Genomic DNA, 72,089 nt, shown 5'->3' with positions numbered 1-72,089 from the left:
GTAGGAGATATTTTTATAAATATCGAAACCTAGGTCAAAGGCTAAATAAATCTTTGTTTTGCAGCTGGTTGTCTAATTTTTTCCACCTGTTACCATTTATATAGTTTCTGAATAGCAGCCATGTTTAAGATCTTTCAGAAAAAGCGTTTAAAAGACTAGACTCACTCGGAGAGAGTGGTATTAGTGAGGAATTGAACATCTGTAACTTACAATATAAAAATGTGAACAATCAAGAAACTGGAATGAGTCCAAGCACGAGAATGAGATATCAACTCCGAAATTTAAAAATTATGACCGGTAAAACGGGAGAGCCTTGATGTGGCAAGAAAGCGATGATTGCCCTAGCAGACAGGCAGAGAATAATACGATGATAGATAAATTTTGATGCGACAGTGTAAAGAGTTGCTATCTTGATTGATAGTATTAGAAATGAGGATACTTTCCACAGAATTAGTGAGGAAAGGACCTAACCCACAAACACAAAAGACAAGAACACACTAGTGATGCAGCGGGCAGTAGAGCACAAAAATTGTAGGGAAAGAGATTGGAAAATACAGGGTGTAACAAGAATGAACCGACAATTTTCGAGGGTTGGCAGGGTGTGTCTCGTGAAGGATACTGGCGATAGGAACCCATGTCCGCAAACATCCAGCAGAGCAACGAAGTTACATCGTTACATCTGCCACGTTTGTTGGTTAAATGACTACCAAGTATCAATTGATATACGTTTGCAAGGAATTACAGATACGAATCATGGCTGTATTTCTATGACAGTCATTTATTTTACACGATCAACTGATTGGCGATGTGGAACGTGATTTGTGTTCGAGTCTACTACGACAGCAGTTGTGTATTTAAATATCATGCGTACAAGGTGACTGCAGAATTAGGTTGTGAGCAAGCATCTGAAAATGACACATCGCCGAAATTAGCCGATCTCGTCAAAAGAGTTTTATCCTTATACAGTCAAAATGGAAAGTGGAATTGTGTTTTAATAAATTTGCGGCTGTGGCACTCGATATGAAGAAAACTAATGTAAATTTTGATTTCGACGATGTAAAACTTGAGCTGCAATGGTGACGGACCGCAGAGCGAACTTCTCGCAGTGACCTGGCAGCATTCAAGACGGTAGATGATGTTTAATGTGTCGTCGACAGCCACAACAACATTGTGGAGACTGCTAAGGGTAGTGACGGCAGGGCGTCAGTGTTACAAATAACGTTTGCGCCTCTCATTTTCTTCTTTAATTTCGATGTTCCCTAGAGTTGTTGGAGTGCTTTTCTAGATATGGGTTTCTGCCATCTCTTTCTTCCTCGAGATAACCTCAACAACCCTTCGAAGTCTGTCGTTGTACTTTTCTTGCAGAATATATCCGATTTAAATACACTGAGGTGACAAACGTCGGCCGGCCGCTGTGGACGAGCGGCTCTAGGCGCCTTAGTCTGGAACCGCGCACCTGCTACGGTCGCAGGTTCGAATCCTCTCTCGGGCATCGGTGTGTGTGATGTCCTTAGGTTAGTTAGGTTTAAGTAGTTCTAGGTTCTAGGGGACTGATGACCTCAGATATTAAGTCCCATAGTGCTTAGAGCCATTTGAACCATTTTTTGACAAAGTTCATGGGATAGCGATATGCACATATACAGATGGCTGTAGCATCGCGTACACAAGATAATAAAGGGCAGTGCATTGTCGAAGATATCATTTCTACTGACGTGATTCGTGTGATAACGTTTCCTACGTGACGACAGGATTTAACAGTCTTTGATCCCAGAACGGTAGTTGCAGCTAGACGTGTGGGACATTCTATTTCGGAAATCATGAGGAACTTCAATATTCCGAGATCCACAATCTCAAAAGTGTGCCGAGAATACAAATTTTAGGTATTACCTCTCACAATGAACAAAGCAGTGGTTGGCGGCCTTCACTTAACGACCGAGAGCAGCGGAGTCTCCGTAGAGTTGTTAGTGCTAACAGACAAGCAACACTGCGTGAAGGAACCCCAAAAATCAATGTTGGACGTACAATGAATGTATCCGTTAGGAAAGTGTGGCAAAATTTGGTGTTAGTGGGCTATGGCAGCAGACGACCGATGCGAGTGCCTTAGCTAACAGCGCGACGTCGCCTGCAACGCGTCTGCTGGGCTCGTGACCATATCGGTTGGATCCTAGACGACTGGAAAACCGTCGCCTGGTCACACGAGTCCTGATTTCAGTTAATAAGAGCTGATGGTAGCGTTCGAGTGTGGCGCAGACCCAACGAAACCATAGACCCAAGTTGTCAACAAGTTAAGGAGACCACACCCTGCCTATCTAACCCATGTTGATTTAGGTAAGTATCTGATCCATTTCTGAAAAAAACTATTTGATGTAGGACCTTAATATTATTACTGTATGTTACATGATGCTAATAGAGCCGACTGTACTAAAATCTACTTTATCTATTTTATAGTTTTTAAGAAATGCTTTTTAAATTTATTAACAAAAGATATTAAGTTTTTTCTGCAGAAAATATTTTTTGTAAGCTTCCTAATGGTGGTATATTAAAGAACGTAGTACTACAGGTGGCTCTTTGTGTTATTGAGAGTCTCTGAAAATTTCATTCATTTATCTATAATAGTTTCTGAAATAATGGGGCATATGCACTGAAAATTTTAGTTTGCGGGAAATTGACTTTAAAGAGAAAACCTTCGCAATTTGTTACTTACAGTTAATTAAAACTGTCCGGCTTCATATGATGGCCTTCTTTGGCCTCTACCAGGTCTTCCAGCTTCTTTTTCACTTTCCTGGATGTTTGACTTGCTTTCTTGGACACATTAGATGCAGACCTGTCTGCATCGGCTATCCTCATTTCATCGCAATGTTGCAGCCCAGTGATCATATTTTCACCAGTTTTTTCAGTACCCAAAACATTCCAATATTACCACAACTGAATGTAATAACAGCATCATGAACACATAGTTTCATTGTATGCATGCCTACAAATACAGTTATAGGAAGGCTGTTCCAAATTATGCTGTCGAAACATTCATTTGGATTCCGTGTCTGCCCATGCAGACATCTCCTTACAAGGTCAGGATGAGCCACGTTTCTAAAAATAGGTGCAATTGCTGTAATAACAGCAGCAGGAAGAGGGTGCTGGTGAGAATAAGATTCTCGAGTTGCCTGAGCCCTATTGTCTTTGCACCACGAATTTTCTCCTGATGGACACAATCCATGACATGGCTTATCATGAGTAGAGGACTTATGGAAGAATATGGCCCCAACATCTCTCTTCATTGCCCCCAGATTTTCTTAATTTCTACTAATTTTCTGCCCATAGTATACTTTCAAGTTTCCTATAACAACTACTCGCAATCACACTTCAACAAAACTAACCGCGTGTTTGAAAGCGTCTTGTTTACAAACAGCAGTAACAAAAGAATGCCGACCTTTGCATTTCAAGGATAGCCAAGGATAGGGAGTAAAAAAAATCCCTAACGTGCGATGAAGGGGATATAAAGAACTAAAATATATGCAGAAAAGTGGGTGACAGAAAAGTGAGCAAGGCACATAAACACACGTGGCGGGAAAATGTTCTTTAATTTTTTCAGCAAAGTCCTTTTCAGAGTACTTAAATAAAACCTTGATCTATCGAAATATGATGAAAACCGAAAATCGATTTTTTTCGACCCGAAACACGGTGTGGTCCCCATAATGCACGTGCTGGAGGTGGCTCCATAATGGTGTGGGCTGTGTTTACATGTGGTGGACTACGTCCTCTGGTCTAACTGAAACGACTATTGACTGGAAATGGTTATGTTCGGCTACTCGAATACCATTGCAGCCATTCATGGACTTTATGTTCCCAAACATTAATGGAATATTTATTGATGACAACGCGCCATGTCATTGGGCTACAATTGTTCGCAATTGGTTTGAAGAACATTCTGGATAATTCGAGCGGATAATTCAGCCTCCCATATCGCCTCCATGAATCCCACCGAACATAATCGAGAGGTCAATTCGTGATCAAAGACCTGCGCTGGCATCTCCTCCACTATTATGGACGGCTATAGAGGCAGCATGGCTCAATATTCCTGCAGGGGACTTCCCGCGACTTGTTGAGTGCATGTCATGTCGCCTTGCTGCAGTCGCTCACAGGAAGATCCGTACCTAAGGACTGGAACATTCCTCAAGTCACACCAACACGCAAAAAGGGAAGTAGAAGTAATCCGCTGAATTACAGGCCTATATCACTAACCTATATTTGCAGTTGGGTTTTAGAACATATACTGTATTCGAACATTATGAAGTACCTCGAAGAAAACGATTTATTGACATATAGTCCGCACGGATTCAGAAAGGTCACAGTTAGTAGTAATAGACGGAAAGTCATCGAGTAAAACAGAAGTAATATCCGGCGTTCCCCAAGGAAGTGTAATAGGCCCTTTATTGTTCCTTATCTATATTAACGACATAGGAGACAATCTGAGTAGCCGTCTTAGATTGTTTGCAGATAATGCTGTCATATACCGTCTTGTAAAGTCATCAGATGATCAAAACCACTTGCAAAATCTGTATGGTGCGAAAAGTGGCAATTGACACTGAATAAAGAAATGTGCGAAGTTATCCACCTGAATACTAAAAGTAATCAGCTAAATTTCGATTACGCGATAAGTCACACAAATCTGAGGGCTGTAAATTCAACTAAATAATTAGGGATTACAATTACAAATAACCTAAATTGGAACAACCACATAGATAATATTGTGGGTAGAGCAAACCAAAGACTGCGATTCATTGGCAGAACACTTAGAAGGTGGAACAGGTCTACCAAAGAGACTGCTTACAGTACGCTTGTCCACCCTATTCTGGAGTACTGCTGTGCGGTGTGCGATCCGCATCAGGTGGGACTGCGGATGACATCGGAAAAGTACAAAGAAGGGCAGCTCGTTTTGTATTATCGCGAAATAGGGGACATAGTGTCACGGACATGATACGTGAATTGAAGTGGCAATCATTAAAACAAAGGCGTTTCTCGTTGCGACGGGATCTTCTCATGAAATTTCAATCACCAGTTTTCTCCTCCGATTGCGAATACTTTTTGTTGGCACCCACCTACATAGGGAGAAATGATCATCACGATAAAATAAGAGAAATCAGGGTTCGCACGGAAAAAATTAAGTGCTCGTTTTTCCCGCGTGCAGTTCGAGAGTGGAACGGCAGAGAGACAGCAGGAAGGTGGTTCATTGAACTCTCTGACAGGCAATTTATTGTGAATAGCAGAGTAATCACGTAGATGTAGATGTAGATGTAGGTGGGAAAAAAGAAGTCCGACATGATGTTAAGCCATATCCCACGATTTTTGTCACCTGAGTGTAATTCGTATTCAACAAATAAAAATACTCCGATACAAAGAGCATGTCACAGGAAAGGAAAATTGTGGCGAGCGGCAGCAAACCGATCAGAAGACTGTGGGCAGAAAAAAAGTGAAGGGCGAGAGACAAAAATGCAAGCCACGTTGACGGAAGGGGGAGACGGGTTAATACTCACTGGAGCCAGGGGGCTTCTTCTTGCGTATGTGCTGGCGGTAGTGTCTGTGCATGGGCCGGTCTATCCAGGAGCGTGGCATTGCGTAGATGCGCCACGGCAGGACGCCGGCGTACGGCACCTGCGCAGCCGCCACCAGAGCCGCCGCCGCCAACACGGCCACCAGCAGCAGGGTCCGAGGCGCCGCCATCACTGCCGCCGCGACGCAAGCTGCGGCCGCGGCTGCACTCGTCCCACATACCGCTCTTACGCAATGCACCTCACCCCACACCAGTAGCCGCCAGACATCAGTACAACGACACGTAGCGCGAGAATTTGCTAACGATGCAGCCGATAAACGTACTGCCGTAACACTGTGTATCGGTATGCATGCGACAGCGCGCCTACCTAATTAGTTCCAAATCCACGCTCATAAGGACGGGATTTTCCGGTGCTCCTGCCTCGGGTCCTGTTCGTGATAAACAGGTAGGGTGAAGTGTTGCGGTTCCGCAGCTCGTGGTCTCGCGGTCGCGTTCTCTCTTCCCGAGGACGGGGTCCCAGGTTCGATTCCCGGAGGGGTCAGGGATTTTCACCTGCCTCGAGATGACTGGGTGTTTGTGTTGTCCTCATCATTTCATCATCATTCATGAAAGTGGCGAGATTGGACTGAGCAAAGGTTGGGAATTTGTACGAGCGCTGATAACCGTGCAGTTGAGCGCCCCACAAACCAAACATCGTCATCATCATCATCAAGTGTTTCGGATATCCCTAGGGCTAGGGACCATTTGTACGCCCAACAGGAGGATGTCTTAGTGTCACTATCTTACAGTACAGTGTCAAAGTATGAATATTATTACTTCCTCCTGCTTCGGCAAACGGAGCAAACCGGTTGGTTCTTTTTGTATTTCATGTAGTCTACGGTGAGCATGGTGGGACTTATGGAGGCACCATTAGTTCATGGGCGGTTCTTCGGAAAGATTCGCAAAAAGAGTTTTTTATCTGTTTTTTAAAAGGTTTTTCAGTATATTTTCGCCGTCGCCAGCGGACAAAAACCCAGCCGAGGACTCCAAGACGGCTATGTACAGCAAATTTTTACAATGTATTCCTAAGATCTCGATCTCGAATAACCTTGAAAATTTTCATATCTTCATCCGTTTCCAAGATACAGAGGCTCAAAGTTAGCCATTTTCTACACGTAAAAGCCAGTATGAAGCAAAATCTACATATCAAATAACAATTATTTTTGTACCAAGACGTAGCTGTGGATCGCGAAACGGCTATTCACAGAAGATGGCGGTTATTTTTACAATGTGTTCCTAAGATCCCGACCTCGAACAACCTTCAAAATTTTCTTCACATCTTTATCCGTTTCCGAAGTTCAGAGATTTAAAATTACCCTAATTGTACACGTAAAATACGCACGTAAAATCAGGTGTGAGGCGAAGGCGTAACTTATAAAGTGTCGTAACACGCAGAAATATACTGTAAGTTGTCCCCACTTGGCGGACACAAAATCCGGTACGAGGTCTAAAATTGGTTTTGCGTTATTTCAATTTCACACAAGTAAATTAACAAAATTTTCATTGACCCATCAAGTTCTTTTCACATCAATGACATGCCATGCTGTGACAAGGAAAAGAAGGGAACCAGCATAAAAATGGGGCCGGCCACTGGTGGCCGAGCCGTTCTAGGCGCTTCAGTCTGGAACAGCGCGACCGCTACGGTCGGAGGTTCGAATCCTGCCTCGGGCATGGATGTGTGTGATGTCCTTAGGTTAGTTAGTTTTAAGTAGTTCTACATTCTAGGGAACTGATGACCTGAGATGTTAAGTCCCACAGTGCTCAGAGCCATTTGAACCAGCGTAAAAATGCTGGTATTGAATTACAAAAAATGGTTCAAATGGCTCTGAGCACTATGGGACTTAACATCTATGGTCATCAGTCCCCTAGAACTTAGAACTACTTAAACCTAACTAATCTAAGGACATCACACAACACCCAGTCATCACGAGGCAGAGAAAATCCCTGACCCCGCCGGGAATCGAACCCGGGAACCCGGGCGCGGAAAGCGAGAACGCTACCGCGCGACCACGAGCTGTGGACAATTACAAAAGATGTGAATGTGTTCCCGTTTATTTAAAAGACTGTGACTGAAAAGTAGGGTGCTGGCTGCCTCATCCTACCATCCTCAGCGACTTTAAAAATTTTCCCAAGAAATTTGCAGTGCTAACATATTCGCGTTTTTTATGTTGAAGGAGAAGATGACAGTGGCAGTGGCAAAAGAGACGGAAAATTAATGAATGCTGGCTCATACACTGTTGTGTTATGGAAAAAGTGAAGAAGGCAATGTCTGTGTGAAAGAAAGAGATGGACGCAGTATTGTGGAACATATTTAACAATGACACAACACTGCTACGAAAAGAGTGAAGGTGACAGTGCGAAGAAAGAGGGGGGGGTGGGGGGGGAGGCGGGCGGTTAAAGAGAAAGGGAAAGTAGAAATGAGGTGAGAACTAGTGATAATAAGAGACAGAATGTATGACAATGACAACTACGAAGAGAGAGAGAGACAGTGACAATAAGAAGAGCAGCAATAGGAAGAAAGGAATGAGATATTAGCATTAAGAGGGACAGTGAGAGTGAGAGGAGACTAGTAGTAGGACAGAACGAAGGGGTCTCTAGCTATGGAACAGGAGACAATGACAGAGAGAAACAGAGATAATGACAAGAGTTGAGCGGAATGAGTTAGTGAGAAAGAGTAACTGGGAGTGGATGGATATGCGCGACTTACACCCATGGGCTACTGCGCGTGGGTAAATTACAGTCAGGGGAGCTTGCGGGAGTCTGGGTTGAGTTGCATGTTTAAAAAACCGCGATGTGGAAGTCGTAGGACACTCTTAGCAGTGCCAGTTGTGTTGACGGTTCGAGCGGCGCGGTCTATTGCCCGACGAATTTGTAGCAGTTCTGAAGCGAATGCCGTGAAGTGTTTCCTTCAGTTTAGAAATCGAGTTGAACTTACGAGGGCTTAAGTCAGGGAATTGCAGTAGGTGGTATAGCACTTAGTAGCGCCATCAGTCAAACAAATCAGTAACAGCTTACACTGTATGTGCTTGAGTGTGGTCCTGCAAAATGATAGTCAGGTCCTACAGAAAGTGTCATCATTTCTCTCTCTATGCTGTTCGTTTTTAGAACGCGACCTACGACCTACTTTGGTGAAGGAATTTCGAAAGGCTGTGTTTAGTAACTCAGCTTTCGCAGCACTGTCGTCGATAGTAACTCCAATGCTATCGCGCAGAGAAGGCACTGACTGTGTTTTGCCACTATCATACTTTCCATACGACAAGAATCTCTGTGGATTTACTGCCAGATTTCGAGATAGTTCCGTTGTGGAAACTGTTATAAGCCCCTCGCATTGACGTCTGCGCTAAATTTCGAGCTTCTGTGCGAGATCAGAGTTTTTGTGTCGGTTTAAATTTGGCATGCTTTTTTCGTTGTTTCTACAACAGTGTTACAACCCGTTTTTTGTACCAAGGGGTTGTTTTTGAATTTGGTGGATATAAATCTCTCAGTTGCTGACGATACTATTTCTTCGAATTCAAGCCACTTCTGATCTGCTCTACATTGTTAATTTGGAAGGAGCGAAGATCGTCTCTCAGAAAGGCTTCAAGTAACTTTTTATCTGTTTTTTTTCTTAAACAGGTATATTTTTCGTTTATTTTTGAAGGATTTGGAGGATACAATATTCAGTGTCGCTACGCCAACTAATCTCTGCATCCGTTTTGATGCTCGTTATTAGCTCAGGATTATTTGTTGCTAACAAGGGAACCTCCCCATCGCATCCCCCTCAGATTCAGTTATAAGTTGGCACAGTGGATAGGCCTTGATAGACTGAACACGGATCAATTGAGAAAACAGGGAGAAGTTGTGTGGAACTGTGAAAAAATAAGCAAAATATACAAACTGAGTAGTCCACGTGTTGAATAGGCAACATCATGGACAAAGTAAGCTCAGGAGCGTAGTGGTCCCGTGGTAGCGTGAGGAGCTGCTGAACTAGAGGTCCTTGGTTCAAAGCTTCCCTCGAGTGAATATTTTATTTTCTTTATTTTTGCATAGTTATTATCTGTCCGTTCGTTCATTGACGTCTTTGTTCACTATAATAAGTTTAGTGTCTGTGTTTTGCGACCGCATCGCAAAACCGTGCGATTAGTAGACGAAAGGCCGTGCCTCTCCAATTGGAACCGAAAACATTTGATCGCAAGGTCATAGGTCAACCGATTCCTCCACAGGAAAACACATCTGATATATTCTATACGACACTGGTGACGGCATGTGCGTCACATGACAGGAATATGTTGTCGACCCACCTAACTTGTACACTTGGCGAAGGGGTAAAAAGATTCTTCTACATTGCCCGATTTAGGTTTTCTTGTGGATGTGATAATCACTCCCAAAAAAGTGATGAAAACATAAGAGTTTGACACATAAACTGAAAATAAAAAATTAAAATTTTCACTCGATGGAAGATTTGAACTAAGGACCTTTCGTTCCGCACCCGCTCACGTTACCACGAGACCACGGCGCTCCTGCGGTCCTAGTCTCCTTGACGTTGCTTATCTTCCCATGAACTACTCGGTTTGTATATTTTGCTTATTTTTTCATAGTTCCACACAACTTCTTCCTGTTTTCTCAATTGATCTGTTTTCAGTTTTTCAAGGCCTATCCACTGTGCAAACTTATAACTAAATCTGAGGGGGCTGCGATGGGGAGGTTCCCTTGTAAGAGTGCAAGTGTGTTTTCACAACCGTTTACTATTCACTTGGGCTCATTAACCAACAAAATGGTTCAAATGGCTCTGAGCACTATGGGACTTAACTTCTGAGGTCATCAGTCCCCTAGAAGTTAGAACTATTTAAACCTAACTAACCTAAAGAGATCACACACATCCATGCCCGAGGCAGGATTCGAACCTGCGGCCGTATCGGTCGCGCGTTTCCAGACTGTAGCTCCTAGAACCGCTCGGCCACCTCCGCCGCCCATGAACTAACAGTTCCAGACAATTTTCAGAGAATGCGCTAAGCACAATTTCGGATGATGTTTTATGCTTACCTCCGGATTTTGACATGTATTTTCGCTAACATATCGAGGATAAATTGAAGTCACCACCAACTATATTTGTATGAGTCGGGTACTCATACTACAAGAAGTGAAGTCTTTCAACAACAATCCGCTGGTCCTCGAGAAATAGCTCAGCCGCATTGGTACTGCAGATTCACCAGGAGGTGAACTGGGTATACTCTGAAAAAGTGCCCGTCTGCGTCCTGCACCACGGCGACAGCTCAGACGAGTCGTGGATCTGCATACATAATAACGACGGATGCACCCGCGTGTGTAGGCTCCGAGGATAACGAACGTTCACATATTGTATTCGTATTCGTCATATCGGACCAGTAACTGGCGTGATTGTATGGGATCCTACTGGATATACAACATGATTACCTCTGAATAACTGGTAATTTGGACTACAGTCGCTACATTTCTGACACGTTGAGGCCGGTGGCAGTGCCCTGTCTGCGAGGTCCTTGACGTTATCTTTCAACAAGCTCACCGCGCGTTGCACATACTGTCTTCACCTACCGAAGTACAGAGGCTGTGTGACTGTTGCCTTGGCCTCTAGATCTCACACCCATTGAGAACATCTTATCATGACTTTCCGAGAGACTGGTTCGCCACCGCTTACCAGCCACGGCAATTGTTGAAATATGACACAAAGTTGAAACAGCGTACACGCTACCATCCCAGTTAGAGCCACTGCTGCTGCCTGAGATGGAAAGTCTGTACTAAATTTCGCATTCAGTACACCCCTCTATCACCTGAAAATTTAATAATTTATTCTTCCTAATCTACTGCACGCGCACAATAACTAAAATGTTGTTATTTGCTAAAGTTCTTGCTGTTGCAGTTTTGACGGCCAGTAGTGTACTTTGACCAGGTCCATCAGAGACTTAATACCGACTCACACTGGGGCGGGATTCATAGTCTGCCCTACTCAAAAAAATCATGACAGAACTCACTAAAACTAATACAGGAAAAAGATGAGAAACCTAAATAATGAGGCCAGGACTCAGATCTGAACTGCACTCCTCCAGAATACGAGTCCAGTGTCCCAACTACTGCGGCATCTCGTAGCTGACAGCACATGGTGTCAAATGTTTTCCAAACAATTGAATGCATTACTGTACATCTACATCCATACATTTCAAACCATTGTAAAGTGAATGGCAGAGGGTACTTCCCATTGTAAAAGTTATTAGAGCATCTTCCCCTACCGCATACGTATGGAGCGCGAGAACAATGATTGTCTGAATGCCTCTGTGAGTGCTGTAAATAGTCTGATCTTGTTCTCACGATCCATATGTGAGCGATACGTTGGGAGCTGTAATATAATCCTAGATTCATCATTCGTAGCGGGTCTCTGAAACCTTGTTAAGTAGGCTTTCTCGATATTCTTTACGTCTATCTCAATCTTGAAGAGTCTGTCCGTTCATTTGTTTCAACATCTTCATTAGACATTCCTGAAGGTCAAACAAACATGTGGCCATGACAAATCATTCAAAATTTTTATACCAAGATAAAAGTTCTAGGCACCTGGTGGCGCTAATGTGGGGGTACTTTGCCTTCAAATTTTATTTTATTATTTACATTTTTCGTTCTCTTCATATTTATAAAAAGATGAATAGCTTTTTATAAAAAGACATTGAAAGTCAAATATTAAACATAATTTCAATGGTAAATGGTACGCCACAGTTTTTCATTTATCAGACACATGTAACAGCTAGCTCTATTCTCATATTAGTCAGTGCAAAATGTATATAATAATAATAAAGTTATGAAGCTGTCCTATAGAACAGTGTGCATCAAACTCAGAGAATAATTGTTAATTTAACTGAGTCTACATACTTTAATAGGCACCATCTGAAAAGTTAATCTGATGAGTATGCAACTATATTCACTGGAATTGTGTTCAACATTTGAATTTGAATGTTTATGTTTCAAAAACTATCCATATTTTACAGCTATGAAGAGAGAGATAAATGTAAGTAATAAAATAAAATTTGAAGGCAATAGCCCCTCCACACTAGCGTCACCAGGCACCTGGAACTTATATCTCGGTACAAAATTTTTGAACCATCTGTTAGTTGATGCCCCGATTAGACATAGGTTTGAATACTGACATTGAACCTTGTCCTGCAAGTTCTAAGCTTCTTTTTGAGTGTATTTTTATAAGAAGTATTTTGAAACATTTTTAACCTCGTAATTTTTCATCTTTTGTACCTTGTTGCTGTATAGCAAGTGGTGTCGCTCTCTGTGTTCCTCTTATCTCAAGAGCGGATATCTGATGATGGCAGTAGCCGAAGTGGGGTAATAAATAAAGAAAAAATTTAATAGAGATGTAGTCTGCATTACTGACAAAATAAGAGAGCAACAGTGATTCTGGAAAGGGTGTCATCTGCAAACATCTAACTAATCCGGTACCAGCCTCATTGACAAAGTCCACACGTCTATCAGTAGCCATCTGTTTCTGTTCTACCGTTTCAGAGCCGTCAGCATTGGGCGTTGATAGCACAGCAATTATTTATTAGGAAACGTACTAAATATCAGTTACAATAAATTACTATCGTTCTTCTCCCAAGCAGAAAAGCTTCTCCCAAGCTGAAAAGCTAATCATTTGCATATCACAGCATCTTCTTCCTGTCCTTTAAATTTCGCGTCTGTAGCACGTCATCTTCGGGGTGTAGCAATTTTAATGGCCAGTAGTGTACTTTCCGAGAGAACAAGGTTCATCACAATCAGTTCAGTCCATGAAAAACACGTACGATAAAAACTTCTCGCCAGTAGCCGTCGCAAGACAGATGTGTTATACTCGAATACGATAACATGCTTTGAGAAGGAGCTTAGAAGAGAAGTCTGGTTACAGCCGATATGTAACTATTCTGATATCTGCAGGGTCTCGCATTTCTCAGTCCTGGAGCAACGGGTGGCAATATCGGCTAACCTTACTGAATTCGTTTTTTTATGTCAACATATCCTGAACAATGATGTCGCTGATGGAACATGGTTTTAACAATATAGTCTCTCCACAAAACAGTCTGTAGATAAAATCAAATTCTTCCAGACGATACACACCACTTGCGTCGACTTCAGAACCCTCGCATCCATGCACCATCCGACTTCTTTTCGTTTCAGAAGTCTGTGACCTCGAAGGAACATAATAGATAGACATATATAACTATTCAACACTGTCATCTTCGTGATACGAAGTTTGAGTGTAGGTTCAGAAGCTTCGAGCTCACTGTATGACCACTACATTGTATGAGTGCCCGAGCATGAATTTGCATGAAAGACTGATCCTAAAACTTCTCTTACTTTGAGAAATGGCAGTCTTGCAAGGCTGAAATGTCTTGTGACTAGGGCCTTTCGTGGGGTAGACCGGTCGCCTGGTGCAATTTTTTTAGTTGACGCCACATCGGCGACTTGCGTGTCGATGGAGATGAGGTGATGATGAAAACACAACATCCAGTCCCTGAGCGGAGAAAATCTCCTTCCCAGCCGGGAATTGAACCCGGGCCCCTTTGCATGGCATTCTGTCGCACTGACCAGTCGGCTGTCGAGGCGGATCTTATGAGGCTTGTGAACTGGTAGTGGTAGTGTTGAGTCCAAGGACATTTTGTTTTTGTTAAGTTGGGAGATGGTAGAAAATATCGGAAGTTTAGTGCCACTTTGATTTGCGAAACAGTTCTGTTAATGCAGTTTCGTAAAACTGCCGTTTATGCGTTTTCATTCAAATGGATAAACTAGAATACTACGTTTTCATATAGTTCCTCGTTTTGGCCGATTTCTCGATAGCAAAAATCATCAAAAGTTGGTGTTGCTCCTTCACTTTAAACGATTAAGGGAAAGATAGTTTAACTGAAAGCTGGCATTACTTCTCGTGCTGATTATCCAGCTAAAGGACACCCGAAGACTGTAATCACTGATGAAAAATTAGCACAGTAATTATTTATTTGGAAACGTACTAAATACCAGAGTTACAATAAATTGCTACCGTTCTTCTCCCTAGCAGAGACAGGAGGGAAAGGATGTACATATTGCCTTGCGTGTTTGTTCTCGTAGCACGAAAGAGATACGTCTTCCATACATGTTTTAGTTCATCCACTACTCGGTGTCCTCCAGACATCTTAGAAGTATGCAAGGAAAAGCTATTAAAGTTCAAAAAAATGGAAATAATTGTGTCGACACAAACAATCCTAGTTACATGTTTGTGGTTGTAGCCACATTGTAGAAACTGTTGAGATGCTTCCAGCTAGGAGGTTCATTGTCACACTAAGTAATGAATGGTATTTTAAAAATCTTTCCGAGCAAATACTGCGGAGGAGACTGCACACAGCCTACATTTGGAGTCGGATGCGTCGCTAAATGCCATTACTCACAGCAGCAGATAGAGCTACAAACGCAAACATTCCAAAGTAATCGAATGGAAACGTATTGAGTGAGCAGAAGAGTCCTGATTTTGACTTTCATCAAATGACGCAAGGCGCGGAAAGCACGGACGACACAGCGAAGCGTGAAGCCCGCAGTGTGTGCAGGGTGTACTTAGGATGGGGGGGGGGGGGGGGGGGAACTGTCGCCGTGTGACTTTTGGATGTGTTCTTACCATGACTTGCACCTCCTCATTCAAGTGATCAGGATGCTTCTTCAGCTTTCAGCATTGTCCCCCTTGTAGCAATAATTTATGGCAGATCTCTTCAGCACGAAAAGGTAAGTAGTGACTGGAATAAATCGCATATCATTCTCGTTTTTGAGAAGGACCGAAGAACAGATGTACACAATTATAGAACCATATCGTTGGCGTCAATATATTGTAGAATTATGGATAATGTTTTATGCTCGTGACTTATTACGTTCTTGGAAAATAAAAATCTCCTCTATAAAAATCAACATGGATTCCGCAAACAGAGATGTTGCGAAACAGGTCGCTCTGTTCCTCCACGAGATCACTAGCGCCATAGACAACGGCGCTCAGGTTGATGCTGTGTTCCTTGACTTCTGGCCTGCATTGCCGTGTAGTGAAAAAAATACGAGCTTATCGAGTATCGTAGCAAATTTGCGACTGGATTCAAGGTTTCCATGCAAATGGAATTCAACACGTCGTCTTAATGGCACAAAATCGATAGATGTAAAGGTAATTTCGGGAGTACCCCAAAGAATCGTCACTGTTTATAATATGTACCTGATCTACCAGAAAGCGTTGGATGCTCTTTAAGGTTGTTCGTAGGTGATGCGGTTGTCTATAAGAAAGTACCAACGCCAGAGAGAATAACGATTTGTGGAATGACCTCCAGAGAATTGATGAATGGTGCAGGGTTTGGCAGTTGACCCTGAACATAAATAAATGTAACATATTGCGCATACAAAGGAAAAGTAATTCACTACTGTACAGCTACACTTTTGATAACAAATCGCTGGAAACAGGAGTAACTATCCGGAGCGCCCTGAAGTGGAATGACCGCATAAAACAAATAGTAGGAAAAGCAGATGTCAGTCTCTGATACATAAGAAGAATCTTAAGGAAATGTAACTCAAATTTTTTGAAATATGTGGTAAGGACTATGGGATCAAACTGCTGAGGTCATCGGTCCATAGGCTTACACACTAATTAAACTAACTTACGCTACGGACAACACACACACCCATCCCCGAGGGAGGACTCGAACCTCCGACGGGGGAAGCCGCACGAACCGTGACAAGACGCCTAAGACCGCACGGCTACCCCGCGCGGCAATGTAACTCACACACTAAGAAAGTGGCTTATAAGGCTCTTGTTCGACTAATTCTTGAGCTTTGTTCATCTTTCCGGCATCCCTACCAGGTAGGGCTGATAGAAAAGGTAGAGAAGATCCAATTAAGAGCGGCACGTTTCGTCACGGGCTCGTTTAGTCGGCACGAGAGCGTTACGGAGTTGTTGTTGTTGTGGTCTTCAGTCCTGAGGCTGGTTTGATGCAGCTCTCCATGCTACTCTATCCTGTGCAAGCTTCTTCATCTCCCAGTACCTACTGCAACCTACATCCTTCTGAATCTGTTTAGTGTATTCATCTCTTGGTCTCCCTCTACGATTTTTACCCTCCACGCTGCCCTCCAATACTAAACTGGTGATCCCTTGATGCCTCAGAACATGTCCTACCAACCGATCCCTTCTTCTAGTCAAGTTGTGCCACAAACTTCTCTTCTCTCCAATCCTATTCAATACCTCCTCATTAGTTATATGATCTACCCATCTAATCTTCAGCATTCTTCTGTAGCACTACATTTCGAAAGCTTCTATTCTCTTCTTGTCCAAACTAGTTATCGTCCATGTTTCACTTCCATACATGGCTACGCTCCATACAAATACTTTCAGAAACGACTTCCTGACACTCGATGTTAACAAGTTTCTCTTCTTCAGAAACGCTTTCCTTGCCATTGCCAGTCTACATTTTATATCCTCTCTACTTCGACCATCACCAGTTATTTGGCTCCCCAAATAGCAAAACTCCTTTACTACTTTAAGTGTCTCATTTCCTAATCTAATTCCCTCAGCATCACCCGACTTAATTCGACAACATTCCATTATCCCCGTTTTGCTTTTTTTGATGTTCATCTTATATCCTCCTTTCATGACACTGTCCGTTCCGTTCAACTGCTCTTCCAAGTCCTTTGCTGTTTCTGACAGAATTACAATGTCATCGGCGAACCTCAAAGTTTTTATTTCTTCTCCATGGATTTTAATACCTACTCCGAATTTTTCTTTTGTTTCCTTCACTGCTTGCTCAATATACAGATTGAATAACATCGGGGAGAGGCTACAACTCTGTCTCACTCCCTTCCCAACCACTGCTTCCCTTTCACGTCCCACGTTACGGAGATGCTCAACAAACTCCATTGGCAGACTTTACAAGAGAGACAGTTAATGGCACAAATAGTGTCCTCCGAAACTCACCATTAGGTGGGTGCAGAGTATGATGTAGATATAGACTCTCGGTGACCAAATGTTGCCCTTTCTTCAACATTTCTATGATGAATATGCTGCTAACACTCACGTCTCCCAAGATGACGACAGCCGTGTTCATAAGGCAGCACTCGTGCGTTTCTGGTTTCACTAACACTCATGCACCATACTGCTCTCCGAGTGCTTGTTTAATTACTTGATCTTAATCCTATAGAAAATACTTTGTTTGGAACAGTGGGTGAAACGCAGCAATCAACATCCCCGCAATCTGATAAGTCTACGGTATCTAATCATCAGTATTAGTAGCTTCAGCTGGATGTGGCGTACCCGAAGACAGGCAGTGTCACAGGCTATTGGCGCGATGACTCCTGGCGGTGACCAATTTTTGTCCTGTGTGCATAGTTGCCCTACGTGAATCACACAATTACTTGCTGTTAAGGATCGCTCGGTAAAATGGTTTGCTAGTTTGTGATCCTAGCATCGTAATTCCACAAAACTGGATCATAAATTCATGTTCATGTACAGCTGGTTGAATATCTGATACGTTGTGTAGCTGAAAGAGAGAATTTTGCTCTTCAATTCACACATCACAATATCTCCTTAGTGTCTAGAATATTTCATATTAAATCATTAAGGACGAAATGTTTCAAACATAAACATTCCGAAATCAGGATATAGAAGACGTTCTTCGATTAATATGCGTATATATTATCAATGTCAGAATGATTTCAATTGGGAGAGAAAAAAAAGAGCCTTAAATTTAATAGAATGCAGGCGCAACTAAAATTCTCCAGAAATATTGCTGTGTAAGGAATAATAGGATTGGAGGTGCTGTACATTACGCGATAATACATATCATAAATAAACAACCACATGCCTTAACTATGGTTTTTGAGGGAGATGAATGTTTTATTGTGAAAACTGTACATATGTTGATCTAAATGAAAGTATTTACAGCGCTCACGCCTCCACTGCTCCATAGGGTAGATGTTGCACGAATATCCATGGGTACCTGAAACATAAATTGGATTATCTTAACTACAAATCTGTCGGAAAGTTTCAAAAGTGTTATTGTTTATAGAAAATTATCAACTGACTGCCGAAAACATTGTGCTTATCAACTGTAGCAAAGAAGTAACAGAGTCGTAACATTTTTTCTCGTTGAGCGACATAGAAAATGGTTCAAATGGCTCTGAGCATTATGGGACTTGACTGCTGTGGTCATCAGTCCCCTAGAACTTAGAACTAGTTAAACCTAACTAACCTAAGGACGTCACACACATCCATGCCCGAGGCAGGATTCGAACCTGCGACCGTAGCGGTTGGGCGGTTCCAGACTGTAGCGCCTAGAACCCCTCGGCCACTCCGGCCGGCCGAGCGACATAAACATAATCACCCGACGAACTGCTTACTTCTTCATTTACCATTACACTCAGAATTAAAAGTGCTGCGGCATAGAATTTAACTATAAGAAGACATATGTCACATAGCTCTATATATAGAATGTTAGGGGTGTACGTACAGATATTGTGATAATTGCTCCCTTAATACCACGTCGGTGGGTTAGTTGTTTTCTTCTCTGCGTGTAACGCTCTTCCCACAGACAAATCATATAATGTACTACCTGATGTTTTCTCTGCGTATTTAGCTGCGCCGTGAAGTGTATTACATCTGTCAGTATAGATTTCTATTTTGCGTCCTCGTGTCCACACGTGCTGCCAAGAGGAAAATAAGCGCTGACGTCTCGCCTATGTCACGTGCACTTGGAGGTACTAACCAACCTAAACGCTTACTACTCGCAATAGCTATAATTATTAGTCTTCAGAAGAAGTAAATACTGATGTAATGTTGTTCAGTATACTATCCTCAGTTACTAAAAAAATATATACACATATATCTCTAACACCCTGTATATTGTACTAAAAAAAATCATTTGACAATTTGTCAAGGGGCAATCTTTCACCATACGCGACACCAAGCGAAATGGTGATGTGGTTTAAGCAAACGACTCGTGTTTTGAAAGAACAATGTTTGGACTACATGAGATAAAGAAATTACAATGAAAACCAGACCATTAGCTGCTTACAGGCGTTGATAAATATCAACGGGAACAGTTGAAAATGTGTGCCCTGACTGGGACTCGAACCCGTGATCTGCTTACATGGCAGACACTCTATCCGACTCAGCCATCATGGAAAGGGAGGATAGTGCGAATGCAGGGACTTATCTCTAACACGCTCCCCGTGAGACCCACATTTCCAACTTTCTGCCCACACACTACATTTGTAGTGCCCCTGCCCACTATTCTCATTACTCGAGGCAGTCAATCTACCGATTCCCATAAGAGTTCGGGCAATGTGAGTGCATCCCCACTGAAGAAAATCATGAACCGGTAAGCGTTATCTGTATGAAGAGACAGAAGAACAGACACCATCTTCATGTACATGAGATAAGTTTCTCGTCGTTTTTCTAAATTACTAAAAAGGAAAGTTACGGTGATTTTAAGAACAATGAACAACCAGTTACTTCCTTATTCTTTGCCCACTTCCGCTAGTGCTCCGTTGCGAGTGGAACACTGAGGAGGGGATCAGTTAGTTCTGTCAGAAGTACCCTCCACCACCCACCGTCAGGTGACTCGCGGAGAACCGATTTAGATGTAAATGTAGACATCCAGTAACGCCAACGACTATTATATGCCCTTTACGTGAGCCACTAGCGAGTGTTCAATGAAATCCAAAGATACCAATAAAGAAGCCGTAATATATGCAAACAATAGGTAAGGAATATTGCAGTTGTACTGTGAAAGATGGTCAATAATCGACGTTGCACTATAAAATTACAAAATTCAACCCGTATCAGAGACACAGTTCATGAAAAGCGAAAGTGAACCATTATGAACATTTTGTTGCAGTCGCTCTGGGTTATGTTCACTTCACCCAGTTTCTGGAAAACGAATTTCCTTGAAACATTTATATTGTTCCATGAAACGTTTCCATCAGATACGGTCGACATCCATTAGCCATCTGACGATATGTTCGTGTAGTTAGAACACGTAATCGGCATTCTTTATCTGTATGCCCAGTTTATGGGCGGCGGAAATGCGTTTCATTAGTCGGATAGTCTGCTCTGGATTTCGAGATAGTGGAAAAAGAGGAAAACGACTTAAAATAAATGCTGCTTCCTCATGCTATGCTCTAGTTTGCAATGTTACACGCAGTTTGTTGCCACAGAAGGGCACCACTACACTAGATATTCCACGGTGCTGAGTTTATATCTCGTCCAACACTTCCCTACTGCTCTTTCTTCATATCACTTTGTGTATTACAGCAATTATTCCTTGGCAAATGTGGTCAAAAATATCTAGATCGCATTAAAGTGGGTGACAAAGAGATTTGTTCTTATAAATTTGTAAGTAATGTTTCTGTTCTTGTTATATTGATACACTTTGTGTCGGTCGTGAGTAAATACACAACGAATGGGTTGGCCTTAGTATCTAGTTCGGCAAAAAATAGTCTTTACACCACTGGACGCATTTGATCAGTATTGTGGATGAAAACTGACTCGTGCTCAAAAATGTGCGATCTTAGCATCATATTGATATAACCAGCTGGTTGTTCGAAGACACTTTGGTGTTCGTTATCTTGACGTAAACGTCGTAATACAAGCTTCTGACGCACCAATACACGTGAACGGGAAGTACAGTTTTTCTCCATATACACGGTGAACCAAAATAATCATTAACCTGTGTAACAGTGACCATTGTTCAAGGACCGCCATGCTTCAGACAGCTTCAAGGGAACGAATACATCATACGGGAATGATCACAGTTCAACACATCTGCCAGTTCTAGAGTACACTGACGGTGGATCATTGTGGGTAATGCGTTTAAACAATCTCCATCAAACCCCGAAGGTCTTCCTGAACGTGGACAGTCACTAACGTCAAAATGATTCTCCTTAAAATGAGAAAACCATTTTCTTGTCGTGCTCTGTCCAATGGCATTATCCACATAAACGGCGCAAATATTTCTGGCTGCCTCCGCTACTGTCACCCCTCTATTGAACTCAAACACGAGAATATGTCGGAAATGTTCCGATATCTCTACTTTTCTCTCCATTTTCTAGCGCCCGGAAGTTCTCGTCATATGTATACGAGCAGTGTAGTTAGTTTTCACTAGATACAATACAACATGTGAGGTAGGTACACGATTTCGTAATTCATGAATAATGCATACATTTTTGGAACACTTCAATTGTGAATGTCGTTGTTGGTTGGTTGATTTTGAGGAGGAGAGCAAACAGCGAGATCATCGGTCCCGTCGGATTAGGAAAGGATGGGGAAAGAAGTCGGCCATACCCTTTCAAAGAAACCATCCCAGCATTTGACTGAAGCGATTTAGGGAAATCACGGAAAACCTAAATTAGGATGGTCGGAAGCCGGTTTGAACAGTCATCCTCCCGAAAGCGAGTCCAGTGTGCTAACTACTGCGCCACCTCGCTCGGTCCATTGTGGTCATTCACATTTTTCTAGGTGTGCTAGAGGCAGCATCTATATGCAACACATTTGTGATTGCTACCTCTACAAGTGCGCGTTGTTTCAGAACGTTTCTCTTCTTATGGATTTCTTTTCACTCCTTAATTATCGCAGCAGGGATTGACAGGGGTGTTGGTGTTTAGCTGCGAAAAGAAAGGCGTCACAACATAAAATTTTACTTTCCGAGAGAAAAAGGTTCATCACAGCCAGTTCAGTCCATGGAAAACACGTACGATAAAAAACTTCTTGCCAGTAGCCGCCGGAAGACAGGTGTGTTATACTCGAAGACGATAACAGCGCATTACATGCTTTGAGAAGGAGCTGTCTGGTTACAGCCGATATGTAACTATTCTGATATCTGCAGAATCTTGCATTTCTCAGTCCTGGAGCAACGGGTGACAATATCGCCGAACCTTATTGAATTCGCTTTTTTATGTCAACATATCCTGAAGAATGATGTCGCTAATGGAACATGGTTTTGACAATGTGATCTCTCCACAAAACAGTCTGTGGATAAAATCAAATTCTTCCAGACGATACACGCCACTTGCGTCGACTTCAGAACCCTCGTATCCATGCACCATCCGACTTCTTTACGTTTCAGAAGTCTGTGACCTCGAAGGGACAAGGTAGATAGACATAATTAATCAAGATTGTCATCTTCGTGATATGAAATCTGAGTGTAGGTTCAGAAGTTTCGAGCTCACTGTATGACCACCACATTGTATGAGTGTGAATTTACATGAAAGACTGATCCTAAAACTTCTCATACTTCGAGAAATGGAAGTCTTACGAGATTGAAATGTCGTGTGGCTAGAGCCTATCGTCGGGTAGACCGGTCGCCTGATGCAAGTCTTTTTAGTTGACGCCACATCAACGACTTGCGTAACGATGGAGATGAGGTAACGATGAAGACAACACAACATCCAGTCCATGAGCGGAGAAAATCTCCTACCCAGGCGGGAATTGAACCCGGACCCTTTGCATGGCATTCTGTCGCACTGACCATTTTTTTTTAATCTCATTTTGTTCGTTTTTTCGTTCGTTGTACCAGCTCGGGGTGGACGTCGGAAGACACCCGTTTCAGTTCGTTGTTGATCCATTAACTCAGTTTTTTTTTTTTTTACTACAGAGGGCAGCTAACCCTCTGACCGAACACGCTGAGTTGCCGTGCCGGCAAAAATAATGTTCCGGAGGAGGAATCGGACTAGAAACCTCTGGCGTAGGAGCCCCAGCCCTAACCATCTTTTTTTTTTCTCATTTTGTTCGATATAGTTCGTTGCGTTTGGTCTGGGTGGACGTCAAAGGACATCCGTTCAAGTTGATCGTTGATTCCTTGACTCAGTTTTTTTATTACAGAGAGCACGCAGCCCTCTGACCGATCACGCTGAGCTACCGCGCCGGCGACCACTCGACTATCGAGGCGGATCTTACGAGACTTGTGAACTGGTAGAGGTAGTGTTGATCCCAAGGACATTTTGTTTTTGTTTAGTTGGCAGATGGTAGTTAATATTGGAAGTCAAGTGCCACCTTGATTTGCGAAACAGTTTTGTTAATTCAGTTTCGTAAAACTGCCGTCTCTGCGTGTTCGTGGATAAACTAGAATACTACGTTTTCATAAAGTTCCACTTTTTGGCCGGTTTCTCGCCAGCAAAAATCATCAAAAGTTGATGGTGTTGCTCCTTCACTTTAAACGATTAAGGGAAAGGTAGTTTAACTGAAAGTTGGCATTACTTCTCGTGAAAATTATCCAGATAAAGGACACGCGAAGATTGCAATCACTGATGAAAAATTCTAAAATGTGTTCAATATGATGTTGAACCATCTGGCAGTAAACGTTTATGAAACAGTTAATGCCATAAGTATATGAGCTACCCGGAGTATACTTTACTTGAAACTACACTCCTGGAAATTGAAATAAGAACACCGTGAATTCATTGTCCTAGGAAGGGGAAACTTTATTGACACATTCCTGGGGTCAGATACATCACATGATCACACTGACAGAACCACAGGCACATAGACACAGGCAACAGAGCATGCACAATGTCGGCACTAGTACAGTGTATATCCACCTTTCGCTGCAATGCAGGCTGTTATTCTCCCATGGAGACGATCGTAGAGATGCTGGATGTAGTCCTGTGGAACGGCTTGCCATGCCATTTCCACCTGGCGCCTCAGTTGGACCAGAGTTCGTGCTGGACGTGCAGACCGCGTGAGACGACGCTTCATCCAGTCCCAAACATGCTCAATGGGGGACAGATCCGGAGATCTTGCTGGCCAGGGTAGTTGACTTACACCTTCTAGAGCACGTTGGGTGGCACGGGATACATGCGGACGTGCATTGTCCTGTTGGAACAGCAAGTTCCCTTGCCGGTCTAGGAATGGTAGAACGATGGGTTCGATGACGGTTTGGATGTACCGTGCTCTATTTAGTGTCCCCTCGACGATCACCAGTGGTGTACGGCCAGTGTAGGAGATCGCTCCCCACACCATGATGCCGGGTGTTGGTCCTGTGTGCCTCTATCGTATGCAGTCCTGATTCTGGCGCTCACCTGCACGGCGCCAAACACGCATACGACCATCTTTGGCACCAAGGCAGAAGCGACTCTCATAACTGAAGACGACACGTCTCCATTCGTCCCTCCATTCACGCCTGTCGCGACACCACTGGAGGCGGGCTGCACGATGTTGGGGCGTGAGCGGAAGACGGCCTAACGGTGTGCGGGACCGTAGCCCAGCTTCATGGAGACGGTTGCGAATGGTCCTCGCCGATACCCCAGGAGCAACAGTGTCCCTAATTTGCTGGGAAGTGGCGGTGCGGTCCCCTACGGCACTGCGTAAGATCCTACGGTCTTGGCGTGCATCCGTGAGTCGCTGCGGTCCGGTCCCAAGTCGACGGGCACGTGCACCTTCCGCCGACCACTGGCGACAACATCGATGTACTGTGGAGACCTCACGCCCCACGTGTTGAGCAATTCGGCGGTACGTCCACCCGGCCTCCCGCATGCCCACTATACGCCCTCGCTCAAAGTCCGTCAACTGCACATACGGTTCACGTCCACGCTGTCGCGGCATGCTACCAGTGTTAAAGACTGCGATGGAGCTCCGTATGCCACGGCAAACTGGCTGACACTGACGGCAGCGGTGCACAAATGCTGCGCAGCTAGCGCCATTCGACGGCCAACACCGCGGTTCCTGGTGTGTCCGCTGTGCCGTGCGTGTGATCATTGCTTATACAGCCCTCTCGCAGTGTCCGGAGCAAGTATGGTGGGTCTGACACACCGGTGTCAATGTGTTCTTTTTTCCATTTCCAGGAGTGTATATCGTGAAAAATCTTTGTGCAAGATGTGTGCCACATTTGGTAAAATTTGCTCAAAATCAAAAGTGGAAATTGTTCTCAGAAGTGTTAGGACCGTTTTAAAAATAAACCAACTGGTTTTCTGCGCCAGCTTGCTGCTGTGGGTGAGACGTAGAAGCATGAGTGCACATCAGAATCGGAATAGTTACAAAAACTGGTTAGGAGAAAGCAACTCTTCTTTAAAAAAGTGTTAAACACATATTGAAGATTAAGTCCAGCGGTTGGTGGGATGTAAAAGAGATTCTTGCAAGTGATTAGTTTGCCTACAATATCCAAGTGAGTGGCGGTGCTTTGTTTAATACACTCGCCTCATATTCCGGAGAAGAAAGAGTCATTTTCCTGTCCGGTCATCAAGATATGGGTTTTCTACGGTTTCTCTAAACCAGTAATGGGTGAGCGGTGCATCCGTTAGAACCGGTACCAGCCGCTCATTAGACCTCCCTGTCCTTTGTAACTGAGCTGATTTAAATGCAGCCGCCCACTATCCTGTGTCAATGTTTAGGTTTGCTCACTGAGACTGAGGCGCGGTTCATCGTGTTATAAATGGGGAGGTGACCGTTAACTGTGGAGAGGTGCTTTTCAAATCTGGAAAATTACTGCCTCTCTCTGATTTAATTGCCGCAGGTTTGTAATTTCAGAGTTAGCATGTTTCTTATTTCTGTTGCTTTGGGTATCGGATGATGAGCTGCCAGTCTTTTCTATACATCATAGGACTGGAGCAGGAAGAAAAACAGTGCTTAGTCGATAGGCGCAGCGCTGGCGCCTTCTATCGACAAAGATGCTCCTTGCTATCGGAGCATCGCTGGCCACAACAGTGAGATGGAAGTAGCAAGACACGCCCATAGTTCTCCGCGCCACCATCGTCGCCTGTCTTGAAATAGGCGGAAACAAGGGCACGAGGTCAGTTCTATGACAAGCTACGTCCCAGTCAACGTCTAGTACATCGCAAGTAGCGAGAAGGGTGATGTGTCTTGCGACAACAGAGTTAGATACTACCATTTAGACTCTGCAAGTCCTTGAACTTGGTGTTGGAACAGTAGTTGAGTAATGAGTAGTGTAAATCCGAGAACACATGTCGAAACCTATTCAAGGAATTGGGCATATTAACCACAGCTTCTCAGTATATTTATTCCTTAATGAAGTTTGTTGTAAATAATAAATCTGTTTTTCCAACTAACTGCTTAGTACACAGTATCAATACTAGGAATAAGAACAATATACATAAAGGTTTAAAATCACTTACTCTTGTCCAGAAAGGAGTCCAGTATTCAGCAACGCATATTTTCAATAAGTTAGCAGCAACCATTAAGAGATTAGTTTCAGACAAGACACAGTTTAAATATAATTTAAAAGAATTTTTGGTGGCCAACTCCTTCTATTCCATCCAAGAGTTTCTCAACAAGTGGAGTAGACCATTTTAATGAAAATTTATTATACTTTAATTTTTGACAATACTTGGTTGTAACAGCGAAGTAACTACCCACTGTGTGAATGATGGATGTATGGAAAGCAGATGTAAGTCTTATGTCTGTAAATAGTGGAAGTTTAATTTTAAGTCTTGTACATAATCTGACTGATCTTAACTGAGGATCACTGAATTGAATAATTTACTATAATTTTTGACAATACTTGGTTGTAATAGTCAAGAAATTAGCAAATGTATGAATGGTGGATTTAATGAAAGCAGATATAGGTATTAAACCTGTAAATATTAGAAGTTTAAATTTAATTCATGTACATAATTTTACTGTTTATTGACTGAGGATCATTAAAATTAATGAAACTCGTGACATTTTGCATACCCAGGAGGATCCGCGCTTTTGTGGGTCTATGGAATGGATAATTCATGTAATCTAATCTAATCTCAGTGCTGCAAGAAAGAGTTTATATTGAACAGTGCCTCGAGTTCTAATATTTAAATTCTTACATTTTAGGGGGGAGTAGTCATGTCATTTATCATCTGTTTATAACCGAATTAATTTGTGACAACCCGTCACAATATAAGCAGTGAGCACCATCTGGTTACGTATGATTTAAGTGCTGATTCTGATTCACGAAAACCCTTGTTCTTTGATCGAGGCTTTGTTACAGGGGTTTAATTTGTCTTCTCGCGTGTAGTGGTCTCCAGCTTGATTAGCGATCCTCATATTGGCTTTAGTCCCCAATGTACAACAGCGTTCCGAGTTACCAGTACATTCATGAATTATTTAAGACTACTTGAAAAAAGCAAACAGAATTTAGATTTAGTGTTGGTTGTTTTGATAGAAGTCTTAATTCTGTCTTATTAGGTCGATGCATAACTTCGTAGCGTTTTTGTTGTGCATGGTGGTATTCCAGTTTCTATGGGTTTATCTTTCGAGTGTCATTTTTCAAATGTAGTTCACTGTTGCTATTTGAGTTTAACTATGGTCTTTTGTCATTTGGAGATTGTGAGTAAAGCTGCGGACGCTAGAAAATGAAGAGCCAAGTCGAGAAATCGGAACATTTCCGACATATTCTTGTGTTTGAGTTCAATAGTGGGGTGACAGCAGCGGAGGCAGCCAGAAACATTTTCGGCGTTTATGCGGATAATGCCATTGGAAAGCGCACGGCAAAAAAATGACTTTCTCGTTTTAAGGAGGATCATTTTGACATTAGTGACCGTCTACGTTCTGGAAGACTTCGGGGTTTGATGGAGATCGTTTAAAAGCTTTAATCCACAAGGATCCCCGTCAGTGAACTCTAGAACTGGCAGATGTGATGAACTGTGATCATTCCCATCGTGCGACATTTGCATGCAATGGGGAAGGTACAAAAATCGGGTGTACGGGTACAGCATGTTAAAAGAAAAACACAAAGATCAGCGGGTGGCCATATGTGCCTTTCTGCTTGTTCGCCATCAGTTGGCTCGTGAACATCACCGACCATTCCCATCCTGTGTCGCTACTGGTACAGAGAAATGGTGTCTTTACGCTAATATAAGAAAAACAAAGGAATGGTCGAGCCCAAACGAAGTAGCAACTGCCTGTACAAAGACGTGGGCGCATCCACAAGAGATAACATTATGCATCTGGTGGAAAAGCGACGGCGTGGTATACTATAGATTGCTTCCCCGAGGTGTCCTCATCACTGCTGACATTACCTGTCAACAACTGAGACGTCTTGCAGACGCAGTCGAAGAACAACGACCAAGAAGACTGCCTGAAGTGACGGTACTCCACGATAACGCCCACTCGCATCCTGCTAGACTGACAAAAAACACTATACAAGAGTTGGATTGGGGAGTCATTCCGCATGCGCCTTATTCACTTTATCTAGTGCACTCAGATTTTCACCTTTCCCGCTCTCTGTCAAACAACCTTCAAGGGACTTCCTTTCCGGACGAAAATGTGATCCGAACATGGCTCGACGAGTGATTTCTACAGTCGCGGAATCGGAAAGTTACCCCAGAAATGGCAGACTGTTGTAAGTAGCGAAGGAGAATATCTTATCGATGACTAATGTCTCTGTTACGCTTATCTCTTGTGTTTATTAAACTTAATGAAAGAAGGGATACGAACTCATGCACCAAACCAATGTTTACCACAAAACGAATTTTTGTTACATTGTGTGCTTCATTTTAAAGACCAATATGACAAAATTATTACGACAGGTTTATCTTTTAAAGTGCCTGTTTTCTTCTAAATACTCATGTGTTAAATTACCACGATTATTTTTAAGATTACTATGTCACATTTAAAGGTGGAAAAAGCATTATGATATATTTTTGCTGTGATTCATGCTGGTTGTTGGCACCTTGGATCTTTGTTGTTTTAAATTGTGCCCCATGTGTGTTTTACAGAACCTAACCTAAACTGAATGAAGGGACCGAGCGACATCAGGGCAAAGTTCAAGTTGGTGCACTGTGAACATCTGATTAATGAAAGACTGTGTTTGTTTCAACTCCTTGAATTATGACTGAATATTATTGATGTTTTCACTGTTTAAATGTTGTTAATACTGATGATCTCATTGAAAAGTAATTTGTACAAGCATTAAAATTTTCTTTAAATGTTGTATAATTCTCACTGTGGTACTCATTAACGATTTCATGGTGGCTTCGACAACACCTGTCTTGAATTGTTCATTTTGCCAACGTCAAAAAGCCGCTTAAGGGAAGATATGGGAAGACGCCTACATTATCTGAGAAATTGAATCACCCTTAGTCAGTATAATATTTCTGCCACGAAGGCGCTTTGACTATGCGAAAGCTGAAGGGTTTCAAGTGGAAATTGTTGGAACGCCAAGTTATTCACGAGGCTGGCTCTCTCTAATTCCCACTTGGTCCCACAGGTAAAGCAGTTTGTGACTAGAAAACGTTCTGAGTCCAATGGAGAGATTACTGCAGCTGTTTACCGATATTTATCAGGTGTTTCACAGTACCAACTAAAGTTTGGAATCTTCTAGGTGCGAAAATGCTGGTCCGGGCGCTGTGACCGAGCGGTTGTAGGCGCTTCAGTCCGGAGCCACGCTGCTGTACGGTCGCAGGTTAGAATCCTGCCTCGGGCATGAATGTGTGTGATGTCCTTAGATTATTTAGGTTTAAATAGTTCCAAGTCTAGGGGACAGATGACCTCAGATATTAAGTCCCATAGTGCTTAGAGCCATTTGAACCATTTGAAAATGCTGGACAAGTATACCTTGATTACGTAAGGGTACCATATCGACTGTGATGCAGAGTTCTTTGGGGGACTGACATTCATTAGATACTGTCGTGTCGACAATGCGAATTGTCGAGCTGAGTGAGCGTGCGTTTTCAAGGAGTCGCAGTGTAGGAACCGAGAGTTGGCTTTGGTACCGTGGCGCGAAGAGCGATGAAACAAAGTTGTGTTGAGTATTGTGCTTATTAAGAGCGATATTAATGTCAACGAAACTTGAGAAGTGAAAGTGCGTTGAAAAGAAGGATAGTAAAGAATTCAAAGGAAGGTAACGCAATGTGAAATTATGAAGGAAGTTATGTCGTATTCCTGTGTCACAATTGTTAAATATAAGCATTCGCGCACACATGATAAGAAACGTTAATTATCCTAAACGGTGATCGATTTAAGCTTCAATTATTTTGATGCGGTATATTTCAGAGAAGAATGGTGTTGTAAAGACGACAATGACAAAGAGGGCAAAGTGAAATATATTGATAGGTCGATGTTTTCATCTAGGAAATAGTTACTACAATTTAAAGTACTTCCTATTAATTATTAAGTGCAAATCAGTACATTTTATTATTTATTAAATTATAATGAATAGTGCTGCAAGCATATCAAACGATCGAAGAAAGGACGTGGGGATTGGTGATCTCACAGGCTTCTTTTCTTCACCTGTTCGTACCTTTTCACCTCCAACTAAGGAATTTCCTTTCTTTAATTATACAGATTGTCCCGGAAGGCGTCACCAGTATTTAGGGATATGACGGGAATGATGATTCGAAGCAAAAAAAGTGTAGTAGATATGGGCTCTAAAATGTACATCTTAAGAGCTCTGAGCACTTGTTCAGTAGAACAGATTTATTTCACACTAGCGAAGATGAACAAGTTCTCAAAGCATTTAAGGTCTGCATTTTAGAGCCCAAGATTGCTGGAATTGTTTTCTTTTTTTGATCCATACTACAATTTCCCGAAGTATAGAAACGAAGAGCTTGCAGTGGAAGAGATTTATTTCATAAAGAAGTGCTCATAGCTCTTAAGGTTCAAATGGCCCTGAGCACTATGGGACTTGACTTCTGACGTCATCAGTCCCCTATAACTTAGAACTGCTTAAACCTACCTAACCTAAGGACATCACACACATCCATGCCCGAGGCAGGATTCGAACCTGCGATCGTAGCTGTCGCGCGGTTCCAGCTGTAGCGCCTAGAAACGCTCGGCCACCCCGTCCGGCCAGCTCTTAAGGAATGCGTTTTAGAGCTCATGTTTACTAGACATTTTTGCTTCGAATGGTCGTTCCTGTTATGTCCATGAATATTGACCATTCGTCCTGAGACACCCTGTATATTTCAGCCATAGGTCCCAAAGGTGGTATCATTAACATTTTCCTCTTATTACCACGTCACTGTTAGATGAATTCAATACATTACGTAGTAAATTGTTACTATTAACGCAATCGAATAATCTGGTGATGACTTGGTAATGATATGGAGCAGATAATGCTACCGCTTGTGGCCTGAGGCTTAAATACACTCCTGGAAATGGAAAAAAGAACACATTGACACCGGTGTGTCAGACCCACCATACTTGCTCCGGACACTGCGAGAGGGCTGTACAAGCAATGATCACACGCACGGCACAGCGAACACACCAGGAACCGCGGTGTTGGCCGTCGAATGGCGCTAGCTGCGCAGCATTTGTGCGCCGCCGCCGTCAGTGTCAGCCAGTTTGCCGTGGCATACGGAGCTCCATCGCAGTCTTTAACACTGGTAGCATGCCGCGACAGCATGGACGTGAACCGTATGTGCAGTTGACGGACTTTGAGCGACGGCGTATAGTGGGCATGCGGGAGGCCGGGTGGACGTACCGCCGAATTGCTCAACACGTGGGGCGTGAGGTCTCCACAGTACATCGATGTTGTCGCCAGTGGTCGGCGGAAGGTGCACGTGCCCGTCGACCTGGGACCGGACCGCAGCGACGCACGGATGCACGCCAAGACCGTAGGATCCTACGCAGTGCCGTAGGGGACCGCACCGCCACTTCCCAGCAAATTAGGGACACTGTTGCTCCTGGGGTATCGGCGAGGACCATTCGCAACCGTCTCCATGAAGCTGGGCTACGGTCCCGCACACCGTTAGGCCGTCTTCCGCTCACGCCCCAACATCGTGCAGCCCGCCTCCAGTGGTGTCGCGACAGGCGTGAATGGAGGGACGAATGGAGACGTGTCGTCTTCAGCGATGAGAGTCGCTTCTGCCTTGGTGCCAATGATGGTCGTATGCGTGTTTGGCGCCGTGCAGGTGAGCGCCACAATCAGGACTGCATACGACCGAGGCACACAGGGCCAACACCCGGCATCATGGTGTGGGGAGCGATCTCCTACACTGGCCGTACACCACTGGTGATCGTCGAGGGGACACTGAATAGTGCACGGTACATCCAAACCGTCATCGAACCCATAGTTCTACCATTCCTAGACCGGCAAGGGAACTTGCTGTTCCAACAGGACAATGCACGTCCGCATGTATCCCGTGCCACCCAACGTGCTCTAGAAGGTGTAAGTCAACTACCCTGGCCAGCAAGATCTCCGGATCTGTCCCCCATTGAGCATGTTTGGGACTGGATGAAGCGTCGTCTCACGCGGTCTGCACGTCCAGCACGAACGCTGGTCCAACTGAGGCGCCAGGTGGAAATGGCATGGCAAGCCATTCCACAGGACTACATCCAGCATCTCTACGATCGTCTCCATGGGAGAATAGCAGCCTGCATTGCTGCGAAAGGTGGATATACACTGTACTAGTGCCGACATTGTGCATGCTCTGTTGCCTGTGTCTATGTGCCTGGGGTTCTGTCAGTGTGATCATGTGATGTATCTGACCCCAGGAATGTGTCAATAAAGTTTCCCCTTCCTGGGACAATGAATTCACGGTGTTCTTATTTCAATTTCCAGGAGTGTATATGGTTTAAAAAATTTACAAGAAAGTCGTGTGTTTCCCTCAGGCAGTCTGTCTAGGTTGTGCAAATAATTTTTGATTCCTATGACTTAATTTACGACCAATAGATAAACATTCAAAATATAGCGAGAGGAGTTTTCTTACACCTGTAAGAAAATTAGGTCGACATGTAAGCGAATTTTTACATAAAATGTAACATTACTTCATTCTGTGGCTGAGAATTTTTGAAAACATTCTTGGATTACGTCAGTCCTCAAGATTTTTAAAATTGGTACGTGGAATAGAGGAACAAGAGATGCTATTAGATTGTCTTAGGATGATTGGAGAAAGAATGGTGGAAATGAACAAAGAGGCGTATATTTATTTTATCGATTGGGAGGAGGCTTTCGATAGAGTTAACGGAATATATCGCTGAGCATTTTAAGAGGTATAGATATAGACTGGAAAGATAGAGGGTTAATAAAGGAGATGTGTACAAAGAAAAAAGTGACAGTTAAAATAGGGAATGAGGATACGGAAGAGATGATCATTGGAAAAGGTGTAAGGCAAGGGTGCTCACTGTCAGAGAATCTGTTCAGCATATACGGAGAAGAGCTGATACGTAAGCCCATAACCATTCAAGAAGCACTGTAATTGGAGGAGAAAGGATAAAGACTGTAAAATACGCGAATGATCAAGCTGTGCTGCGGTAGTCAGAAGAGGAGCTACAGAAGATGTTGAAGAGCATTGCAAAGAGTATGAAATGAAGATAAATAAAAGAAAGACAAAACTGATGAGAATAAGCAAGAAGGAAATTGCAGTTAACATATTCCTAGACGCAAAGTAGGTAATCATTTCTGTACCAGGGAAGTTTATTGATGCGGAGTAGAAGCTTTACAGATGAAATAAGGAGAATATCTATGGAAAAGTGAACATTTGAAAAATTGAAGCAGTTACTATCATGTAGAAGAATTCCGATAGAGGAAAGGAAAAGATTTACTAAACGTTACATCTGGAGTGTTGTGCTATACAGCAGTGAAACATGAACAGTTAAAAAGAAAGAAGAAAGATATTTATAAAGTTCTGAAATTTGGTAATGGGAAAAAATGCTTAAGGTGTAGTGGACTGATGGACCTAAGAATGAAGAAGTAACGAAGAAAATAGAGAAAGAAGGCAGATTCTTCGTACATCCATATTTAAACTGGATCAAGGTAGGCCACAGTTGGTATAATTTTTATTAAAATGAAATTCCTCCAGCTGTACTTAAGATTTTTTTATTTACGAATGAAGAAAATAGAGAAAGAAGGCAGATTCTTCGTACATCCATATTTAAACTGGATCAAGGTGGGCCACAGCTGGTACAATTTTTATTACAATGAAATTCCTCCAGCTGTACTTAAGATTTTTTATTTACTTCGCTACTAGTTTCGGCGTTGCGTCAACGCCATCTTCAGGCCTGTACATTTTGTGTATGGCTCAGTCTAGAGTGAGCCACACACAACTGATTTCATCAAAGTGTACGGGCCTGAAGATGGCGTTGACGCAACTCCCAAACTAGCAGCGAAGTAAATAAAAAATATTAAGTACAGCTGGAGGAATTTCATTTGAATAAGGAAGAAGATTGTTGGTAGTGACCAGACAGAGGAAGAAATTTTGGCTGGCACATAACTGCGTCGGAACTGTCTAAAGCAAAGAGTCATAGAGGGAAAAGTGGAAGGAGTGTAAGTATGAAATAGGAAGAGACCTGAAATAATGACTGACATTGCAAGAGACGAACATACCGGGTGATCGAAAAGTTAGTAGAAATCTGAAAACTGAATAAATCACGCAATAATGTAGATAGAGAGGTACAAATTAGCACACATGCTTGGAATGACATGGGGTTTATTAGAACCAAAAAAATACAAAAGTTCAAAAAATGTCCGCCATATGGCGCTTCATCTGATCAGAATAGCAATAATTAGCATAACAAAGTAAGACAAAGCAAAGATGATGTTCTTTACAGGAAATGCTCAATATGTCCACCATCATTCCTCAACAATAGCTGTAGTCGAGGAATAATGTTGTGAACAGCACTGTAAAGCATGTGCGGATTCACGGCGAGGCATTGGCATCGGATGATGTCTTTCCGAATCCCTAGAGATGTCGGTCGATCACGATACACTTGCGACTTCAGGTAACCACAAAGCCAATAATCGCATGGACTGAGGTCTGGGGACCTGGGAGGCCAAGCATGACGAAAGTGGCGGCTGAGCACGCCATCATCACCAAACGATGCGCGCAAGAGATCTTTCATGCATCTAGCAATATGGGTGGTTCTAATAAAACCCCATGTCATTCCAAGCCTGTGTGTCAATTTTTACCTCTCTATCTACATTATTCCGTGGTTTAATAAGTTTTCAAATTTATACTGACTTTTTGATCACCTGCTACAAACTGATGAATGGAGATGCTCAGAACAGGACACAATGGAGAGCCTCCATTTGAAACCTCTCATAAGAGAGATACACTAAAGAAGACGAAAAAGACTCTGCAGTAGCTAGCAGGGGAGAACTAGATCAAAATTAGCTGAAAAAAGACTTAGTACCTGGGTAGTATGGATAGCTAAGCGTGGGCTTACCATGGCCAGAATTGCCACCAGCCTCGGTGCGGCAGTGGCAGTGGCTGCGGCAGTGGCAGCGGCTGCGGCTGAGGCTGTGGCGGCGGCGGCGACGCAGGGAGGACGTAGGTGGTGGGCGGCGGCAGCACGAGCGTGGTGAGAGGGCGATGCCAGTGGCGCGCAGTCTTGAAGAGATTCGCCGGCTCCAGGAGGTGCGACGACCTGGAGTGCTCCGCGTGGTCAGGGCCTACAGAGCGCGCTCCCGGCGCCGGCTGAGGAGCCTGTTGTTGGAGCTGCGGCGCCGACAGCTGTTGCGGGGGCAGGGACATGGGCAGGACGGGGCCCGACCCGAGAGGCACGAACCCAGTCGGGACCGGCGACAGTATCGGCACTGCCGACAGAGGGTTCCCAGACCCCGTCGCAGGCCAGCCGGGAGGCAACTGCGGCATCACTGGTGGGAACTGGGCTCCCGGTGGGAACGGTAGGCTGGGTGGGAACTGGCCTCCAGGTGGGAACGGTAGGCTGGGTGGGAACTGGCCTCCCGGTGGGAACGGTAGGCTGGGTGGGAACTGGCCTCCCGGCGGGAACTGCCCTCCCGGTGGCCACTGAGGAAATGGTGGAAACTGAGCTCCGGGTGGGAACTGAGGCTGGGGCTGCGGTAGTGGTGGCAGTGGCGGAGGACCGTCTGGCTGTGGAGGCGGCGGTGGCGGTGACTGCGGAGGGGGCGGTGCTTGAGGCTGCGCTGGCGCTGATGGTGGTGGTGGCGGCCCTGGAGGCGGAAGTGGTTGCCCAGGCGGCAGCCCGAAGGGGTCTGTCTGCCGCTGCGGCTGGAACAAGCCTGGGCCAAACGCCGAAGGCAGGAAGAAGTTCGGCGGGAACCCCACAGGGCTCTGCGCCGCTCTGTATCCGTCCTCGCCTCCGATGCCCATATCGTCCGCATGGTAGGCGGGCAGTGGTTGCGGATACGCCTGCCCCTGAAACCAGACAGGGATGTCATTGTACACGTTTCCGCAACGTCACTGCTGAAATTTAATGTTTATTTACAACTGATTTGATCGCGTTCGGTGGACTTCAATAGTTTGTCTGTTTCGCCTCATTAGATTCATCATCAGAATCAGCATCGTGTTATGAAATTACACTACTGGCCATTAAAATTGCTACACCAAGAAGAAATGCAGACGATAAACGGGTATTCATTGTACAAATATATTGTACAGGGTGGCGCAGGGGAACGGGAAATTTTGAACGTTACAGTTGGCGGCACTGTAGCGCCGGCAGATGTTCGAAACTTTTCACAGTTGATGTGAACGCATTGTCATTTAGTAATCATGGAGAAATGGACTGGTGCGGAACGTGCAGTAGCTGTGAGAGCGTTTTACAAAAATGGTGATAGTGCGACTGCAGCGCAGAGAACATTTCGACAGCATTACCAGCTTGGACGTCATGGACGTGTCCCATCTGCGCATGCGATTACAACGTGGGTGCGTAATTTTAAAGAAACACGGTCTGCCTTGAAAAAGAAACATCCAGGTGGCATTTCAACGGTACGTACCCCAGAGAACATTGCAGCTGCTAGAGCTGCAATCGAGAGAAGTCCTCGCCGCTCCGTTCGACAGCATGCATCTTCGCTAGGGATTAAGCTTACAAAGAATACTGTACGAATTAGACTTCCATCCCTATAAGTTGCAGATTGTGCAACACTTACATGAACGAGACCCAGCGTCACGTATGGAGTTTAGTAGCCAGATATTGGCTAAAATCAATGAGGACGCGAATTTCCTTGGTAACTTATGGATATCAGACGAAGCCATTTCCACCTGAACGGATTCGTGAACAAACAGAATTTTCGTTATAGGGCACAGGACAATCCTTGTGAGTTTCACCAGCGACCACTACGTAGTGCCAAGGTCACGATATGGTGTGCTGCATCATGTCATGGTGTTATCGGCCCTTATTTTTTTGAACGTGAGGATGGTAGTGCAGTGACAGTAACATCCGCTCGATATGTTGAAATGCTTCAAACATTCTTTACACCGAGACTGTACGAGCTTAATCTTAACGTCGAAAACATGTGGTTTGAGCAGGATGGAGCCACGTTACACACTGCTCGACAATCGATGGCAGCAGTTCGTCAATTGTTTGGAAGACGCATTATTTCACGTAACGGTGACATTGCATGGCCTGCGAGATCCCCTGATCTTAGTGTGTGCGACTTCTTCCTGTGGGGATATCTTAAAGGCAAGGTGTACCGTACACATCCTGCAACAATCCATGATCTGAAGGAGAACATTGAAAACGAAATCACTGCCATTCCCCAAGACTGGCTACACCGCGCATTCCAGAGTTTTCATAAAAGGCTGTTAGAGTGTGAACGCCGAATGGGAGCACATCTTTCCGATGTCATCATTAAAAAGTAAAGAGACACTTTTGGACATTTTGATTGTAAAGACATACTGAATAATGGCATACTGAATACATTCACTTTCGTTAATAAATTACTAGTTTTATGAATTTATTCATGGAAATAACGTTATTTCGAAATTTCCCGTTTCCCTGCGCCACTCTGTACTATGACATATGATTACATTTTCACGATATCTGGGTGCATAGATCTTGAGAAATCAGTCCCCAGAACAACCACCTCTGGCTGTAATAACGGTCTTTATACGCCTGGGCATTGAGTCAAACAGAGCTTGGATGGCGTGTACAGGTACAGCTGCCCATGCACCTTCAACACGATACCACAGTTCATCAAGAGTAGTGACTGGCGTTATGGTGACGAACCAGTCGCTTGGCCACCATTGACAGGACGTTTTCAATTGGTGAGAGATCTGGAGGATGTGCTGGCTAGCGCAGCAGTAGAACATTTTCTTTATCCTGAAAGGCCCGTACAGGAATTGCAACATGCGGTCGTGCATTATCCTGCTGAAATGTAGTGTGTCGCAGGTATCGAATGACGGATAGAGCCACGGGTCGTAACACATATGAAACGTAACGTCCACTGTTCAAAGTGCCGTCAATGCGAACAAGAGGTGACCGAGACGTATAACCAAGGCACCCCATACCATCACGCCGTGTGATACGCCAGTATGGCGATGACGAATACACGCTTCCAATGTGCGTTCACCGCGATGTCGCCAAACAGAACGTGGATTCATCCGAAAAAACGCTTTTTGCCATTCGTGCACCCAGGTTTGTCGTTGAGTACACCATCGCAGGCGCTCCTGTCTGTGATGCAGCGTCAAGGGTAACCGTAGCCATGGTCTCCGAGCTGATAGTCCATGCTGCTGCAAACGTCGTCGAACTGTTCGTGCAGATGGTTGTTGTCTTTCAAACGTCCCCATCTGTTGACTCAGGGATCGAGACGTGGCTGCACGATCCGTTACAGCCATGCGGGTAAGATGCTTGTCATCTCTACTGCTAGTGATACGAGGCCGTTGGGATCCGGCACGGCGTTCCGTATTACCCTCCTAAACCCACCGATTCCATATTCTGCTAACAGTCATTGGATCTCGACCAAAGGGAGCAGCAATGTCGCGATACGATAAACCACAATCGCGATAGGCTACAATCCGTCCTTTATCAAAGTCGGAAACGTGATGGTACGCTTTTCTCCTCCTCACACGAGGCATCACAATAACGTTTCACTAGGCAACGCCGGTCAACTGCTGTTTGTGTATGAGAAATCGATTGGAAATTTTCCTCATGTCAGCACGTTGTATGTGTCGCCACAGGTTCCAACCTTGTGTGAATCATCTGTAAAGTTAATCATTTGCATATCACAGCATCTTCTTCCTGTCGGTTAAATTTCGCGTCTGCAGCACGTCTTCTTCGTGGTCTAGCAATATTAATGGCCAGTCGTGTAGGATGCTGGCTTACACTGAGAATTTTTGCCAAAAAAATCACGAAACAGCCATATGTTTTCAATTACACGACTAATTTCGGCATCTCATTAAGGCAAACTTCATGCCCCTGCAAGTTACCAACGACGGGTATACGCGTAGTATATTTCAAGCTATAACACTAGTTGACATTATTGAAAATGAAGCGTAATAGTAAAACTCCTTCAAACCTACAAAATGCAACAACTAGCGTTAATAAGACTACCTGCAGACGAGACGTAACAAAGCAGAATATGTACACATACTGGTTAGCATCGGAATTATTTTGAAGTAGAAGAGTTACAATAGAGTATTTCAAACATCACCAAAAACCAAAAACAGACATTATAAAAAATCCGGCGCACAAACGAAAATGCTTGTCTAGTCTTCATTTTACATAAAAATTTGTATAACTCATATTGATGAAAATCACCGTTGTTCTTAGGGAAAAACTATCCACATTCGAATTAAAAGTCACGATTTGACCTATGAAGTTGACAAGAGTGTGCATATCTATCGCCCAAGTAATATCACTGCTAGTGATATATCAGAATTAGTTGTTACAGTATCAAAAAACGCAACCAGAGGCAAATTCCAACGGCTGACGAATTACTAAGTGAAGGTGCTAAGCATAGAACTTGCGAGGAATATTCATTGAATAGCTAGAGAACATAATGTTATAAATAAAATAAAAAGATATGACTTAGAGATACTTAAACATGAGTTAATCGGCGGGCATACAGTAGGGTGAACAAGCAAGGAGCCAGCCGATTAACTGGAACTGTTTGTTTGGAATTTTGAAATAATGTGTTTCCCGTCTGTCATGTTTTTTCACGTTAAATTTTTATTCGTATTTGTTTGTTTTGTTATATATTGTTGTAATTACAGAACTGAAAGTGACGAATAAAAATGGTTATGACTTATTGACTACTCCACCAGATAGAAGGAAGGAATTGCCAGGCAGAAAACACGAAGTACGAATCACGTTTAATATTATCATGAGCTTGCGAAGAAGTGTGTGATTTGTCTCAAGACATTGTTATTGTCTCGTGATCACGAATTTCACAGAATACCTTTCCATCATTTTCCACCCAAAGTCCGATGAATTTCTTCTCTCTTTACGATTCAAACCAGATATCTGTGGACCCAGCGCGTCTGTTGTCGAATGACCTAACGATCTCAGCACCTCAGCCGCATTATTTGCGGTCAGTAGCACTTAATTACTATTCAGCTTCTTACGGAAAATAAAATGGATATAAAGTAATTGTCACTATCTACAAATGTGCAATTATGTGCCGGCCGGTGTGGCCGAGTGGTTCTAGGCGCTTCAATCTGGAACCGCGCGACTGCTACGGTCGCAGGTTCGAATCCTGCCTCGGGCATGGATGTGTGTGATGTCCTTAGGTTAGTTTGGTTTAAGTAGTTCCAAGTTCTAGGGGACTGATGACTACAGCAGTTAAGTTCCATAGTGCTCAGAGCCATTTGAAACTTTCTTTTTTTTTTTTTTTTTGCAATTATGTCCTAAAACAATTATGTCCTAAACAGTACTAGTTGCCGTAATTTTATTTTACAATCAATGTATATGCGTCGCCTATCGAGACATATTTCCCCGTTTTAAAAGTGCTGAATAGTATGTAGATGTGGATCTGGTTTATTTTTCTGTTCCTTTTTGAGACGATGACAGACCACTTTTCCGATTTGGTTTTCGTGTTATTGCAGTAAGAACGCGTCGTTGCAGAATGGGCACATCGCATTAGACGTAGGCAAAAAAATGTGTGTGAAATCTTATGGGACTTAACTGCTAAGGTCATCAGTCCCTAAACTTACACACTACTTAAATTATCCTAAGGGATCAGACGCACAGTCCATGACCGCAGCGGCTTAGACGTAGACACTGGAATAAAGTAAATGTAATATATTACTTTTCTGTGTCCATTTATTTCACCTCATTTTATCATTCGCATCCAAAGAACCCGACCCCAGAAAATATTATGACATTAAAAAGTAGACTTTTTAAGTCGCGAAATACAATGCTGTGCTATGAAACGTAATTTGGTTCGTTAGATGATCTTACGGCGTAGTGACAGTACGCTGTATAGTGTTCAGTTAATTTACTGTTTACTAAGTGAAACCAGTGCTAGCTAGTTCGAGAACATTTTTCCACACAAGCGACATACAGGTTGAAGAAAAATTCGCGCACTTGGACTTCGCAACGCGATTCCTCACATACAAAAACGTCTGTCACAACATTTCGTCCTGTGCATATTTCGGGCAGTAAAAGGGCGTTAAAGATCGGCAGTCTGGCAACACTGTAATCACAAGTACAGTAACTACATCTGTCAGCAAAAGCAGTTGTGCTGTGCACTTGGTGCAGAGAATAGCGTTCTGTGTTAGCATGCAAGAGGTCGAGGGTCGATGGTTCGATTCTGGATCGAGGCTTATTTGCTTTTATTTGCTAAAAGTAGTCTGCTTGTACAGTATTTGGCATCTTAATCATAAAATAGTGACTGTAGTCGATCTTATACAAAACGTTTGCAATTGCATACTATGAACACAGAAATGAAAATACAATCTTTTTATTGGTCAGATTTAAAGAAGCCTTTTGCAGGTCATGGACACGATTGTTCCGCCACTGCATCTACTAGATTCCAAATCTGTTTACTATGTACCCTTCTCCAATTGTCCAATCGAAATTATTTGCAAAGAATGTTGCTAGCCCTACTGGTGATGTAGAGCCCTAACAAAATGTAACGGACCTGAACTTGGCAAGAATAATTAATCGATGGGACCATCGATGGAGGATACACCCAAAAACGTTTGGAATCTAGTAGATGCAGTGGTGTGAAACAATTCGCGTGCAAGACTGCAAGAAGTTTCTATGAAAACATTTCCATTTCTGTGTTCGTAGTACGTAACTGCAAATGTTTTGCAGAAGACCGACTGTAAACGTTGTATGACGATTAAGAGGACTACGCACACTACTTTTAGTAAATAAAAACAAATAAGCCTCTACCCAGAATCGAACTGTCGGCCTCCAGCATCCTTACCCAAAACACTATCTACTGCACCAACTGCAGAGCACTGCTGTTATATCCTGACACAGGTAGTTGCCGTACACGTGAGTACAGTGTTGCCAGATTGCCCATCTTTAACGTCCATTTACTGCCCGAAATATGCACAGGGCGAAATTTTGTGAGTGACATTTTTGTATTGCAAGTATGCGAAAAATGTCGCTGCGAAATCCGAGTGCGCGAATTTTGCTTCATCCTATATGGTTGTGTGGAATGATAATGAGAGGAGGTTTCCGAGTCACGTGTCTGGACGAAATTGTGTTTCGCTACTATGCAGCTGCCTGTGCAACTGCCTTACACCTCTGCTGAGCATACACCGGACGGTCAGTACCGTGACGTGGGGACACAGCCCTGCCGTTGCATCCTGTCGGTACGCGGAAATCACGCCAGCCTTACGGTGAAATAATCCTTAAGCTTCTTTGATAAGGCTTCGCAGTAGGTGACAAACCGTCTCTGTAGAAAAGGAACTGCGAAAGCACAGAATCCCTAGCTCTTCCTGTAGCTGTAACACAGAAGTGGCACTGAGTGACACTCACACGTGTGATCGTGTTCATACAGCCACTTCCTCAGTGTGTGTAATAGCTGTATGTAAATATCAGCGTTATTTCGTTCTGCCATAATCTGCATTGAGCCGCCAACTATAATTATCGTCTGGTTTTTCTTCCGGTAGTATTTTAGTATGTAGATCATATCGTAACTGAAGTGTTTTGCGAAAAATTGATTGTTCCATTATTCTAGAATAATTGGGTTAATTTGTATGGTAAACTCTCGGAGAATCGTAGCATATTATACTTACATAATGAATAAAATTATATAGCCGAACACGGTATAGCAGAATTTAGATGGAGGGAACAGTTAGCATAGCTCAAAAACTTAAGGAAGATGCGCTCATATACGATGTGTACATTAAAAGTAAGTGCTGGTAGGCGATAAATGTGAATGCCTGAATTGATATGACTGCTCTCATTGTTGAACGCCCATGAATATCCCACTATTTGTGGTGACTACACTCCGTCCATTCGTATAGAAAAATGAGTATGTTGCAATAATATACACAGTGTGAAATTACTCGTACTTTTTCTTGCAAACCTTTTAAATTGCTGTTACACTGAGATAAAGTATCAGTAGTTTGAGAATTTGTGGCTACTCGTGGAAGAAGTGTTAGAGTACGTTACGCCGCAAGTGATTGCTGATCACTGCAGTCAGACAGGTTTTATAGCCTGTCGGCACTTGTTTTTAATATGGAAACCGTATCTAGGATGCTCTCCTTCAGTTCGCTCTGCTAGGCTGGCTGTTTTCTATTCCAAAGCATATTCAGCAAAATATTTTTATGCTGTTAATATTTGTAGGTACAACTTCACCTTGCTTGCACCGCTCTATCACCCTCAAAGTGAAGTCTTCGAAGATGTTCTTTGAGCTTTGGAAACACATAAAAATAGAGCATGGTCGATGACAGTGAACCCAAGGCGTTGGACTGTTGCAGAAGTCTTAGTTCTCATACTGTCATTGTCATGCTAAAGAAGAAGGTGATCCATGTGTGGACGAACTCTTCGATTAGAAACTCGATTACAGCATGCTGTTTCTCACGCATCGCTATAGTTACGTTACACACTGTCATGATACACTCGGCAATTCGGAGCCCTCTAGCGGCAGAGAGTTGCAACTTGCGTCGGCGAAGCGGGACAGTCAAGTAATATGCATGACACGTAATCACAATCAACAGGTGCCTATATACGTCAGAATGAAACGTTGAGTTTTATTCTAACTTGCTAAGTAGGCTCTGTTGACTGCGACTGTCATCTGCGAAGATTTCATAAAGCATTTATCACCACTCTGATTTTCGTTATTAATATAAGGCACTTTCAGTGCAGCCTCAGTAGGCTAGGCTTGAGGATGAACAAGTTGATTCGAAACTAGTCGCCAGACATACATACTACAACTATGACAGATTTCTTAATAAAAGGCTTCATTAAATATTAACAAGTTTGCTGCTCCTTTACCAACAAAGTGTTAAAACTGAAAAATGGCTGTTATCATTGAAAAAACTAATTGTGAAATACGGTTAACGAAAAACTAATATTGTGCCCATCTAGTGCCTACACAATTGTTAAATCATAACCCACTAATGTAAATAGTGAGATAACGTAAATGTGCTGACAGGAAACGTAACAAAATATTTAAACTATTGTGCCTTTTTTTTATACACACCACGTGACGACTAATACGAATAGGTGAAACGTGTTAGGTTGAAAGCAGTTATGAACATTCAGTTACAAAAGACAAATAATGTTTATTCATATCTGCATGATGAACATTACATAATTTTCTTCTTTATAGGATTTGCTGCAGAGCTCAGTATCAAACAAATCAACGTATTTACCTTATGGGAATGGAGGCAGTCACTTATTATCGAGTAAGAGACCTCAATTAAGACAAGGTTCTTTTATGGACTTACGGAAGCAATAAAAATGTTCGCCATGAGAAGGAGAGTGGAAAGTCCCAGCGTTCAGGGAGAAGATCTCGCTGAGTATGTGGCTGAAAAGAGCAGGATTTTCTCACTTCACAAGCAGTCAACTTGCAGTTAGATTTCCACAGGGATCTGGGTCCGGGTGAACAGCGCCGAATCGTTGTCTAGGATGCAACCTGTGGGCTCAACCACACACTGCCGCCCGCCGAATGCACGCGCCCCGATCTCGAATCCCCTGTCACCTCTTTATACATCCTAATAAATGGCTAGCTCGTAGAATTTTGGCACAATGTTTAAGGTTTACGACGTTCTACTCGCATCCTGGGTGAACGAGTTTCAAATTCCTATCTGGTCAGCCAAACATAGGATCGCCGTTAAGTCGATTAAAGCGAATGGTGCAGTAGTTTCTTTGAGGAGAACACAGACGATTTCGTTTCTCAGCTTTGTCCCATGGATGTCCGATGGTAAATTAAAACTTAAAACGCCCTTTCTGTAGTAAATATTGAGCTGCATACTTACGGATTTTTTCAAGCCATTCGGGGGTTTGGCAAGCGCCTCTTATGTGTAAATCCGTCCCACACTGTAAAGATGATATGGCCGCTTGACAAAACGCTTATTATTCTCTCCAAAACTGGGAAAAACTTCATTTGCATTGCACGAAATATATTAAAATTTTTATGTCCCTTAAACTGGAAAATACAGGGTGTTTATAAATGAATTCGGAGTTTTAACGCTTTATAATATTTCTTACATTAAACTTACAGTTATAAATGATATGTCAAATAAAAGATCAACTCAGTTGATTTTGGCACCAGTGCGGATACGCAGCGCGCAATGTTTCTGCCGCAATCCGCTAGACAGCGGTAGTAGCGAAGATGGCGACTAGTGAACAGAAAGCGTTTTGTGTTTTGCAGTTTGCAAAGACCGAATCTGTAGTTACTGTGCAACATGCGTTGCGGCTGAAGTACGGTTGTGATCCTCCAAGTGATAATAATATTCGTAGAGGGTGTCATCAATTTGAAGATACCGGCTGCCTTTGTAATGGGAAGAGCACAGGACGACCAAAAGTTAGTGAAGAGACTGTTGAGCGAGTGAGAGAGTCGTTCACTCGTAGCCCAAAGGAATCAGTCCGGAAGGCTAGTCGTGAATTATAAGTTCCTGTGTCGACTGCTTGGAAAGTTTTAAGTAAACGTGTGCATCTACGTCCTTGCCGTTTACAGTTATTACATGCTCTAAAGCCGGCAGACCATGGATTATGTGCCAACTTCGCAAATGGCTGCCTGTTTCGTGATGAAGATTTTCTGGATCATGTTGTCTTCAGTGATGAATCGACCTTTCACCTTAGTGGACATGTGAACACTCACAATGTGCGCATCTGGGGCTCAGAAAATCCTCATGAGGTGGTACAAATGCAACGAGATTCCCCTAAAGTGACTGTTTTTTGTGCCGTATCCTGGCGGAAAGTTTATGGGCCTTTCTTTTTTGGTGAACCTACTGTAACTGGCACTCCTTACCTTAATACACTACAGCAATGGCTCTTCCCTCAGTTGGAAGAAGATGAGCCAGAGAACTTCATTTCCCAGCAAGACGGTGCGCCACCTCATTGTCATAGCGAAGTACGCAATTGGTTGAACTTCACTGTACCCAAGCGCTGGATAGGCCGCAAGGGCCCCAGTGACAGGGCTTGCTTTGTATGGCCTCCACGTTCACCCGACCTAACGCCATGCGATTTTTTCCTTTGGGGCTTCATCAAGGATCGTGGGTACGTGCCTCCGCTACCAGCAGACCTCCATCAATTAAGAAACCGGATTGAAGCAGATATTGCTACTATCACTGAAGACACACTTATCAACGTTTGGGAAGAACTCGGCTATAGACTTGATGTGTGCCGTGTGACAAACGGTGCTCACATTGAACATTTATAAGGATCTTGGTAAAACTGTTTGACTTGCTCTTTCATTTCACATATCATTTATTACTGTAAGTTTAATGTAATAAATATTATAAAGCGTTAAAATCCGGACATTCATTTATAAATACCCTGTATTAATGTTGTTTTATTTGCTTCACAGCAAGCTCAAGTTACACATTGAATGCACAGCTCGAAACTACACAATTCATACCATGCAACTCTTCCTTGTCCACTAGAGTCACTAGATTTCTCGTCAACTCAATGATAACTTTTTTAGGCACAGAAAAAATTCTTTGATGAGTGAATATTTCTGAAAGAAATGAGATTCCAAAAACACTTTTGAGTAATTTCTTCATTGTAACTCTCATTAGTGTGTCGTTGGGCTACATACAAAGCCAGGTAATGTAAGTAACAATAAATCATTTCCACCATATTGCCGTTACCGAAAGTTCGTCTTACAGTTCCTGCAGTTCAGGTCCTGCTCAGTTATGTATTACAGGTTATCAGCTGACAAACATGGAACTGTCCAGGTATTCATTTTGTCAATGTTCTATTAGAATCGAAAACAAAAATGAACTGTAGAATGAGATTTTCACTCTGCAGCGGAGTGTGCGCTGATATGAAACTTCCTGGCAGATTAAAACTGTGTGCCCGACCGAGACTCGAACTCGGGACCTTTGGCTTTCGCGGGCAAGTGCTCCACCAACTGAGCTACCGAAGTACGACTCACGCCCGGTACTCACAGCTTTACTTCTGCCAGTATCTCGTCTCCTACGTTCCAAACTTTACAGAAGCTCTCCTGCGAACTTTGCAGAACTAGCACTCCTGAAACAAAGGATATTGCAGAGACATGGCTTAGCCACAGCCTGGGGGATGTTTCCAGAATGAGATTTTCACTCTGCAGAGGAGTGTGTGCTGATATGAAACTTCCCGGCAGATTAAAACTGTGTGCCCGACTGAGACTCGAACTCCTCTTTCAGGAGTGCTAGTTCTGCAAGGTTCGCAGGAGAGCTTCTGTAAAGTTTGGAACGTAGGAGACGAGATACTGGCAGAAGTAAAGCTGTGAGTACCGGGCGTGAGTCGTGCTTCGGTAGCTCAGTTGGTGGAGCACTTGCCCGCGAATGGCAAAGGTCCTGAGTTCGAGTCTCTGTCGGGCACACAGTTTTAATCTGCCAGGAAGTTTCAAAAATGAACTGTGTTTGTAGTGTAACACTGAAAAAAATTCATTTACATGTGTTTGTGAAAACAGCTTCGAAATTATGCAGTAAATTCGGTGTGAGATGATACCGGACAGTTTCCGTGCCATGGGCGCAGCTGATTCCCGTGTCTACAACGCCATTTCGTAAACGTCTCTATGGCAACGCCTTTTCATAGCTCTACAGACAGCTATTCTTTTCCCCTAGAGTCCCTTGCGCGTCGCAGTTGAAAGATGTCAAAAGCACTGCTAGGTGTCATGAATTTCCGTAACCTGACTCGGCTGTAGGAGTGTCTTAGTAATAAAGAATAAACGTATTACAACTCCATGCATGGTGCGCAATTTTCACGCATCGCAGAGCTCGTGACGTCCTATTCTTGAATTATATGTCTTGTGATGATATAATCGTGTCGGTACATTCAGCAGCATATATGTATATTATCTGCGAAATGTGTTGCGAATAGAGTTAGTAGCAAAGAAGTAATAAATTTAAAGATCGTGCGTTATGCGGCAGTTTTTCACGCATGTCATTGGTTATGGCGTCAGATCTCTGAACTATGAGAGTAGGTCTTATCCCCACAGTGACTTTTGCGTCACAGTAAGGGATATGTGTAGAACGTTTGGTTGAAATCGGTCAAGTGGTTTAGGAAGAGATGCGCAAAATACACACATACATACATCCATTTTTTATTATATGTATGGATTGTCTAATTACAGTTGAAAACGATACTCTCATATCGCTTTGACTTCTGTGTTTTGTTTTCCATGTCGTTTTTCCCGCACCACGCTCCTACATAAATTCATTTTTACTCGCTTGGTAGGATAATGCCATCATAAGACCAGCAGGTCGTTATAGTACCCCACGTAAAAAAAGGTGGCATAAGGAGTAACTCTATTTTACTTTAGAACTCATGGTCCTTGCTTTATGTAGCATTTCCACTATAAAATAAATCATTATTATTTATAATTGTTTTCCAGTAAAGTTAATTATCTCATCCTGAGGAATCTATAAAATCGACTTCTGCAGCCAGCTAAATTTCGAGAAATAGTCTTTACACATTGTGATCATACTGGTAAGAAACAAAGTAAGAATTAAATACTTTTGTATGCCATAGTAGAGACGTCTCTTACCTACAAAATGTATGAATATATGACTCGTGTTTTCTTCAGACTCATACTGCATGACAAACTACTCATCTTCATTTTTCTAGCTTCTCTGTTCTACACTGAAGAGTACGCTTTTGTGTCCTATCCTACCGACTGCTGGTGAAGATTTATCTAAAGTAGTATACGGAAAGTTAGTTCAAAGTTTTGCAGTGTAGGCTATCTTGCAATAAACTCAGAAATCAAGTATTGGAAAATGGAGAACAACGCTACAAAACTTTAGATATAATCAGCGTACACAGACGAAATGCACCCGAAACTTTAAGTCGCAGGTTTGGTATAAAAGATAAGATTAGAATCTGTAACCTTAGCTTTAGAATTATGCCAACAGAGTTTCAGACACAGTTCCGTTGAACATATTTCGACACTCGTTGATGCAACTGCAGGTAGAAATTAGATAGAATGATGACTCTTTCGTTTGTAACATTTTATAATTGATAGATGAGCTCAAAAAATTCATCTATTGTGTGATAGTAATTTTCACAGCCTTTTCGTTATGGAACTGAAAACTGTTAGAGATATTCTGAGACTATTTTTAAATTGCGTAATGGTTAATCGTTTGTTGTTTTCGAAATGCCATGGGAACTGCACTTTACTGCACGTAAATGAAAAGTAGCATTCGTCTACTAGTGAGTTTTTATCTTGTCAAAAATGCTCATATTTTTACAGATAATAGTTATAGCTCTAAAACGCTCGAAGCAGTTCTTCTGAACTGTGTTCTTGTTTCCCGTAAATCTGGCATTATGCCACTAAGACATACACTTTTAATGCAAAAATCATTGAAAAATTTAGAGTTGCGAAGTGAGTAACTGAGACATTCGTCTTTGAAATTACTGGAAGAGACAGGAGAACTAACAAGTAGAACAGGGAACAGACTGATATAGAAGACGTAATTACGATGGTACAGAAGGTAAAAAGGGTGTGGGTGAGACATGCAACCAGGTGAATGAACTTTGCAGATGGACCAAGGATTCCAAGAGAAAAGAAAAGACAAAGATGCGTGTAGCTGAAACGCGTATTCTATGACAAACTACTGAGGAAGCCTTTATCCAATAATTGATGTTAAATACATCATGGGACCAAAGTATTAGGACATCTGTTAGTGGACATTAACATTGGTTCTGTCCATCCTTCGCCTGTTGGAAACACTCCCAGCGAGTTGTCTGCAGAGGGATGGCAGCACATTATTGTCCAAGAGATGAAATCAGAGGAGATAGTGATGTTGTTCGCCGGGGTCTGTACAGAAGTTGACGCTCTAAATCCCAAAAGTGTACCATTGTGTTGAGGTTCGGATCAGTTCTTTTCAGGAATGTTATTGTCCACAAATCATTGCCCACAGAGGCTGCCTTATGACACGATGCATTGTCACGCTGATACAGACACCCGCGTCTCCGAACTGGTCCTCTACTCTACGCAGTACACAATGCTACAAAATTCGTCCGTATCCTTCCGAATTTAGTCTCTCCTTAAGCACAATAAAGCGACCACATCGTTAACACGACAAACACTCACATAGCGTAACACGACCACCTCCATACTTCACTCTTCGCATTCTACGTGGTGGCAGGTGCGGTTCTCCAGACTTTCGCCAAAACCAAACACTCTCAGCGGATTGCTACAGGGTATAGCGTGTTGTCAACATGTCCAAATCACTCGCTTCCAGTCATCCGCTGTCCAGTTGGCGACCCTCTTTACACCACCTCAAGCGTCGCTTATCATTGACTGCATAAATGTGTGGCTTATGAGTAGCTGCTCGACCGTTGTACCCCATTATTTTTAACTCCCAACACAGAGTAATTGTACTAGGTGAACTGCTGATAGCACTTTGTAGCACGCGAGTGATTCCTACCGAAGATTTAATGGGATTTTTTCAACCACTCCCCGCAATGTTCGACGGTGCCCGTCTGTCAGTACACTACGTTCTGCCTGGACTTGGTTTAGCTGTTCCTTCGGATCTCTGTTTCACGATTACATCCAGCAACAGACGTGGGCAGCCTTAGGAAGGTTGTACTGTCTTTGATGGATTTGTTAGCCATGTGACATCCAATGACTAATCCATGTTCGAAGTCACTGAGTTCTCGTCACCGTTTGTTTCTCTATTGACAACACAATACTTCGCGTCTCCTTTCATGCTGCGCATCCGCCTCATACGCCCACTGTGCTCAATTCCAGGTGAGGGAAGGGTGTCCGGATTCTTTTATTCGGACAGTGTTGCTGGTGGTAATGATAATAGGTCAAGATCAAACAAATTTAAGAGGAAATTGATGAAGAACAGTAGCAAAAGAATAATGACTTACTAAACATCAAAGCTGAGAAGAACACTCTAGAAGTGTTGAAAGCTTTAGATGAAGTGAATAGGAGTAGATAATATGGTTGAAGCAAGGAATACGACGCCAGAAGGTTGGTAAAGGTGAAAAACAATTCAGCAAAAGAGGTCCAATGATATCAATACTTACAATTAGAATAAACAAAAACACCTAAAATTCCATTAAAGCACATTACGGAAATAAAATTTCGACCGTAGAAAAATAGGAAGTATTTCAAATGTGTCGCCAAGGAAAGGTATTAAAGGATTTAGAGTCATGAGGATTAGTGGTAAATAGTAGAGGGACCAACTGAGGCCTCACCTGAACTCCAAGACAATCTCGACCTACTGGATGATGAACAGGTGACAGAAAACATGCAACAGCGTTATGGATCCGTATCGATGGCAAACAAAATGCATGGATAATCTAAATAACGGCTTTGTCCAGCGGTGGGAGACATTTGACTGATGATGTTGACGATTAGAATCCTGTTGGTGACTGGGATCAACACTGAATTCAGCAGTGCTTACTGAAACGTAACAAGGTGGGGTAGATTGACTCACTATCATTCCACTCAAATTATTTTTTCCTGGTTTCTAATCCATACATGAAACAGGATATTGAATACATGAAATATCCTAATTCTGTAACAATCTGTATTTCGCTAAACTTTATTACACACAGCATAGTTTTCACGCTATTGATGATAATGGTACAATTAGTTTATACTGTAAAATTATATTTAAAGAGATATTCACAATTTTAATCAAGCAAACTAAGTACACTTCGGAATACATCCCGCTAGTTAATGTTTGTTTAAGGGTTAGCAAAAATGTATAACTTTCCTAAAATAACATATTAATTTGGGAAATAGTTCGAAATAGTAAATTAAGCTTTCAGTAAATTTTTGACTGGCATTTGTAGACCCAGGGTTATGCCAAAACTAGAGCCTCATAAAAGACAACCGTTATATTTACTAATTTAAGAGGATACAGTTTATTGTTATGCAAATTTACTTCGTTGCTAGTGCATTTATGCATTTCTTTTTTTTACTTTTTCTATCTTCTATGTGAAAATATAAACAGTAATAGCTTCTTAATCCAAATTTTGTAACCTCTGTATCACGAGCATCTATAAATAGGTGGCGCGTAATATGTGACAGTATGTCGTGGTTGAGTAGTCAAGGTGTACAGTTATTATGTTAGTCAGCCCGCATTCGGAAGTCGACATGCAAAGTGTAACGACTTCATTCAAAAACATACAAAGTTCTGTACCGATCAGTAGCCACACGTCATTCGATACACCAACTTCTATGTCTGTAACAGTCGTCATGAAACATTTCAATTGCGAAATTACTATGTTAGTTTTCTGTGCTGCCACTTGTGAATTTTTGTTACACCACGCGTAGCATACGTGAGCTGCTGACGTGTGTTATACAATTTCTCAAAATTACTAACTACAAACTAATTATCGTGCATTTAAAACAATAAACTTATATGAACTAGAAAATAAACTCGACAGATAGTTCAAATAGCTCTGAGCACTATGGGACTTAACTTCTTAGGTCATCAGTCCCCTAGAACTCAGAACTACTTAAACCTAACTAACCTAAGGACATCACACACATCCATGTCCGAGGCGGAATTCGAACCTGCGACCGTAGCGTCGCGCGGTTCCAGACTGTAGCGCCTAGAACCGCTCGGCAACTCCAGCCGGCCAAACTCGACAGAGCTGTGTTAAATAGTTATTAATTGTTTACATAAATTAACGATCATCTGTAGAAGACTGATGAAGATGCAAGTCGACGAGATTTATAAAGCACAAAAAAGTTAGGGAAGCTAATATTATGACGATTTCACAGAATGTGCAAGGAAAGAATTAAATTTGAAATCCTTAAAAGAAAAAGATTCAATTCGGGCTTGTGCTTAATTCATTGTGGGTAGCTGATGACGAGGGTTGGGGTTGAGGGAGTAGCTAAGTACTAGCTGACTCTCTGAAAAGTCATCAGACGCAGTTTCTCAAGTGTTTCAGCAGATATTTGCAATTTAGTTTTGCAACGTGTTGAAAGAGTCAGCCTGATCAGATACTGCTCTTCACGTATTTCGTGAATAACCCACCGTCCACTGAAAAAAAAAAAAAAAAAAAAAAAAAAAAAAGAATCAGGCTGCGAAATCATACATAGTCAACCACAAGGAAGAAAAGCGGCAGAAGACATCACTGCCTTCGATTTCTGGCCATCCACTGCCCCCCTCCTTCGCCCCCCCCCAATGCCACACCAGCCCCTACAGTAACAAACAATGGACAAAGAGTTCTAGATTAATCTAGTTTAAGACGGTTTATTTTTAAGTAACATTTCTCTCTATGTATGTATGTATAAACGCCTGAAGATGAACAGAACATGTTCGAAACGCTTTGTATTAATTTAGGTTAAACATAAAACAAAAAATAAAAAAGTGGCTGGTAGCAGAAATTACAAATAAATAAGTTCAAAATGGTTCAAATGGCTCTGAGCACTATGGGACTCAACTGCTGAGGTCATTAGTCCCCTAGAACTTAGAACTAGTTAAACTTAGCTAACCTAAGGACATCACAAACATCCATGCCCGAGGCAGGATTCGAACCTGCGACCGTAGCGGTCTTGTGGTTCCAGACTGCAGCGCCTTTAACCGCACGGCCACTTCGGCCGGCAATAAATAAGTATCCTACACAGTCGCAACGTAGTCATTATGGCCGAGAATAAAAATCGGTTTTTTTCTCGTTGCAAATATAACGTATTTTAAACTAAAATTTCATGTGTCTATCCGATAGAAGGCTCGCAAAGCAGTATAGTGCGATATTCGGTTTAGTAGTGTATGTTTACGGGAGCAACATAGCACGAAGAAGAGCTGGTGCTACAGCAGCGACTGACAAATGAGCAGCGATGCTGCATGACAGTAGAAAGCAGTCATTGCGGCGAAGTAGCGCTGGTTCTTCTTCGTGTCTTGTTGTCCCTGTTAACATACACACTGCTAAAACAAATACCACACTAAATGTAATACGCTCTGCTTGTTCCCTCTCTCACAACGCCCATTGAAGAGTATGTTTGCTGCGCTTCCCCGTCACCAGATTGGCTGTTCACTTATGTCTTAGCGCATGTCCATACTGACAGAGTTTCTTTTAAATATTCCCGAGTGAGTTCTTTCCTTTCCCTTTATGTTTAATCCTCGCACGTGTACACGAATTTTCTTGATCAGCTAATGCACAGAGATGAATACTAAACGTCCCCCCTCACCTCTTTTTCACATGGGCTTCAGTGGAGGAATCCCGACTACACGTGCAACACATAATCATAAGAGGTGCTTCAGTCACCACATGGTGATCACAAAGCAAAAAAATCTGCTAAGTTTGAGGATTGCTCTCTTTATAAAAGTCTTTGTTTGCTAAGCAGCAGTCGAGAGAGGATTGTAGTCAGCCAAGGCTTAGGTTACGCTGCGCTTATCGTCTTCCGAGCCGTTACAAAGAGTGTGTCGTCGGCAGCAGAAAGTATCATGTCAGCATCGATCGTCTGCGACATCCTGGTTGCTCTATTGCAGCTTTTGCATTGCCTTCCCGTCTACCGTATACTGTTCATCACTCATGGTATGCAAAATCGGCAAAGTGAACGGAACGGCTTACAAGTTAGCCTTCTGACACGTTCTTCAGCTCCCAGCCCTTGGAATCAGACGGAACATGTGTTTTCCTGGAATAGTTGTTTGATTCACTGCAGCTATATAGGGCACACATGGTACACTGTACAGTGTGTGATGGAGAGGGTAAAAGTATCCAAAGTAAGGGACCCTGGCCCGGAAACCACCGAGTCGAAAGCTACAAGCGAAAATCGTTCTGATACCGCTGACGGTGGAATACATGTAACGGTACTGTTGTTGCTACGGCTGTTGGACAGCAAATGTTCAGAGGTGGTAGTATGGACAAAAACGAGACGTGTTTGTCCAATAATTGAAGGCTTTAAAATATGTACCTCAAGGGATACGCGCACTTATTTGTTTCCCTACTGTGAAACACATCTCTTCTACCGAACAAGTGGCCATAGTTCTTGGTTTGTTGTTGTTGCGGTCTTCATTCCAGAGACTGGTTTGAAGCAGCTCTCCATGCTACTCTATCCTGTGCAAGCTTCTTCATCTCCCAGTACCTACTGCAACCTTCATCTTTCTGAATCTGTTTAGTGTATTCATCTCTTGGTCTCCCTCTATGATTTTTACCCTCCACATCGCCCTCCAATACTAAGTTGGTGATCCCTTGATGCCTCAGAATACGCCCTACCAACCGATCCCTTCTTCTAGTCAAGTTGCGCCACAAATTTCTCTTCTCTCCAATTCTATTCAATACCTCCTCATTAGTTATGTGATCTACCCATCTAATCTTCAGCATTCTTCTGTAGCACCACATTTTGAAAGCTTTTGTTCTCTTCTTGTCTACACTATAGTTCTTAAGATACGCATTTTTGAGGCTATATTTACTGGAAAATTTCTTCTTGTTTTTGTCCATAATACCTCCTTCTAAATATGGGGAAAAACAGTTTTCAGCTGAAGAGATGTGCTTTACAGTATATAAGATGAACAAGTGCTCATAGCTCTTTAAGTGTGCATTTTAGAGCCCATTTTCACTAGGCTTTTTTCTTGCATTGGTCCACACTTCCATCCCAGAAAGTTTCCCACCCTATAGTCTTAGCAACATTAGTACTGGTATATGTGTTCCACTGCGAGAGGTATCAAAACAATTTTCGCTTCGAACTTTCGTCTCGATCGTTTCTGTACCGGTGTCCCTTACCTCGGATTGATAGATTTACCATTCCTCATCATCCCTGAAAGTGTGTGACATCATCGTGGAATCATGCTGTATAGCAGCAATGTTCCTCATTTGCACGGTGCTGATTAAAAATGGCAACACCGCATACCAGATTCATCAATTTAAAAAATCTCTTGAGAAACAAAGTTATTATTTCCAGAAAAAATGTAGGCGCAAATGAGAAGTGTTATTGATTTCAGCAACGGATTTCTTAAGTTAAGCTATTTTCAATCATCCATATACTGATAGAATGCTAAACTTCTCCAAGAAACTGAAAAATAGTTTGTTGTCGCTTTTCACTTTAAAATACGTACGTAGCGCCACATATAATTCCAGGCCTGACGTCTGAAACCGTAGAAATATAAAGGCTCTCAGCTAGAACGCACCTGGTATGATGATTGAGGGTAAAAAATACTTCCCTCCAGACATATCTAAATGACGTTATATACTATTGTGAAAACATAAAACAGAGTAGCTGGTTATCCAGTCCTTCAAACAGGGACGTGACGATCGTCGTCCCATTCGCTGCAATTCGAGAGACGTAGGATATGTGCCCGCACCATGTTTCTTTCTCGCCTGCCTTCGATCCCGTTACTCATCCAAAACAAAATTTTAAACGAGAAACAATAGTTTATCAAGCCCGATGTCCACCAAACTACGCTGCCTACTTCAGATCTCTTTTGAGGTATTTCTAACACAGTCGCTTAGTGTGTAATAACGTCTCTCAATATGGCAATTTATATAGCAGGCGGAACTTTACACCCAAAGGTAAATAACAAGAAAGGTTCACCATACTAAGCGCGGCCTTCTTAATCAGTTTTAAAAGACTGGTAGTGATTAACGCTGTGTATCCGTTACATGAAGTATGGATTACTAATAATTACAAGTAACAGAAAGATGGCACGGAAAGGTCAGTAACAAAATAGACTAGAAAAATGATGGTTGTTTCCACTGTTGATGAACGCAATGGTAATACATTTACAAACAAAGATGAAGCATGATAGCTCCCAGCTCACAACCCAGGTTCTAACTTCCCTTTCCCACATTTCAATCCATTAGAAAGAAGTACCTCCTTATTACGTGTTTTGAGGACAATCTTTTCATACTATACATGAGTATCTGGGAAGGGTGCCGAAACATTCTCTCTTGAGAAATGTGCTAACTTAGTCAGCATATAATACCGTCCACAGTAGCTTTTTACCGTCGTATTTTGTAATTTGAAGCAACAAGATGTCTGTTTCGATTACATAAAATCGTTTAAATTATAATTACCTTCAAGTCTTTCCTGTGCTTTCGTGGAAACACTGATGAACGTTAATCTTGTATAATGCCTGCCCTGAGAAAGTACTGTTCGTTAGAGGCGAGAATCGATCCCAGCAAACCCCGAGCAAAGTGCTAAGTCAAAAAAAAAAAAAAAAAAAAAAAAAAAAAAAAAAAAATGGTTCAAATGGCTCTGAGCACTATGGGACTTAACTTCTGAGATCATCAGTCTCCTAAAACTTAGAACTGCTTAAACCTAACTAACCTAAGGACATCACGCACATCCATGCGCGAGGCAGGACTGAAACCTGCGACCGTAGCGGTCACGCGGTTCCAGACTGTAGCGCCTAGAACCGCACGGCCACTCCGGCCGGCAAAGTGCGAAATCACAATGTGCGTATAGTGATAGAGATGTGCAATCTAACATTATTATTGCTTAGCTTCTATGCCGAAGACACAAGTAAGAAAGTCGAAGAACTTTTCAAATCAGGAAAATGTAATTGCAAGGCAGGCAGAAGCGAATCTTTGACACCACAAGTGACATAGCTCTATTGTCCAAAAATAAGGTGGGCTTATTACAGTTGCACGATATGGGCAACCTGCTTAGTACAGGGTTAGGGATGAGATGAAAAAGGTAGAGAAAGAAAATAGAGTGATTAACAGCAGTAGAAAGGACACTAGGTACTTGATAAATGCAAAACCGGGAAAGGAACAGTGGAAGCAGCTACCTATCTCGAATGCAAGATTACGCGAGATAACCTATAAACGGGTGACATCAAAAGAAGACTGACGTATCCGAAGGAAACTATCTGCAATAAAGCAGCTACACAAGTACAAGATATTGATACGTCTCTGAGCAGGAAGAGTCTGAATCCATATCTCTGTAGCACAGAACTGAATAAACATGAAACTTCGATAACTAAAAGTTGCAGAAAACAAACTGAAAACTTTTGAAAAGTAGTGCAAGAGGGCCGTTTTGAAAGTGTAGGTCGACAAGTAAGATACTAAACGAAGAAGTACTAAAAATATGAGGCAGTGAAAGAAGCCTATGGAAATTCATTTCCGATAATGCTTCATAATCTTCTCTATCCTTCCAGGAAAAACATCGTGGTTACGCAGTTGGTAACATTTCAGGAAATAACACTTCTACAGCTACGGTGACTACTTTATTTATTTATTCTTTCTTTAATTGATCATCGTTAGCATAAAGGCCTAACAACTGTACATCAGCCTCAAAAAATGGAAACGAAGGTCAAATTTACGTTTCACAACAAGCTAAAGAAATCACAGGCTGTGCCCGTACCCAAGCCTAAATCAAACTGAAGACAGTGCCCACAGTTTATATTCCCATGTATAAAATCATATGGAATTATGTAATATGATGCTTATTTTATTACTGAATGTATGGTTCAGTTTAGGTTTTTCAGCTTTATATTAGATGCAATTCTAGTTTTCATTTTCATACTTTTTGGGCTCTTTCAAATTGTTGAGGTTGTATGATGATGGTTATAAGGGTTTAAGCCTCGAAACTGGCTGTGATATAATAAATACACAACAGACTCAACTGTAGCTGAAGAGGATTTATTCCCTGAAATAGGAACCAATTATTGTGTGTTATTGTGAGGATAGAGAAAGCCTGAAAATGTACAAAAAATTGTCGATGACGTTAGGCACAAAATGTATATGAATATGACAGGATTAGAACACAAAGTGACAAAACAGGAAGGCTGTACAGACTGACGAATGTAAAAAAAAGAGGAAGCCGGCCGGCGCTGTTAACTCCTCCATGTGGTCCTGGAGATATCCGTTAGTTTTCATGCTCCAGCTGGACGATTTCTGGCGTTCTTTCAGCCACATTTGTCACATCGCAGTTATATCATTTGCACTTTCCATTTTGTGATCAACATATCTTGCATGATCATGCTAGCCACCAAAACCATAACAAACCGAAATGACCTCCCAGTGTGGCCGAGCGGTTCTAGGCGCTACAGTCTGGGACCGCGCAACCGCTACGGTCGCAGGTTCGAATGCTACCTCGGGCATGGATGTGTGTGATGTCCTTAGGTTAGTTATGTTTAAGTAGTTCTAAGTTCTAGGGGACTGATGACCTCAGAAGTTAAGTCCCATAATGCTGGGAGCCATTCTAAAAAAGGAAACACTTTCGATATGCTCTGCAAATATTATTTATTTTACAATTTTGAACAACGCTGTTATGCAGCAACCGTATACTAGTTTCAACACAGAATTAAACAAAAAAAATGGTTCAAATGGCTCTGAGCACTATGGGACTTAACAGCTGTGGTCATCAGTCCCCTAGAACTTAGAACTACTTAAACCTAACTAACCTAAGGACATCACACACATCCATGCCCGAGGCAGGATTCGAACCTGCGACCGTAGCAGTCGCGCGGTTCCGGACTGAGCGCCTGAACCGCTAGACCACCGCGGCCGGCCAGAATTAAACAGCCAACCCGCTGCACATAAACGGTAGGTATATTTACCTAGGTTTCGATCCCTACTAGGGGTGTCTTCATCAGAATAAATTATTCTGATGAAGACACCCCTAGCAGATATCGAAACCTAGGCCTATATATCCACCGTTTATGCGCAACCGGTTGGTTGCTTAATTATTTATTTGATGACGAAGTGACTTTCGGCTTCTTATGCCATCGTAAGAATATAAAGGCATGTGATTAATACATTAATTATTGCTACAGCCACAGAAGACACATAACATGATGAAATACAAAGGTTTCAGGGGAAAATATTGCTTTTTTATACCGTATGAATGTAGTCATATTTAACAAAAAATGACAACAAAAGTTGAAATTATTATTTAAATCTAACGTTTATGTAACTTAATCCTAAACTAATAGAGGGTGTAAAAGGAAATTGTTTTGGATCATTTAAAACTAAGATTGCGTTCAGTGTTGTTTGTATATTGTTTACAAGAATAGGGTAGACTGCTAGCTCAGTTTCAAATGGTCAAACACAATATTCCTCCCGTCTGTAAATCATATTTGAGTTACGAAACTGTTAGAGTTCAACAGTGAATTTTTTTTTTTCATTTCTTGTTAAAAGTAATGGTTACCATAAAACATTTAAAAAATTATTCTTTTCGTTTGTAAGCATCTGAATCTCATCATGTATGTTTTATAGATACATCAATAATATCTCTGTAAGTGGCGCAAAGTTTCGGAACTAAGTTGTTACTGTCGATGGCCTAAGAAGCTGAAAGACAGTTCGCGATCAAATAAATAATATTTGCAGAACATCAGGACAGATTTTCCTTTTTAACATTACTGCCGTGGTCTGTCAAGCAGCAACGGAGAATTTAGTAAACGTAGCGAAGCTATAACAAAAAATGAGTACTTAACTAGATTATGGTAGACCTCTATAAGGAGAGTATATATCTTTAGCTAATGATATTATTACACCTATTTACAGTGCTTAATTTCTAAAAATTTTAGGTATCGGAACGCATCTCTTCAACCATATTACCTCCACCCTCCCCGTCCTCTCCTCCCCTGCACTCATTAAAATACAAGTTTCGATTTTTAAAAACTTGTATTAAAGCATACAATGAGAAATCATTTTTTACAAAATACAGTTCAGAAATTCAGGTTTATAAAACGTAGTTTCTTAGAATCTAAACAATAAATTCACAATTTTTAATATGAACAACAGCAGTGTCTCTCTGCTCGATACGTATCGGCACAAGTCGGCAGTCTTCGTGGCTATGAAGTCATGTTTCCAACTGCTGCTGCCCACAAACGTCAAACAGTTACGCTGTAGTTGCTCTGTGAGCTTGTGCCCAGCATTACAAATAAAGAATTTAGCGATGAATGACGATGAAAAAATTCCTAGCCCCTCGGGACCACGTACAATTCCGACTTCCCGAAAAGTCAGCAAAACCGAAACACGATGTGACATGAGTGATACCAAGTTAGATGTTAGTAAATGCTATAAATATCGTTAGTATTCTACAAATTGGGCGGTATTACTATGAACTGATCTAAGTTCGTATTCATCATTGCAAATAAACAACACACTTGAATACAAATGTCCATATAATATGAACGAAGTTCAACTTAGCTTGGTTATTCTGTAGAGCTCTGAGGTTCCTGGCAGTCGTAAACAAAATACAGCCCTACACGAAGATTGCCGATATGTGCCGATCACAACTAAGGAGCGAATCTCAGCTATTATAGTTACTTCTCAGTTTAATTCCGGGGTACTATGTTAAATCTCCAGTGCTGATTTGTTCCAAATAAAAAAAAAAACTGGAAGGCGTCAGAACGACATTCTGGCCGAAATTAAGCCTGCATATTTATAATAAACTTCCAAACATACGATGTATTTATAAGATTAGAAAGTGATAGTGGCTTAATGTGATGACGCCTGTGTGACGAGGCAGAGTCAATACCTGGAGGGCGGAGGCGAGAAACAGCAGCAGCGGCAGCAGCATGGGTGGCCGCGGGCGTTGACGGGTCGCCATCTCCTGGTGGTTGGCCACGGCCGGCGCCGTATATAGGCGGCGGCGGCGGCGGCGGCCAGTCCTGCAGACGTCACCATTAGCGGTCAGGCTCCACGCCCCCTCCGTACTCGCATCTCCGCATCCCCTCGGTTCAAACCTTGGCCGCGGAATGCGTTCCGTACGGATCCGCACAGACGCCTAATGAACAGAATACGAGCGTACGGATTACCAGACTAACTTTGTGATGGAATGAAGAGTTACTACGAAATGGAACACAGCGCGTCATTCTTAGCGGAGAGAAATCTTCTGACGCAAAATTGAGTCCAGACGTGTCCAAAGTTCATAGCATTAATAATGGTGCTGTTGTGTAAAGAGAAGTAGGAAAGCTAGAAAATTACAGCGAAATAGAGAAAGACGTGGAGAGGGTGGGCACTTGTTGCAGGGATTGGCAGTTGACCCTCCTCATAAACATGTACACTGTGTCCCACGAGAAATGGTCGATATTTAAGGGTATGACAGGATCGATCATTCGAAACAAAAAAGTCCAGTAAACATGAGCTTTGTGTACTTCTTCAGTAGAAGAGATTTGTTTCGCAGAAGCGACGATGAACAAGACCTCATACTCTTCAGAGCCCCTGTTTACTGGAAAGCGAAGAAAAAATGTTCAAATGTGTGTGAAATCTTATGGGACTTAACTGCTAACGTCATCAGTCCCTAAGCTTACACACAACCTAAATTATTCTAAGGACAAACACACACATCCATGCCCGAGGGAGGACTCGAACCTCCGCCGGGACCAGCCGCACAGTCCATGACTGTAGCGCCTAAGACCGCTCGGCTAATCACGCGCGGCTGGAAAGCGAAGAACTTGAAGTAGAAGAGATTTGTTTCACAGTATCAAAGATGAAGAAGCGCTCATAGCTCTTAAGGTATGCATTTCAGAGCCCATGTTTACAAGACTTTTCTGCTTCGAGTGACTGTTCCTGTCATTTCCCTTAATAATGACCATGCCTCCAGGGACACTCTGTATAACGTACTGGTCATGAATAGGCGGAAAGTGGCCGAGCGGTTCTAGACGCTTCAGTCTGGAACCGCGCGACCGCTACGATGGCAGGTTCGAATCCTGCCTCGGGCCTGGCAGTGTGTGATGTCCTTAGGTTAGTTAGATTTAAGTAGTTCTAAGTTCTAGGGGACTGATGACCTCCTCTGTTAAGTCCCATAGTGCTCAGAGCCAATAGGCGGAAAGACCTATTATTGTATGATTCCACAATGGCAGAACAAACACTCGAGCAGTCATATCCATTACATAGACACGTTTTTAAGTGGAACAGCCACATAAAACTAACTGCAGGTGAGACAGATGCCTGAGATTCATTGAAGGAATCTTAAGGATCCACCCACAAAGAAGGTACCTTACAAAACCGTCAGCCGACCGCTACTTGAGAGCTGTTCTCCAGACTGGGGCTCTAGATATGACGTATACAGGCAGGAGAGAAGATCCAAAAAAAAAGCAGCGCGTTTAACCGCAGGTTCGTTTAGCAAGCGTCGTGCACCACGGTGTGGCTTAGTGTTGAAAGGCAGCAGCTGGTGATCTATGGGTTAGCGTCGCCACCTGTAGATCGCAATGTCTCGCCTTCGTGTACCGGCTGTGTCGAAGATCTTCTGCGCTCAGAAAGACTTGCACCAGACGGCCAAACAACTTCAGACGTGGTCTGCTAGCCAATAATGCCATGCCATCCTTTTACTGTTGGGAATTCGAGAACGTACTTATCTAGAAGAGTCATACAGTATATTGATTCTTCCTACGTATATCTTGCAGAAACTCCTTGAGGAAAAATTAGAGAGAGATTCGAGTTGACACCGAGGATTACCAACAGTCTTTCTTTCCGCGCAATAATCGGTATTGGAGGAGAAAATTGGAGGCAAGGGCGGGGGGGGGGGGGGGGGGGGGGAGGGGGGCGAGAAGATGACAGTACTACGCAATGTACCTTAAGACACATACCGTAAAATTGTTTACAGATTATATATGAAGGACTTATTTCGATAGTGGTACAAGTCCATTTCTGTTCATTCTGAGATACAGAGTTCAAATGGTTCAAATGGCTCTGAGCACTATGAGACTTAACATCTATGGTCATCAGCCCCTAGAACTAAGAACTACTTAAACCTAACTAATCTAAGGACAACACACAACACCCAGTCATCACGAGGCAGAGAAAATCTCTGACCCCGCCGGGAATCGAACCCGGGAACCCGGGCGTGGGAAGCGAGAACGCTACCGCACGACCACGAGCTGCGGAGATACAGAGTCCTAAAGTTAAAAGAGCGCTGAAAAATCTGCAGTTGAGATACCACAAATATTCAAGTATATACAATACTCAAGTATATATACAATACTCAAGTATATATACTTGAATATTTCTAGTATCTCAACTGTAGATTTTTCACCGCTCTTTTAACTTTAGGACTCTGTATCTCAGAATGAACAAAAATGGACTTGTACCACTACTGAAATAAGCCCTTCGTATGTAGATATAGCCCTATCTAGTCTATTCCAGAGAGGAGTGATCGCTGAGCTTCAATAAATTCATGAATTGTACATGCATTTTCAAAAAATTCTCCCAACTTCACAGGACTATACAATGACGATAGAAATTTGGGGTAAATAGCACTACAAACATTTTTTTCCAGAAGCTCCATCCTATTTTACATGGATTTACCTTACTCATGAATGCACATACAGCCTTGGCGTACATTTTACAATTACGTTTTAGTGTCAAATTCTTCGTTAACCTTTCACAAATATGTATTAAGCCCTCTAGTGGATGTAAGTCATGCATTAAGACGCCGTCCCGTATTATTATGAGCATGTATGGAGGAACAGCATTCACTGCTGCTGCTGCTGCTGCTGCTGCTACGCAGCGTTGCAGTTCAAAGTTGTTGGAAGAGGAGGCACGTACATGAGGCCTTTAACAAATTCCCGAAAATAAATCACATATTTCACAATTTATTTTGTATGGCGAGGAGTTTGCCTACGAATAATTATGATTAAATTGTCTCAAGATATATACGCTTCGTATAGAGACCTGCCACAGTATTATGCTAACCTGATCTATCTTTTGTTATAGCTTATTTGATTCCATACTTCTCACTCTCTCACCCTGTACTAATTTCCATGTATATACACATTTTATGCCTAACTTTCTCGACAAAGTTTTTCTCAAATTAAAATTTTTGTCTGTCCCCATAATTACAGCTTTCTGTTTCAGAGAATAGCTCTTCCTCAGCCACGGTTGACTTCTGTATTTATTTTGCTGTACCATAACGAGTTTTGAGGCTAAAGCTGCATTATATCAATTGTTCGTTGTCATCATACAATATTAACAATTGCAAATACGAGGGTTGTCCAAAAAGTAAGTTCCGATAGGTAGCGAAATGGAAACCACGGGAAAAATTTGGTAAAGCTTTGCACAGATGTGTTGGGCAGTGACTTTAGTATGCCCATTGATAGTGTCGCGTCGCTCTTTTCAGTTTTGAGTGAACAGTGAGCACGTAAAGATGCTTAGGGAATAGCGTCTCCCACTAAGTATGAGGGCCCGGTTAGAGATTTCGCCTGTGTCACGCAGCCCACATAACACCACTGTCGAGTAGTTCCTTCTTCATGCCAATTTTCAGCCGCACACTGCATGGTCAATGAAGACGCTCCTGCAGCGTTTCCGTTGAGAAGTGTTTGATCACCCACAATACAGTCCGTAATTGGCTCCCCCTGAGTCTCATCTCCGCTCACAAGGACCGCTGGCTATGAAGACAAAAATTTTTCCACAGACAACGAGCTGCAGACCAGTGCAGATAACTGGCCGAAAGCAAGGGCGGCTGTTTTCTATGATGAGGATATTGGAAAGTTGAACACTACGACACAACTCGAAGTTGGAGCAGCAACTATGTATAGAAGTAGGTGGAAGGTGTACCTAACTGTTGTAAATAAAAAGTTTCTGGTTTTCACTGTGGTTTCCATTTCGCGATCGATAGAAATTTACTTTCTGGACAACCTACTGTGGAACTGAAGGCCGAAGTTATAGAAATAAAAAGTAACAAACTGCTTCTTATAGAAAATAATAATCACGTTTTAATTTGTTTCTGATCAAAATTTCAGACAGTGTTTAACAATGAAAACACAGGCTGCCAGCACTGTCGTGACTTCAGTTTTGAAGTTAGACTTAAGTCTATGACGACCTTGCAGTCCAATCTTGGAATTCGATTACCGTAGGCTCCTTGCGACCAATCCATTCTTGGGTCAGATCATTGTTCAAACACGCCGCACAGTTGTAATCTGTTAAAACAGAGATGGCAACACGTATTTTGTTGCTTTATTATCGCCACCTCGACTGGACGAACATTAAGTAATGAACGAGTGATAATGCTGAAACTACTCTTATACGGAGAGGGATGAGAACACGTTATGCACCCAGGAACACTGTAGCACATGATCGCTTTGGTGGTCCAGGTGCTATGGTGTTGAGAGGCACAATATTGCATGGGCGTGCTATCCGTGCAATCTTTAAAAGCAGTGCACTCACATGTCAGAGTTATTATGACGTTGTACTCCTTCCCCATGAGTGTCTTTCCAGGAGTGCATTCGGCCCTGACTTCATTTTTATGCCTGACAATGCGCGACCGCTTCGATCAGTGAAGGCGGATGAGGTCATGGAACGAAAGGATATTTGGCGAATGGACTGGCCTGCCTTTTCTCTCGACTTAAATCACACCGAGCACGTGTGGTATGCGTTGATGAGACGTTCTGTACTACGTTCACATGCACCAGCGACCATCCCGTAGTTGGCAAGGGCAGTGGTGTAGCAATGAAACGCCCTACCGCTAGAACACCTTACCAACTTAGTGGCCAGCATAGTAACCCGTTGCAGAGAATGCACTGCTGGGCGAGGTGACCATACACCCTGTTAAGAACCATGTTACAACTTTTGCAGTGTCCAGAACACCGCCATGAGCTACGGTGATTTCAGTGTAGTTATTGTCTATGAATGAAAGTGTAATTTTTTTCGTCTCATTGTGTCTTTCTTTCAGTTACCTTCTGTACTGTACTGTAGCAGTCCTTTCCGTGTATGTTCCGAGTTTCAGCGAGCTATGTCACTTGGCAGTGACTCATCATGCGAGAGCTATTTTCGTCCTTGAGTTTTACACGCCATTGTATATTATACAACACTTAACGACGTATAACGTGTAAAATATAAAAATAAGTATAAAATAACGGAAATTGCTTATGGTGGTCTTTAGTGTGCGTTCTTTCATGTGATTCTAATATTGGTCACTAGACTGAAATACCGCCTAGGAACATCACGTGTTCCTAAATACACTATCCTCCAGGTACAACAGTCTCCCCTGCTGTACACAGTCGCCTACGCAACGTATCTTTAGGAGAGCCATTTTCGTCAGGAATTAAAATTCTTGTTAGTAAAACCATTTTATAAAAAGAGAAAAAAGGATATACTAAAGACGACTACAAACCCATTACCTCACTTCCGGCGATCACAGAAGGCATTATAAAAAGGAGTAGTAAAACATAGTGTGCAACATTTACTATCAGAGACGCATTTGCTTTCAGAACAGAAAGCACGATAAAGATGAAAATCATCATTTTCTGATTGGGGCCCTGCAGAAGTAAGTGAGAAACTGAAAGCATTCTTTCACTCAACAAAAGTGTGTTTCACAGTGTGTAACATTAACCTGCACAAGTTGAAACTTCATAGAACAAGGAAATGTTTGTCAATCCTTCCAATTTAGCATTTAAATCATTTGCAAAGTAACCAGACTTTGTAGCTGTTTTATACATGGGAGTTCTATTCTTTAAAGAATATGGGGCTTCCTGGTTGTTTACTAACAGCCGTTGTCCTAACATCTGTACGTCGACTCATTTTTCTATGTGGGGTCATTGGGAGGCCTGTAAATTTAAAAACAGTTTCCGAAACTCTTGAAAAATTCGAAAAGTGGAAGTGATGAACTGCGGTAACAACTGTTTCCGTAACGCTTGATGATCGTTTTCCAAATTTCTCAAACATCGGAGCGACGTCCTTGAACTATCTAAACAAAAAATGACTCAAATGGCTCTAAGCACTACGGGTCTTAAAATCTGAGGTCATCAGTCCCCTAGACTTAAAACTACTTAAACCTAAATAGCCTAAGGACATGACACACATCCATGCCCGAGGCAGGATTCGAACCTGCGACCGTAGCAGTAGCGCGGTTCCGGACTGAAGCGCCTAGAACTGCCGGCACGATAGCTCAGCGTGTTTGGTCAGAGGGCTAGCTGCCCTCTGTAATAAAAAACTGAGTTAATGGATCAACAACTAACTGAAACGAGTGTCTTTCGACGTCCGCCCAGAGCAGATACAACGAACGAAAACGAACAAAGTGAGATTTTTAAAAAAAAAAGAACTGGTCTGCAACAGCGGCCGTCTGAACTATCTAAACAGAGTGACAAAACTTGTGCAGTAAGGGACACCAGCTCATGGTTTTAGAAAGGTACAAAACAACAAGTAAAGCTCCTCCTGCCTGCTACACAAGACAGACAGGGAGAAGTTTCCCGAACTTAATACTTAAAGACGTTAACATTTAAATCCACTCTCATTTCACAAAATTAGTTTCATCGACAAACTTTATAAATACTGGACATGAATTGAGAATCCTAGAGGACCATATTAAGCTCCTACGTCTTTCTAATAAAAGTCATTCAAGGTACCATCTAGAAGAAACAGAAATGTATGGTTACCGCAGCAAATCGAGATCAAAATAATAAATCGAAGCTTTCACTGTGTATCTGCTAATTTTTTCTACTTCCTTTCTTTTAGTTGAATACAACATGTGAACCTCTAAGGACAGGGTTTTATGTGGTAACAGTATTATGTAAAACAAAACCACGGCAGATCGTGCGAATTGCTCACAGATCGCACGCTTATGAGCGAATAATAGATTGCAGCGATCGATCGCTAGTCGTTTGTCAGTCCTTTGGATATCGGTGAATCGCATGTGTCGTTTGACAGTATGACTGCGCCGGCGCAATTATTTCTGTGTGTGAAGTGTTGTTATGTAGATTTATTTCGTTTAGCTATTCCTACGTAGAGTAAGAACTTCACGTTAGAGTTTATATTTATTCAGAGAGCACAAACCATTTTGAAAAGTGAAGTTGAAGCCGGAGTTGTCACTTACATTAATGAGAAATACAAACATAAAACATTGACGTCCTCAGATTTTGCAGTGATCGGCATTTTGGAGTTCGTGCTGTAACCGTAGACATTCATGGGAGGTACATAGCAGTAGTCACCTTACTCTTGGTTCCATCTGGTGATTTTGAGTTGTTTGTGGAACATCTAGACGCATTGTTAGAGGTTTAACTTCCAATCAGAATGACGTAATTTTAAGTGTCCATTGTAATTTAAGTGTTTAGGGTATCCACTTCTACAGCTATACTGAAGTTCCTTGCAGTTCATTTAATCTAATCTCGTAGCTCTCCTTCATACAATGTACAACAAGAGCTTTGGAAACCAGCACTGCCGCAGTTATTAAAACTTCTAAACAGACAATTGCAATTAAATTAAACGACTATTAAACAAAAAGAAAATTACGTTTTTAAGAAGCATTTGTGAATTATAGACATCAAATTCATACCCAAAGTACTTCATGTCAATAAGAAATGTAATGTATTAAGAAACAAAAGAGTAGCCGAGCGAGCCCTAGACAAACGTTTCAAAACAAGTTCAATAAACTGCAAATTCCAGTTTTCTTCAATTTATATTTTTGTAAGCATAATGGACAAACGGATATCAATTGCCGCTGCTGGTAAACTAAACATATAATTTTCGACAAGAGGCCTTCACGAGTGTGGCGTTCGAGATACTGGATGAAATAGCTTGGCACATCGCGCGTGTGTGGTTGGGTCGAAGCAACCGACTGATTGCAGGAGGTATCGCCAACGACCCTTGCTCGTGCGTGGGTCCCTCGAGACTGTTTGACTGTGACTGCATATCCATAGCACACATTCAATACATTTACACGCGACACATCTTCCGGAAGACGAAAATCGAATTTCGGAAACCGTTCTTCGCTGCTGTGTTTACTTGTGAAGGCCAGATGCGGATTTGCAAGCCTAGTTAAATATGACGTCTGGGAAACAGCTGATCCAGTACGTGATTTAGTCAGCACAACTGCTATTTATCTTAAATTAGACGAGGTATAAACAGCTTCAGTCTAATCCTTCACTATACAAAAACCACTCCGTCGATATTAGCAGAAAATTTGCAGAGAGAAGACGAAACCTGACAGCGCAAGCACGTTTCAAAACCGGTTGCATTTACATAGGAGTGAAAGTCGATTGCGAAATTGCAAAATCGGCAGCCAGAAGCGGATTTCCAGAGTCGATTTTGAAATGTTTGCGTGACAACCCAGAGGCGGCATTGGGAAATCTGTTTACGAAATCGGTTTTGGGGGCCCCATGTAAACGGGTGACTGTCACATGATAACTCTGATCTGCAAATAATATCTTTGAACTCTGTTGAATATCGAGTGCCAAAGCAATTTGTGATTGACGTTGTAAGAGGTCCATGACTAAGGAATTTATTGCTAGCGCACTCGAGCAGATGTAATTTCGATGGATTGCTCACGCGCTGCCTGCGATATGTAAGCTACAAGAGAATCTCAGACCAGAGAGCAGTGTTGGCTGCAGTAGGAACTGTGTGTCAGTAGGAGTAAGTAGTAGCTAGAAGTCGTGTGTATGGAATTGGTTGGGCCGGTCGTGGGGAGCTATGGCGGTGCCTGAGCGATGTAGTATAAGGCAAAAGCAAGTCCCATGTAAATGTTTTTAAAAATCTCTTAATAATAATCTTTCTCATAAAAAGTAACTTTTGACAATCATTCATTTCAATTTAAAGAATTTACTAATTTCTCCAATCCATGGTCATCCCGATTATTGTAAAGAAAAAGCAGTTGTTTCTTTTTATACATGACAAATCTATCGGCCAGCAGTGCACTGGGCTGTGCCAGAAAAATTTCTTATAGGAGCATATATATATGCGTTATCTGGCGACCTTATTGAGGTAAGAATTTTCAATTTATTCAGTATGACCTTTCAGGGCCATGACGCAGCACTGCTGACGTCCAAAATTTACCAGTTTAAATTCGCAGTCAATTATTGAAAGGTTATAAGTGGGCCACAATTTTATTGAGAGATTAGTCACGTTATTATTGTGAGGTTACGGAATAGTAAACTGTTGGGAGGTTACGCTAAATGTGAATGATATTACTATGTTTTTCACCTGTCGAGAGGCTACACTAAATGTTAATGCTAATAACTATATTTTTTTGTGGGGAGGTTGCACTAGTGTAACATGCAGCCAGCGGCCCGTAGGACTTAGGGTTTAGCGAAAAGTATGGAGCGTAAAACGTAGCATCTATTTTTAGCAACATTCGCATCTATTTTTTGCAAAATTCGCGTCTATTTTTCTTTGTTTGTAAATGATTAGACGCACAAATTTAAAAGCTTGTCACGCTACATGAGTGAAGACTCAAATTATTACCTCTTTGTAACTGACCGTTAAAAAAGTGCTGATAGCGAACATTTTGACTGGAATGTTTGCCTTTGCAAGAACTTCAGCAACTTTTTCTTCCGAAATAGACTATGTTTTCTCCGTTTGGCTGTATTTAAACTTCCAAAATGATTGTTCTGTTGAAAAGCAGCAGCATTTTCACGCCAGTTAAGCGACCGCGTCTCCGATATGAGGTGTTTCTGGGCATTATTTGTCTTTTCCCGCCCAATTTGAAGATTAAAAAATCTGCAGACTACTAGTTTCGACCTTTTGTGGGCATTCATAGCCTTACGACCCATGATTAATGATGCT

General features: G+C 42.4%; 1 protein-coding gene across 1 annotated transcript; it reads right to left on the bottom strand.

Moving 5' to 3' along the window:
• Positions 1-18,483: 18,483 nt before the first annotated feature.
• Positions 18,484-62,205, bottom strand: LOC124718816 (basic proline-rich protein-like). The gene is made up of 3 exons (XM_047244472.1): positions 62,134-62,205; positions 35,753-36,601; positions 18,484-18,558 (listed from the first exon to the last, which is right to left on the bottom strand). The coding sequence occupies exons 1-3, from the start codon at positions 62,203-62,205 to the stop codon at positions 18,484-18,486; spliced, it is 996 nt and encodes a 331-aa protein (XP_047100428.1).
• Positions 62,206-72,089: the final 9,884 nt, after the last annotated feature.

This window comes from Schistocerca piceifrons, chromosome 1 (genome assembly GCF_021461385.2).
Source record: "Schistocerca piceifrons isolate TAMUIC-IGC-003096 chromosome 1, iqSchPice1.1, whole genome shotgun sequence".
NCBI lineage: Eukaryota > Metazoa > Arthropoda > Insecta > Orthoptera > Acrididae > Schistocerca > Schistocerca piceifrons.
This window is presented reverse-complemented; position numbering and strand designations above follow the sequence as displayed.

What these genes read in the sequence shown, in the direction of transcription:
- LOC124718816 (XM_047244472.1), bottom strand. Translation starts at nt 62,205, where the DNA reads ATGGCGACCCGTCAACGCCCGCGGCCACCCATGCTGCTGCCGCTGCTG. An exon ending in TTCTCGCCTCCGCCCTCCAG is followed by an intron (nt 36,602 to 62,133) that starts GTATTGACTCTG and finishes GTCTGGTTTCAG; the next exon opens with GGGCAGGCGTATCCGCAACC. An exon ending in TGCCGCCGCCCACCACCTAC is followed by an intron (nt 18,559 to 35,752) that starts GTCCTCCCTGCG and finishes TTTATGTTTCAG; the next exon opens with GTACCCATGGATATTCGTGC.